This window comes from Solanum stenotomum, chromosome 10, assembly GCF_019186545.1.
Source record: "Solanum stenotomum isolate F172 chromosome 10, ASM1918654v1, whole genome shotgun sequence".
NCBI lineage: Eukaryota > Viridiplantae > Streptophyta > Magnoliopsida > Solanales > Solanaceae > Solanum > Solanum stenotomum.
This window is the reverse complement of record NC_064291.1, coordinates 36,134,141-36,197,040: the sequence shown is the minus strand read 5'-3', so window position 1 is coordinate 36,197,040 and position 62,900 is coordinate 36,134,141. Positions and strand designations below refer to the sequence as shown.

Here is a 62,900-nt window from a genome sequence, read left to right as displayed (position 1 = left end):
TTAATAGACATATCTTTTCATGAAAAATCACAATATTTTAAAGTGAAACTTTTTCATCAAAGAATACAATTCTTTTCAATGAGTAATATAATTTTGTGGTTTCATACTAGTCATATCATATACTAGTAAAGAGAGACTCAACGACCACAATATCAAATATACTCCAAGAATTTTGTGGGTCTAACATAATACAAGATTGTCATTAAATTTCATATCTTGTACTTTCAAATTTAAATTAGATAGTAAGTCTAATTTTGTCTTTATCACAAGTAAAGAACCCCCTACATTTTAAATATGTTCTCAAAAATATTTTTCACATATTTTTTCCCATGCTTACACATTGGCAACACGAAGCCTTCTTTTGGAGATTTAATCCATATAAACACCCATTGCAGGCACAAAAACCACTAACTAGTGTTTTTTTTTCCCTTTTTGTCACAACTAGACAAACCACTTAGTATTTAGAATACTAACAATAAAGATTCAATCTTTATACAACTTGTTTCTAGTTTAACGATGAAGTTTTTATATTCTTCTAATCGTTAATCGAATGAACCTTGAATTCTGATGAAGTTTTAATGTTCTTCGAATCAGTTTCACATTCAGACAGAGTAGTAAACCAAAAAGGTTTTAATCTCCAGAAACCTCAAATACAACACTGTTTTGAGCTAATGATGAAGATTTTTTTTTTCAATCATTTAGCCTTAATATTCCTGACGAAGATTTTGTACTCTTCAAGTCAAAATATTCATTCAAACAGAGTATTTAACAAATTGGTGAAGTTTCTATAGTCTTCAAACCAATGCACAATCTGATTTGTTTGTGAAGTTCTTATATTCTTCAAATCAAAGGAGAAAAAAAAATCTCCAAAAGTCAAACACAATCAAATTTCACATGAAGTAGAAAACTACAAAAGTTTTATTTTTCCTCCTCTAAACAGAATACATATTAATAATAATAAAGATATATTCTGAGATTATCACATAATGATCATCTATCCTAACATTTATGAAATAAATTTCATAACTTATAAAGGATAGAAAAAGAAAATAATAATCAAGGAAAATAAAGATAGAACCTGATTTTTACTCTCATTGAATCATATTCTATCTGTCAGCAATAATTTCATGCAAGTCACTTTTCTTGCTAATTTTTTTTTCCCTTTTCTCAGTTTCCATCATATTCCAATTTTCCTCAGAAGACATTGAATTTCAATGAGAAACTAAACTCATGTTTAAATATTGTTAGGAGACAATATCTGTTCATTTACTTCTTCTCATAGTTATATAAAACCAAGAATATAGGAAAAACAATTAAAGTGCACATCTTAGCCTTTATACACAAAATAACTTTTCTCATTGAAAAGAAAATTGAAGGGGTGCAATGCTTGAATGCACTTGGGAAGAAAATAAAAATAATCTTACCCATCCAAGGAAAACTTACTACAAAAAATATACTCGAATATATTAAAGTAGTACTAATTCATCTCAAATCTCTTTTATCATATGATAAAATAATTCTCTGTTTCTTCTTTTTCTTTCCCCAATAAAAAGAACACAAAAAATAGAAGTAATTTCCATACCACATAAAATACCATCATTAAATTTCTTAAGCTTGTTATCTCCTGTATTCAGATTAGCAAACTAGAAATATTAAAAGATGAAAAGAAAAACACAAAGAACTATCTGAGTCCACAGAACCCACTGTGTGTCCTTAAGAAATTTAATCCCCTCAAGTACCCGAGGTTGCAGATTAATTCCTCCCAAGATAAAACGGATTAACCATTAAAGAAGTAGCGGTACCTCAAACTTTGATAATTTCAACGAACTCAAAATGACAGCAACGAATCACACACACAAAAACGATAGATCGATTTTGTTTTGTAAGAAATGTATGCAAAAGAAGGGAAGAATTTGATACAGAAAAATGAGAGAAAACCTCTCTATTTATAGCCAACAAAGGGTAAAGGTCACAACCCTTTGGAAAGAAGACAACCTTTCAGAAAGAAGACAACCTTTCAGAAAGAAGACAACCTTTCAGAAAGGTCACAACACTTTGGAAAAGGCATAACCTTTCAAACGGTCACAATCATTTAGAAAGGACACAACCTTTCATAAAGTTCACAACCTTTCGGCATAGTCACAACTCTTCAGGAGAGTCACAACCCTTCATTTCCTGTTCACAAACCCAACATATTTTCAGTTGAAAAATCTCCACATCTTTTGTGACTTCCTCCCACAATCTAAGTGGGCTAACAAGGGTGGAATTAGAAAATAATCTACTTGACAAGTAGTTCAAAATGGAAATTCTGTCATTAGTTAATTTAATTTATTGAGATTAATGTATATTATTTATACTTATATCGAAGTTTTTAAGTACGTATATATAAAGTAGAAGTTAAAGCTTATTGAAGGTTTGTGTGCAACACAAAAACATCTTTAACTGTTGTTATATACTCAAAAAGGGTACATGAAGGAGAAAACTAAGAGCAAATATCTTTTGCCATTTAGGGTAATAAAAAGGAACCAAAATTAAACACATATTTATTGGAAGAAAATGGTAATTTAAGTGATAGGGATGTCAATAGGACAAAAAAAATCTTGACCTGCTAAGATTTCAATCCGTTCTCCCCTCTCTTATTAAGCCCCGCCTCATTTATATTAATTTCTCCTTTTCATTTTTCACCTTACAACGTGATATTTAATTTAAAACCTTACCTAGTATATTTCTAGGCTCATTCTTGAATTTTAAAAAAATGAATTTACATGAGTCAAATGATACTTCTAATACAATTATTGATATTCTTATAAAAAAGATTATGTAGTACTCCCTCCGTCCCTTTTTAGTTGTCCACTTTAGAAATGGCACACAGATTAAGGCAACAATGATTAGCACAGTGAAGTTACAATTTTACCCTTATGACAACTTTTCACTTCAAAATTACAACCACTTATTTGAATTAAAGTGAAATAAATTGGAGGGAAACAACATACACTTTTACAAATTTCAAGAAGTGTAAATAAGGGTATAATAGGAAAAAATTTGTTGTCCTTTCTTGATTTGTCAAAATGGACAACTAAATAGGGACAACCAAAAAAGGAAATATGGACAAGTAAATAGGGACGGAGGGAGTAATTCAAATTTTGCCCTGTCTTTGTTCTGTCCTATCCTCATTCACTAAAAACTATAACAATAATATTTTATCATGCTTCACCCTACCTCACCCTAATTAAATCTTCTCGATTAATGTTATTCCAAAATTAAGTGATGAATGACGACAATTGCAAAGTCACAATCAACCACTACCAATTCTTTAAACACTGCTCCCACAACCCATATAACCCATAACCCCACCAAATTTGGTATGTGGAATCCTATGTGGCACTAACTCATTGGTCCATTTTGTAGACCCCCTATTATTGTTGTCATATTTAGGGGTGTGCAAAAACCGAACTGATCAATAAACCGAACTGATAAAAGTGTTATTGGTTAATTGTTATTGGATTATTGAGTTAACGGTTTTTTAATGGTTTTATAAAAAAAATTATTGGGTTATCGGTTCGGTATTGGTTTTTAATATTCGATTATTGAGTAAACCGATAACCCATTAAGACTAGTAATTTACTGCTATTACTTGTACATAAATATTATATATTAATCTTAATACCTTAGTAGTTACTATCTTTGTCCTTTAGCTTTCAATTCACACTTCACAATGACTTTGAGTTCACAATTTCACATTATAAAAAACGTTAAAATCTAAAGTTAGAACCATATTCCTCTTAATTTCTTTTTGTATTACGTTTGTATAGTTCTTTTCATCTTTGTTATTATTGTTTCTATTTTATGAGCATTTGTAAAGTTACATTATTGTGTTTTCGCATCAAATTTATTAGAAAAGTCATATATTTGTTTTATAAATATTTTCTTATTGGTTAAATCGAAAACCGAACCGTTAAGGACCAAAACCGATAAATTGATAAAAAATATCTTATTGATTTGATTATTGATTTAACATATTTAAAAACTGAAAACCAATAAATCAAACCGATAATACATAAAACCGAATCGAACCGATGCACACCCCTAGTCATACTAGAAGAATCTTTAACAACAGCCCAACCTCAAAAGGAATCTACAATTGAATCTAACAAAAAGTGCCACACCTTCCACCACTCAATCATGCAAAGTGATGAATAGTGTAATGCATTATTATTATTTGATCAAATACTTTAATATTTCATCAAGGAAAAAGAAATGGGAAACAGATCGATTGCAACCTAATGTTTTCTTTTGCCCCACTTGCAAAATTTTCTTAACGACAAGGTTTGGTTATCACATTAATTTTAGTCAAAAGTAGTGAAATTGACTAGATTCAAGACTTGAAGTTTACTATATAAATTTATATTATTCCCAAGTCATACGTTTAAGTGTAAAATTGTTAAAATTTTAATGAATTTTGCACACATACATATATGTTTCATGTTATAAATAATGAGTTTGGATATATCTATTGTCGTGGAAGAGCCCCTATCGATACAAGACCATCTTAATAAGGTCGGAGGTCGTAGGTCTAAAATCAAACTTCATAAAGAACTTAATTTTTTTCAAGCTGCCATATAAATTGAATAATAATAATAATAATAGTATATATACTCTATGTAATTCGAAAGTGATTTAATCTCACTGTCAGTGGATATAAGTTAATCTCTTTAAAAAAAATAGGATGTACGCAAACTTTATAAAGTAAGAAGATTAACAATGCAAAATTTCAATGAGAAAATATAATATTATATTAAAACATGACTCAAGAATTGAAAAGGTTGATATAACGATATCGAAATAGTATTGCAATGAATTCGATAAGTTGATATAATGATAGTTAAATAATGTTGACTTGTAACAATGCTTGAAATTTGAAGAAGACACAAAAAGCAAATTGATCTTTTTGTGAACAAACAACAACAGATTTTGCATAATACAAAAGATTTGATTGTTTAGAAGACTTCAGAATATTCAATAACAAGATGACAAAAATAGTGAAAGGGGATAGAAGTTAATATTGCGGGTTCATGTCAATCATGAAGATATAAATGAGAAAGCAACTTAGATAGCCACGTAAGAAAAGATATAAAATTACCTAAAAAATATTTTATTTCTCAATTATTATAATAATCCTCACATTAAATAATACAAAAAAGTTATTATTTTTCTACAGAAGAAATTCTTTTTAAATGGGATTTTATATAGAGAGAGAAAGAGAGAGACCACATCTTTAAAGAAATATTTGCACCACAAGTCATTGCCTTAATGGCCTTATAATCGAGTTGGTCCTGCCTCGATGTACTTCACCCCTTGACACTTTGTAGGATTTAGAAAAGAAAATTCAAAAAATTCTACTTTTTTAAAAGTAATTAATTAAAAATATAATAAATAAATAAAATTTATTCTTTCTTGATTTGTCAAAATAGACCAATAAAAAAAAATTAGACAAGTTGCGCATTCGTCACTTTTCACTTTCAAAAAGGTCTAATAAAGTAATATTGGACTAATAACTTTGATAAGACACTTAGGGGTCGTTTGGTGTGAAGGATAGTACCAAATAGTCCTGGGATTAAATTATAGTACCGCTTATTTTGTTGTTTAGTTGGCAAGTTCGGGATAACTTATTCCGGGATTAATAATTAGTACCGGGATAAGTTATCCCTCTCCTTGGGTGGTATAGTAATCCCGGGATAAAATAGGTAAATGACAAAAATGTCTCTTTCAACCCTTTTGTTCTATCACTTTTTACATTAATGAGGGGCATTTTTGTAAACAAATAAATTATTCTTAAACTTTATTATTTTGAATACAACAAACCAAACACTCAATAAAAAATAATCTCAACACAACTTATCCCATCATAACTAATCCCAACATAACTTATCCCAATATAACTTATCCCATCATAACTCATTTTAAAACCAAACGACCCCTTACGGTTCCCCTTATTCACTTCTTCTTTAAGCAAAAAAAATATTTAAAAAAAATAACGAAAAACCACCCTTTCTCCTTGATAATATTTAAGAAAATAAACTAAAAATTAACTTACTATTTATTCATCTTCTCCAAAACATTACATTTGATCTGAGGGAGTTTTACAAAATTATCAAACCCCTTCTTCATATTTGAAGAATGGAAACCATTCCTTGATATATTATGAATAGAGATGAAGAAAATGAGCAATATGCATGAGGGATAGTAATATAGTATTCCTCCAAAAATAATTAAGCCCCTACACTATACAACAATACAACATGTTTGGTGAGATTGTCCCACCTTTAATTAGAGGTCTCAAGTTTAAGTCCTGAATATGAAGAAAATCTTGTTTGGGAGTGATCCTCAAATGAACCCTGAAGTATGCGATTCAAATTTAATCCAAGCTCCAACACAGATTTCAAACACCAAATGAGAATAAATAAATAAATGTTTGGGTGGGTGGGGGTTGAAATGTGTAGTCAGACTTCTTCCTGTAAGCTATACAAATTAAATATCTGGGAAACCTCATTTGTCAATATAGTCAGCAGCCCTTTAATTAACTTGGCTTGGTAAATCAGCAAGAATTAAAATTCATTGGTCTGGTTGTGTCTCACAGTAGCCAAATCACCTGCCGTCTTATTGCGAGATAATTTTTGTTAAGGTTACTCAATTAATAATTATTATCACAGAAAGATAAATTTTTTTTATTAAAAAGTCATTTTCAAAACTTTAATTTTACGAAGACACAAGTCTTTGAAAAAAAATGGTGGAATATAAAATCTCTTTATGATGTCATCCCAACACGAATATAGCTCAATTGATCAAAGCAATTCAATATATTATGAGTCTTTTTATATTTTTTCTTTGTTACCTTATGTAGATTGCTATGAATTAGATAAAGAAGATGAAGCTAGAAAGTAGATGAGAAGAGAAGAATATAGAGAAGAAGTAGATGAATGTTTGTTATTCAATCTTTTAATGATTTACACTATAGCACCACAACATTTTAGGCCTTCGGTCACACTAAATTAGACAACGCTTGTAAAGTGTTGCCTAAAATATTTTTGGGGATGCTTTTAAAGCGTAACCCATGTTTTTAACTTTTAGCTACGATAATCATAGGCGGATCTAGGATTTGGAGGTCCTGGATGCCACATTGTTCAAGTAAGATAAGTGGGTCGGTTGCTTTAATTTTAGATTACAATCTAGTATTTATGTTTTTTTTATTTTTATAAACAAATGGATTAAACATGCATGTTGGTAATATTTTCTTTTAGATATTATGAGATTAGAGCTAACTAAACAATTCAATATTTATTTCTTTTTAGGAATTAGTGGCCTTATTTGCTGAAACTTTGAGGAAAAAAAGAGATTTTTCACACTAATTTGAATTTGTATAAACTATCTAATAGTGTTAACTTAATATATTCATATTTCATTGACTTTATGTGTTGTTGCAAATATATAGTTATATACTAACAAAGAATATACAAATTTTAGTTTCAATCTAGTCATCCTACTTAGCAAGAACGTTGGTGAAGATCGAAAGAACCTTCAAATTAAAAGAACTCTAATAATAATATTCACCATTTTAAAACTTATATTTTTTTTAAAACTACTATTTAAATATATTTTTAATAATAATGTCACGTTCATAATTCAGTACTCATTAAATGATAAAGAATAAACACGCGATACTCATATCAAGAGATTAATAATTAGTGAAAGAGAAAGTAAAAGAACTTAAGAATTAATTATGGTGAATAGGAGTCAATTTGAATTAATAAAGAATACTAGTAAATAAATAAGAATGAATGGAAGAAAAAGAAAAAAAAACATTCACACATTAATAAAAATGAGAAAAAAGAAAGAAAGAAAGAAAACGCTTTCAAAAATTAATGTTGCAGATGTGGTTCGAACCCCCCTACCCATGTGGCAAATGGCCTGCATTGCCAATTGGGCTGTTCACCATATTGTTTAGTGGGTGGCAAAGAAAATATATATTAACCTTTTTTTTCAGAGATCAGTGGGTGCCATGGCACCCCCACGGATACCCATAGATCCGCCCTTGACAATAATATTGACAACGCTTGTAAAGTGTACTCTTTAATGGTATAAGCAACATTTTATAAGTGTTGTTACAATATGATATAATTGACAACATGTATTTACATATATGGCCACACTTTTAAAGTGCCCTATTTTTATAATTGTAGCTACAACACTTTTACAAATGTGGCCTTAAAAATTTCACTAAAATATATATTCCCTCCAACATTTTTCACTCCTCCCCCCCCCCCCTCCCCCAATTTTTATTGGATAAAAAATAATAATTAATAAAACATTAAAACATTACATCAATTCCAGCTGAAGAAGAACGTAACATACGCTCCAATTTCTAGTTCCAGCTGAAGAACATATGCTCCAGTTGAATCTGAAGAACGTACCTCCAGCTGAAGAACATACGCTCCAAGCTTTGTTAGTGTAAGACGTTCTTTTCCCCAAATAAGAAAAACTTTCTGTCATTTTAAAGAACACGATTTTCTCTCCAAGCTAAGTATGAAGAACACGATTTCTGTCAATAGCTACTCGCTGAAGAACACGATTTCACAATTTCTTGTTGAAAGGATTTTGTTGGAATATGGTTTATTAGGTAAGAAATTCTATCTTTGAAAGTCTAATTTTAGATTTAGGATTTTGATATTCTTGTGTTGCTGATATGATTTTTATTGATTTTAGCTCGTAGTTGTATTACCCTAAACATTAATCACTAAATAAGTATAAATGGGTTGATTAAGGTTGATTAGTGTAAAGAGGTATACTTTATTGAGCAGAACCTTTTACCTCACAACCAAAATCCCCTTTTTCCTGGCTTGTAACTTCTTCTTGCTACTAGCAATGTTGATCAAACTATTAAATAACTCTTTTCTTTTGTAGTTAGGAATGACCCTTTTAATCCCTTAGCTGAAAACCTTAAGAAGTTGCAATCTTGGTTGAGTAAAACTAATGAAGCTCAGAACTTTTACAAATTCAGTGGCAGTTGATGACCAATTAGGCTTCACTTTGGCAAGTATAAATTCCCCCAAATAATTCTTTTATTCAAAAGCAAATAAGTATGTAAAGATATTGATTTGTAAAAATGGAAAGTTTGAAACTTGGGAAATCAATCAAGAGTGAATTTATTTGATAGAAAGGGCTGAAAACAGTGATGGATTAAGGGGAGACAACAAAGGAGGAAGACTCCTACAAGAAGAAAATTCTAACCATGCTGGAAGCATTTTCCATATAAATACCTTTTGAGTACATCTCGAGGGGTAAGTTTGAATTGATGCCTCGAAGGATGTTTTTCTTATTAAATTACGCAAGATGGTGGATCTTTGACTATTAATAAAAATTAAACTTAGATGCTTGAAAATACAGAAAATTAATTACTTCATACTCTCTAAAATATATGGTAGCAGTACTTCATTTGAATTTCATGGTTGAGATCATTTGTACTTCATTCACTTTTTATTTTTTTGCACAACTTTTGAATCTGGCTTGAAGAGTAGCTTTCTCCGAGTTATATTTGGCTTTTGAAATTGATGCTTAAGCAAAATTTAGGATAGTCAATCAATTGAAGGTCATGCGAACACTTGCTTTCGGTTGTTTTAAAATTTAAATTTTGCGTAATCAAAAACAAAAGTTTTATAAATATTGAGGTTTTATTTTCCCTACCATCTTCTTCCATGATAGTGTAGTTTTCATGTTTTTCCATTTTATTTAGATTTTAGGGTGCAGTGATTAAGTTAGCTTTGGATAGAAATGACTGGCTAAGCATTCTTATGGAGATTGATTACCAGTGTTAGAGAATTGTGGACTCGTACGTGCGAATCAACAGTCGTCTTATTAGCTTAGTTTTGACTTGTCAATACAGAAAAGTTCTAAAAGATTTTCACACTATACTGTACGTTTGGTCTTCTAAATAAAGTGTTTGAACTTCTTTAAAATGTTGTTTACAACTTGAACCTGCTTCTCGATAGAATTTCTTAATCTTGATTAGTTCATATAAATTCCTTAGAGTTAGAGAGACGTTGAAAGTCAGCAAAAGCTTAACCATTCGTAGGACCATGTTCTGTTTTTCTTGAATATGTTGAATTTCCTATGATTCATACTGTTCTTAGGATGGTTTGATTGTCAACCTTTTTCTATTTTGTTAAAACTTCTCTTTGACTAAGGTTGTTAATTTTATGTGGTTAGATAACACTTGGAAGTAAATTAAGTAAAGGAAAGTAGCATGAGCTACAAAATTAAGAAGATTGAAACAAGTTTTGAGAATTCATTTCACTAAAGTGTGTAGCTGATGAGTTTCCTATGTAAATCGTGCAAAACGAATTTGGTGATGAGTATTTAAATTCGCTCACAAAACTTTAACTTTTAATCATCTGAATTCCATTTATTTACCGTCTTTATTAATTGTGTCTATCCTATTAATTTTACTTATTTTTCCTTGGAAGTATAATCAACATTCAAAAATATTTGTGGAGGATTCAAGGTTTGATTTGGCATAGCACGAGAGTCATGACTAGGTAAGAAACTTTTATCATCTCATAACACATGATTCTGATAACTTACTTGTGACTTTTAAAACTTGTTTGTGAAGTAGTTAATGATTTAATGATTATTATTGAAAGATTAAATATTAATATCTTGATCTTCTAGGAATTCAAATATCCCATCCAAGGATTGGTTGAATTTAGCAAGGTAAAGCAAAGAGTATATTGATGGTGTTGAATCATTCCTAGATTTTGCTTACTCTTATGGAGATCCAATAGGAGAGGAAATTCAGTGTCCATGTGCAAAATGTCGTAATATTCGTTGGACTCGAAGGAATGTAGTGTGTGATCATCTAATATGCTATGAATTTGTTAAAGGTTATTGTTTACATCCCTACTCTATTCAAACAGGGCGAAACGTCGCGCTGACTCAAAAAATAATCAATTGAATCAATTTTAAAAGAATTTAAAAAATAAACGAATTTTAAAGGAGTCGCCACCTAATTTTAGGAAAAATAGGAAACCAATTAAATGATCTACGAAACCAAGAAATTCTAGGTAAGGGGTTCAAGTTATTCCGAAGGGAAGATGTTAGGCATCTTTCGAAATCCACAACTGTGGGTCCCGACTGAATTCATTTTTTCAAATTGAGGAGGAGGTAAAAATAGTATACAAATATAACAAACATGCAATATACACAAGTAATAAAGTAAACAAGTAATATGAGAAACGACCTAATAGTGTTTATCGTCAATAATATACACAATAAATAATAAAACAATATAATTCAAACTTTGTTCGAATAGCTCTAATGGGAAGCAACTCCGAGTACCTGTAAAGACACTTAGTAAAAGTGGTAGTACTAAATAAATATGAATAAAAATAAATAAATTAATAATAACTTAAAAATAAAAACCCGTCTTATTAACATGGGAGATCTTGAAAATCGACGGTAATTTCTTCATCGGCCATTTTTAACAAACAAAAAATATAAACATAAACTAAATTTTCTTCTTTTAACAATGTGGAGGCCTTCAAAATCGACGGAGAGATTTTCTCATTGGCCAATTACAGTAACATATGAACATGAAACAATAACAATGCCATAAACAAGAGGAAAGACAAATATGTTACTAGACCTAAGCTAAAACACGTTTCATGCAATTAAAGTTGCAACTCCAACATCTATTAATTAATCATATAAACATTATTTATATATAATTTCACAATAAATAAGATAAAAGAGAACTATAAGCTAATCATTTAATTTACTATGATCCACCAAGAAAGCAAAATATCAAAGAGTAAGCCAAACAGTGGCCAGAAACTAGAGAAACATAATGAAAGTGACTATAAACAATACTCTATAAAACAAGCTTCAGGAGAAAATTTCCATGTAAACAACAGTAAAAGCATAAAAAATATCAAAACAATGTCATGTCATCACAAAACTCAATTAAAGTTGCTGAAAAATTTTACTATTAAAAAAGAAGTAACGATAAAACTAATAAATTCCAACATGAGTACATAACAGGAAAATATCTTTAACATCAAATAATTATAATAGCCAGAAAATAATCAAAATTACACACCCCTAAAATAAAACAAACCAAAAAAAAAGCATTCAAATAATAAGCTAATAACAACACCTAAAAAAGAAAATAAAAGCAGAAAAATCCGACACAACTACGAATAGAATAATCTAACACATCTTGCTGAGAAATCTTAAAACAATAGATAAACATCAAATATAAGATCCAAATCAACTAAACAAACTCTAACATATAAAATGGGGCTCAACAATAACATACATATCTGAAAATATACACCTAGATATATAGAAATGCAATACAAAAAAAAAAGAAAATTACCAAAGACTGCTATTTTCCGAGTGGATCTGGAAATGGGTTTTAGCTCGCTGGAGCTTGGAACATGCTCGTGTTGTGGTGTTGTTTGTGTTGCCAGATTCCGGCGACTAGTTCGCTGATAACCTGCAAAAAATAATCAAAAGGGGGAAAAGGGGAAGGGGCCTGGTTCGTTGGTGGCTGTTTGGAGGAGTTGAATCCGGTGGTGTTTCACCGGAAGAAGGAGAAAATGAATGGGGGTTTTGGGTTGGGTTTTGCCGGAGATGGCAGCGAAAAACGGAGAGGTTTAGCCTGTTGTTTGCTGGCTGTTTCAAATGGTAATGGGTCTGGTTTGGTTGCTGTTGTTTTGCTGGTCGGAGAAGAAGATTAATGGGGTTTTGGTGGTGGTGGTTGTTTGTTGGAAGAAGCTCGTGAGTGGAGCTGTCTGGTGCCTGTTTTCGGAGTGGGGTTTTGTGAGGGAATGCGGGTTGAGGGCTGGTGGTTCTCGCTGGAAATAGGGTCATTGGTGGTGGTTATTTGGTCGGAAAAGAAAGAGGGGTTTGTGGTGGCGGAGGCTATGGCTGGCAACGGAACCGGAACCGGTAATTTTGGAAAAAATATGGCATATCCGTCCCGGATCGGACCGGAAATCGGGTCCCAACGGATATAATTTTTTTTAAAAAAGATTATTAAAATTAAAAAATTAGGAACATTACTTAAATAATATTAAAATTTTTATAATTTTAAAGTTAGAAATTTATACTTTTAAAGTTTTAAATACAAACTAAAAAAAATTATTAAAATTAAAAAATTAGAAACATTATTCAAATAATATTAAAATTTTTATAATTTTAAAGTTAAAAATTTATATTTTTAAAGTTTTAAATACAAACTTTCAAACTTTTAAAGTATAAAAATTTAAATTTCACACTTTAAAAGTTTGAAAATTTAAATAATAAAATTCAAACTTTAAAACTATAAAAGTTTAAATTTCATGCTTAAAAGTTTGAAATTTAAATTCAAACTTTAAAACTATAAAAATGTAAATTTCACCCTTTAAAAGTTTGAAAATTTAAATTTAAACTTTAAAACTATAAATTTCACCTTTTAAAAGTTTGAAAATTTAAATTCAAATTTCAAACTTTAAAACTATAAAAATTTAACTAGAATTTTTACGTACTACATTCATTATATTAGAATTATACAAGTAATACAATTTTCTAGCTTCATTTTTTATACTATCTTTAACATCTTGACAACAAGGTGTTTCATCATCTTCACTATCAATACCCAAATTAAAATATATTTTATCAACCATTCGTGATGCACCTTCATCTTTGTAATGTGGGTTTAACAAACAAGCGATTAAATAAATTTGAGAAATATGAATAAAATATTTTTAAAATTTTTCAATCATTTTCTTAACAGATTCTTCAAATCTTGGTTTATTTTTGAATTTATAAAATTTACTAGAAATAACACAAATATTAGGCAAAACAGAGCAAATAGTTGGATAATAAAGTGCAGATATTTTTTTTTGTAGTTGAATAAAAAACTTTTAAGAATTCGTTCTTTTATGTCATTCCAATCATTATCATCTAATCTATATGTCATATTTGAATTATGAGCATTCCAAACCATTTGTAAAGATTTCATATATTCATAAGTGATTTCAAGCATTTCATATAAATAATTTCATTTAGTTCACGTTGATTTTGGAATTTTTCTAGGTGGAAGATTAAATTCACGACAACGATTTTCAAAATCTTTGCGTCTAGACTTAACGTGACATTTAAAAATAAAATGACATGCAGTTTCAACTTTTATGCAACCATCATTATACATTATTATACCATATTTAACAATCAAATTATATATGTGTGCAACACACATAATATGAAAACCATCAACATAAATAGGGCAAAGAGACAGTTTTAGTATTTCAACATCAGTTCTATTATTAGAAGCATTATCTAAGGTGACACTACTTATTTTATCACAAATTACATAATTTTGTAAAACATCTATAATTGTTTGAGCTATATAACTACCGGTTTTATGCATTTCACAACATTTATAACCTAAAATTCTTTTTTGCAAAGTCCAATTTTCATCAATCCAATGTGCAGTAATAGTGAAATAATCATTACCATTTACACTACGGCCCATATCAGAAGTAATAGCTATTTTACAATTATTATAATAAAATAAACAACGAAGATATTGAAAATATTGAGCTTGATAATCAAATATAGCCTTTTTAATTGTATTTCTAGTAAAACCCTTAAAATGTAGATTATACACAATTTGAATATAATGAATAAAATCGAGATTTTCAGCAAAACTAAATGGCAAACTCATAACAACAATCATTTTAGCTAATTCTTCAAGATCTTTTTCTCTACTATATGACCGTTGTATACTAGAGCCAGAAACATTAGAAGGATTTAATTGTGTTTGGACCATATTAGAGCCCTCTACTCCTACATTTTCAGGAAGGGTGGTACTATTCTTTTTAGCTTCGGCTACAACTTTAGCATGCAAAAATTCATTTTTACAACATGACATTAAATTATTACTCAAATGTCCCGTCCCATCCTATTTTCCTACAATTTTATGATTCATTCTATGTTTACATTTATTACAAATAACTTGTGTTTTATCTTCATTTTGAGTCATAAATTGTCATACAACTGATTTTTTAGCACGTTCTACCTTAGTCCTAGGATACACGGGGGGACGGGAGCAGGACAACGAAAGGGAGCGGGAGGAGAAGAAGGATTGCGAGTGGGAGTAGTCGTAGCTGACTGAGTTTCATCATCATCATATTCATCAACATTATGATCAAAACTATCAATATATTCATTAGCATCATCATGTTCATCATCATTTTCATTATCTTCAGGTAATTCCTCATCAAAATTACCAAACATTCTTTGTAAATGTTCATGATAAGGATCTAATCCACTATTACTATCAATATTAAAAACAGTATCATTAACATGTGTATAATTATACGTATTTATTCTTAATTGAGAAGTTTATTTTGTTTTAGATTTAGAAGTACTACCGGTTTTTTTATTTTTCTTGGATTTTGAGGTAGATAAATTAGTGAACGAATTAACTATGGTTGTTTTACCCTTTTCAATAATGTTTTTTCCGAAATCCATATTCAAATATAAAAAGTGAGTAAATTATATATAATACGAAAATGTAATGCAACGTTTTAAACAAATAAATAACTAAATAAGTAGAGACTAGAGACTAATTACTCACAAAATAAATAATTAAATGCAAACAAATAAATAACTAAATGAAAAGTGAGTTGGAACGAATGTACCAAACGTCTACTTAAAAAAGTAGACGTGTATGATCGAAAGCCGAAAATTGAAAGTTGAATTTTGAAGCTCCAATTTTCAAAGACCAAGTTCGTAATTTTAACGAGAATAAGAGGTTAGAGACTAATAGAGAATTAGAGAGTAGAGAGAGTAGAGGATAATAGTTTTGTGAGTGAAAAAAATGAAAGATTGGGGGTATTTATAGCTAAAAAAAAAGGATGAAAATGTAGTTTTTAGAAGGTTGGGGTATTAAAAAAAGTTTAGGGGGGTAGGGAGGTGTAAAAGAGAGTTATGGGGGTGAAAGTGTTGTTGGTGGGGCCCAACAGCTCTCAACGACTATAAATAATTAATTAAGATTTTTTTAAAAAAAAGACGGATCGGGACGGACCGCGACCGGAATGGGACTAACCGAACCGGGACTAACCGGTAAATCATGGTTTCCGTCCCGTTACCCCTCCCGGTCCCGCTACAGTCCGGAGCAAATTGGTACAAGACGAAACCGGTAACGAACCGGAATCAGAACAGGCACCTCCCGATTCCGTTGCCAGACCTAGTGGAGTCTAAGGGAGGAAAAGGAGGAGAGAAAGATTAGGGTTTTTTCTTTAGAAAAAGTTTCTCCTAACTTTAAAGTATTTTTCACCACCCTTGACCTGAGAAATAAGCCATTGTTTATATAGAAAATAAAAAAAATTACCTATAGTACAGTACCATTCTTTTAAAATCGTGCGCCAAAATCACTAGCCTTTAAAAATATCTATGCATGAAATATTATCCATACTCAAATGAATTTCTAGACTGTGCAAGATATCAAAATTAATATTTACAAATGTAACAAATAAAATGATTATTAAAAAGTATAATGAACGTAACTAATGACATGTAAACAATGCAATTTATCAGAACTAATGATTTAATCGAAATGAATAAATATTTGAAGGTAGTCAACTGGTTGTGACAAAAAATAATATAATTAAAATTAACTGATAAAAAAAACCTAAAATTTGACAAATAAGGATAGTTATCGATAAACTTATTCAAAATTATAAAAAATGTATTTTAAACTATTAAATAAATAAAACTTAAAAGTTACGAATTTAAAAAATGTTAGGTCAAAATTGGGTGTCAACAGTTATACTAGATTGATCAATCACGGGGAATGAGATATCAAGTTGAATATTGACAATGATACGGATTACTCGTGCGATGATATTGATGGGTTGTTGAATGATCAATTTAGAGATGTTGCACAGGCTGAAGGAGTTTATGATGGTCCAAATGAAGATGCCAAGAAATTCTATAACTTAGTTGATGAGGCAAGCCAGGAATTATGTCCTGGTTGTATAGGATTCTCTAAATTATCATTCACATTTCGTTTATATTTGTTGAAGTGTCTACATGTATGGAGCAATGAATCATTCACTTCTCTTTTAGAGTTATTAAAAGAGGCAATGCCCGAGTTGAACATTCCTCTGTCTTACAATAAAACCAAGTCAATGGTTAAGAATCTTGGTCTTGATTATGAGAAAATTGATACATGTCCCAATGATTGCATGTTGTTCAGGAATGATCATAAGGACGATGAATTTAGTCATACTTGTGGAGCATCACAGTATATTAAATCTCCTGAAGTTGATAGTGAGCTTGAGCCTTCAAAAAAATAACATCGAGTTTCAGCAAAGTCATTGAGACGCTTTCCATTAATTCCTCAACTCAAAAGGCTATTTATGTACTAAAAAAAGGCAGATTCTTTGAGGTGGCATGACGAGGAGCGTTCTAAAAATGGAAAGTTAAGGCATCATGCTGATGGTCTAGCATGGAAAGATTTTGATAGGTTGCACCAGATTTTGCACTATATTCTCGCAGTGTGAGACTTGGCTTGTCAAGTGATGGGTTCAATCCACTTCGAAATATGAGTATATCACATAGCACATGGCCAGTTATGTTAATGGTGTATACTCTGCCGCCTTGGATGTGTATGAAATCTGAGTATTGTATACTTTCTTTACTTATACCTGGGCCGCGATTACCTGGAAATGACATTGATATTTACTTGCAACCATTGGTAGATGAGTTAAAATTATTATGGGATTCTGGGTTGAAACATATGTTGCTTCAAGAAATCAAACTTTTCAAATGCGGGCAACTCTTATACGGACAATCAATGACTTTTCTGCATATATTATGTTATCTGGATGGAGTACAAAAGGTAAGTTTCCTTGCCCTTGTTGTAACTATGTCACTAATTCTCGCTATCTTAAACATAGTGGAAAAATGTGTTATAAGGATCATCGTATTTTTCTGCCCATGGATCATCCATGGAGATCTAACAAAAGATATTTCAATGGAAAAACTGAATTTAGGCCTCCTCCACCTTTATTAAAGGGTAGTGATGTGTTTAATAGCTTACAAGATTTTGAAAATGTGTTTGGAAAGAAAAGAAAAAGATCAAATGATGGCCCATGGAAAAAAAGGTCAATCTTTTTTGAATTACCTTATTGGAAGCACAACTTGTTACGTCACAACCTTAATGTAATGCACATAGAGAAGAACATAGTTGATAGCATACTTGGAACTCTTTTGGATATTTCTGGCAAAGCAAAAGATCATGCAGAAGCCCGGTATGATTTGAAAGATACGGAAATCAGAAAGAACCTTCATCCAAAAGATACAGAAGATAATAAGAGAACAAAGTTTGCAAAAACGTGCTTCTCAATGACAAATGGAGAGAAATCAATTTTTTGTGGAGTTGTAAAGACAGCCAAGCTACCTGATGGTAGCCTCCAAAATATCCAGGTGTGTGCAATTGGATGAAAGAAAATTGTCTTGTTATAAAACCCATGATGCTCATTTCATGTTACATTACTTGCTTCTAATACCAATTAAAAACATTCTTCCTGATCATGTGGCTATTCCTTTGATTCGTCTTAGTTCCTTTTTCCGTCGGTTGTGTAAAAAAAAAATCACATTGGAGGAATTGAATTGCTTAGAAGTGGAGATCATAGAAACAATAAATCAGTTAGAGTGAATTTTTCCTCCTACATTTTTTGATATAATGAATCATTTGCCTATTCATTAGGCGAATGAAGTGAGATTAGGAGGTCCAGTTCAAAATCGATGGATGTATTCCACAGAAAGAGAAATGGGTACATTCAAATCATACATCCGAAACAGACGTTATCCAGAAGGTTGCATAGCAGAGACACGAATGGAAATAGATTGTAGGTTTACTTACTACAAGAAAATAAATCAATGAGATTAAAACAAAGCGACAAGAATGAATCAATCAGCAATACTAAAGAAAAAGGGTTTGAATCCAAACAAAGCTCAAAGTCCATTGAAATTTGGATGTTGATATGCAATACCGCTCAAGTGCTGAATTGGTCAACACATTTAAGATTAAGAGAGAACATGTTGCAAACGAACGCACTAATAAAGCTAAAAAAGAGCATGCACCAATAGCGGTTAAAAGAAAGAATTCCAAGGATTTCATTCCACAACAAGAAAAAAGTAAATTGGTTGGCCACAAATCAGTGATTCAATCATCTTCTAGGGAAGAACTTAGTACTTCACATATGATTATAGGGAAATGACAGAATAAACCGAGGTTATTTCAATCTGGAGAGTCCATTCAAGAGAAAGGATTTAAACTTCATATGCACAACTTCAGGTTTCAAACATCATCCAAGGAAGGCGTTACTTCTTCTGTACATATGACTGGAACAACACTAGGTAATGGAGAGGAACAACATGATATTCAGGATCTACCAAGCTTCAAACAGGTGAAGAGGAAGTTGGTCCTACCAGCCACTAGTGTTGATCAATTTCTAAAAAAACAAGAGATACACAAAGAACATGATATTGATCTTGATCTACCAAACAAGAAACATGTAAAAAAGAAGTCACTCATACCAGCTACTAGTTTTGATCAGTTTCAAAAATAACAAGGGATAGTCATAGGTGATGAAAGAAAACAGATTAATCACACAGTAGCTAATGTCTAGTATATGCCTACTCCTTCAATTCATGAACATAATAAAGGATTGGATGCTCTTGAGGATCAAGAAGAAATCAGCGAGGATAACTGTGCTATGGACGAGAAAGTTGACATTGATTGTAGTACAAAAGGTGTGTCTTAATCTTGTAAGATTTATTACTCATTATAAAAGAAATTTCTTATTTCCTGGCTGTTACATCAATCTAGGGATATCGAAGCAGAAAAAAGTTCGAGGAAAAATAACATGTAAGAATATTCATGCAAGAAATTTGGACGAAAGGGAGGAGGTGTCATTTTATAAAGGGCAAGCAATGGGACCAATCGATAAGATAGGGTCGAAATTAATTAATTTTATCTGAACAATTGCAAGAAATCCTAGATTAATCAACTTGATGCACTAGTTGGTATTCGGTGTCAAAAGATATTAAAAAGCGCATGTGGAAATATATCAATGTAAGAACAATTAATTTTGAGATTGCGTTTTTTATTATTTTTTTACTAATGAAGATAAATATATTTTATTTTGCATAGTCCAAATTCCTAATTCCAATAGAAGGAAAGAAGTGGGTGATGACTGGTCTTCGTGATGCTTGGAGGCGACACAAACAAAAAATTAAAGAGAGATGTTTTGATAAAAATAGTATTGTTGAGGATATGCTAGCGAAACGTCCTGATGACTTTCCAGAAGCTCAATTCTGCCAATTGATCAAGTATTGGAAACATCCAACTGTTCAAGTAAAGCTAAAATAGCACATTTCTATTCTTTGACATATTTTGCATCATATCTATTCTTTTCTTTTTGATTTATTGATTCAAACATCTCTTTTAATTTAATTACAGGCCATATTTGAGGAAACAAGAAAAGTGAAGGCATCAAATGAGACCAATTAATTTTTCAAGAGTACGCGTGGCATTGGTAATACTTAGCAGACATAGGAATTTAATTTTTTCATACTTTATTAGAAGATGTTGATTTTTTAAAATTTATTTTGATATAATTTATAGCGTGCAACAAAAGAAAAGGAACCATCATAGCCTGAAATATTTATTGCAACTCATACAAAGACGGGAAAGGAAATTTGGGCCGATAACCAAGTTGCAATAGTTAGTTTTTTAAAGAGGATTATTGGTGAATTTAATTCAGACTTAAAATTTTTATAATGTGGAGAGTGTGACTCCATTAAGTTATATTAAGTTTGTCTTCTTCTTCTGCAAGTACGAGGACATATTAAATATATTTTATTTTGAATTCTTTGCCGGAAGGAAGGTAAATTAAAGTTAACAAATGAATCATAAATTGTTTTTAGCCGTAAAGTAAATAGTTCTTACAGTTAACTATGGATGTTAATTTTATTCAACAGACTGAACTTCAGAATCGTCAAAATTTTGGGGAAACATCTGATGATGCCTTTAGGACAATATTGGAAAGGAGCAGCCTGACCGACTTAGGTGCTATGACAGATCAGTGACAACAAGTTCTTTGAAAGAAGATGAAGAAACTAACAAGCTTAAACAATAGCATGCTAATGAAATCATATCTCTGAAGGACGAAATGAATGAAATGAGAGTAGAAATGCGACATTTTTTTAGTCAATTGCTGCAAAACAACCCTGGATTGAATGTTTAAGATATACCAGGGGTTGTTAGATCTAACCTTGTTTCACCTGTTGATGCAAGTAACGCACAAGCTGTAAGAGGCCAAAATATTCCACATTCTTCAGGGTCAACTCATGATTCGGCTCTTCAAATGGTATTTTGTTGGTTCCTTGAGGTTTTTCTCTCTCTTTCTCTCTTTTGAAACCTCTCAACTGTATTTTTCTCAACTTTGTCTAGTTGTTCTTGTTGGTTGTTGGTTTGATCTTGCACAACAAGATTATTAGTTATTATGAGTAGAGATTGTAGAGTTAAGTGTCTTACCTCCTGATTTGGTTGCTGATTTGTATGTGTAGTTGTGGCTCCAGTCGGCATTCCTTGCTTGATAGTGATATCATTGTTAGCTTGATTTTATCTTAGTTGAGCAGCAAACGATTAGATAGTAGTGTAGGGAGCTGGTTCAGGGACTATGTCCCTATTAGCATTTTTCTGGGAATTTGGAGTAGTTTGATATATGTGAGTAGGCACCTTATTCATCATTTTTCTATCTTTTTGTAAATTAGGAACATATTTACCAAAGTTGTTAGAGTGTCTTTGGATTTTTCTCATATTGTCCTTGTTCTTTGTCCTGAAGTAGACTTGGAGTTGGCATTGATCTTGTGTGATTGTGACTCTATTTTTTGAGAATTAGGTGTGTCATCCACCAATTCGAGTTCTGCCTGGTTCCCAAGAGCACTGCTATATGTGTTCAATTTAACCACCTCATTATGAGGTCTTCTCCAAGAAACAACAACTTGTATATCATGGGAACATCATTGTTAGCTTGTGAGCATCATTGTTAGCCTTAGTAGTCCACCATCTCATAATCATATTTCTAAGAGGTTTATAATCACTGTCAATCACTAGAGAATCAACATAAATATTTTAGATATTTTTAGCAAAGTGCCCTGCCACAAAATTGTGATCAATGGTGTCTTTTTATGGTTTATAGCAGCAGAAGCACTTGAAATGTTGTTGACCAAAATTGTGAGCTGGTTTCTTCTCTCTCTAATATGATCCTAGGCAGATGAGCAAGTGAATTCTACATTTGCATTGGATTTTCAGAATGGTTGATTAGAAACCATGGGTTGGCAATGAATTTGAGTCGTAAGAATGGTCGGGACAAGATCCAAAGGTGCAGTTTGATAGGCAGTTTTCTGTTAAAGTTGCACACTTTTCTGTTATATGAGATAAGACATTTCATTATGGATTTAAGTTGATCATTAATTGATTAGTTAATTTTTTGTGCATGCCATGAAGACAGAAGGAAATGAATATATAGTTAGGAGGAAAAAACTTATCATGAGATCTTATATTATTCATCTGAAGGCTTCTTTGTTAAAAGATTTGTGGAAATCGGTTTCCTTTATAAACTACATGGTTTCTGATTTTGTACAATTTGAATGTGTCAGTTGCTTTATTATTGAAAATTAAAAAATTGAATGGTATTGTTGATTTCATGTGAATTACTAACACCTACAAGGCCACAAACTAGCGTTCCACAACTTTAAGTTCTCAATATCTTGTTTAATTACTATTCTTTTCTGGTACCTTTTTGGTTTGAATTTGGCTCAGAATAAAGTAGAAATGATTAATGTTGTAACTCAATAAATCTGCAAACTGGAATTGAAATCTAGAATTGAAATATGGAATCTGGAACCTTTCTGGTACTTCTCTCTGTTTTAATTATGTCAATATGTATTAGTATATCTTAACTGTAATATGCAATTTGGAACTCAATAAATCTGCAAACTGGAATGTAATTTGCAATTTGGAGCTCAATAAATCTGCAAACTGGAATTGAAATCTGCAAACTGGAATGTAATATGCAATTTGGAGCTCAATAAATCTGCAAACTGGAATTGAAATCTGCAATCTAGAATTGAAATCTGCAATTTTGAACTCAAAAGATTTGCAATCTACATTCTGGAACTGCTGTGCAATCTGGAATCTGGAACTTCTTGCCTCTTCTATAACTGTTGCTATTTGATTTGTCGTAAATTATAAATGTGTAGGAAAATGGAGGTGATCAAATTTGAAGGATCGCTACAAGTCAATTTGATCTCATTGAAGTGGATGATGAAGAGTTTTGAACTATTGTAAAAGTTTGAATACATTATGTTTTATTTTGTGAAATATATTCTTTGCTAGAATATATTGAACTATTGTAAGAGTACTTTTTGAACAATTGTGTGCACATATTTAGAATATTACTTTATAAGTATGTGTAAGTACACAAGACGTACTATCTTTTGAAGTTTATTGCAAAATCTATATATTTGAATTACTTATTAGCCAATTTAATGCTTGAGATTATTTATTGCAAAATAATATTGGTGTTTTTTAATTAGAAATTGTGGCATATAAATATTTTATAGCCAAAATAATAGTACCACACTTAAAAGTGTAGCTATAAGACTGTAAATTGTGGTATGCACATGGGCAAGGACTACACTTCAAAGTGTTGTCATACATTAGATAGAAAAGGCAACACATTAAAATCATGGGCAAAAAGGAAACAAAGGCCATGCTTGTAAGTGCAGTTGTATGAGATAGAAATGTTGCTATATGAGGTACTGGAAAGCGTTAGTCTACGCTTTTAAGCGTAGCTGATAAGGCAACTTTCGGGCACCCCTGGAAAAGTGCTGCTTAAAATAAAAAAGTGTGGCCTTTTATCAAAGGCCACACTTTTTCATAGTTTAGGCCACAGTTTTCTAGAGTGGTTGTAGACATAAAATGTTGTAGTGTAGATATCCTATTCATAGTAGTTGTGATAACTAACTTAATGAATTATCCTAATCGACTCACAACATATCCTAACTAATTAACTAAAAACTAGAAAGGTAGTTACAAAATAACAGCAATAGTTAGGAACGGGTTATGTTGAGTTATTTCATGCCTTTGATTCTGCATTGATCTTATCATTCTCAACACTCCCCCGCAAGCTGGGAAGTGAGAAGATTTTAAGAATTCCTAGCTTGGAGTTGAGATGTTGAAGTTGTATTTATGTGAGTCCTTTAGTGAGTAGATCAACTGGTTGATCTTGTGTCGGAATGTACTTGTAGACACTAGGCCTTGTGTGATCTTCTCTCTTATAAAATGACAGTCAATCTCAATGTGTTTGGTTTTCTCATGGTAGATTGGATTAGCTGCGAGTTTAATAGCAACCTTGCTATCAGTATGTATGTTGATAGGTAGAGAGATTTCAATGCTAAGTTCCTCAATTAGACCTTTTAGTCATATGATTTATGTTGCAGTGGTTGCATTGCTCCTATATTTAGTTTCAACTGAGCTTCTAGAAACAATTGTTTGTTTCTTTGACTTCCAAGAAACCAGTGACCCCCCATACTGTAGAAAGTAACCAATTATTGATCTTCTTGTTAGAGGGAAAGAGGCCCAATCTGCATCACAATAAGCAGTGATAGTATTTTTCAAGTAGATGGACAATAGTAGGCCTTGTCCTGATTGATTTTTCACATAACTCACAATTCTTAATGTTGCATTCGTATGAGATTTTTTAAGCTATTGTAAAGATTGACTTACTGTTTGAACCCCATAAGAGATGACGGGTCTTATTATGATTAAATAGAGTAGTTTGCCTACTATTCTTTGATAGGATTCTTGATCAGTTAGTAGATCATCTTCTGTCATTTGTGATCTTGTATGCTTGTAGATCTCCTCATCATATTGCTTGGTAGTCAGTGTTGAGTTAGTGTCAATTGGAGTTTCAGCTGGTTTGGTTGTATGTAGGCCAGTTTCAGAAATTAATTCTAATGCATACTTTCTTTGATGCATTAGAATATCTTTCTTTGATATGGCAAACTCAATTCCTAAGAAGTACCTTAGTTCTCCCAAGTCTTTCATCTTGACAGTTTGCTTCAGCTAATTCTTTGTTTCTTCAATTAATAGTAGGTTGCTTCCATTGATCAGTACATCATCCACACAAATGAGAACAAATATCATGCTAATTGTTATTCTTTTGATGAACAAGAAGTACTAATCACTTTAACTTTGTTTCATGAATTCAAATCTTTAGTATTGCCTGAGACAGTTTTGCATTCCAATGTCTTGGTGCTTATTTTAGCCCATAGAAGGATATAGTGAGTCTACACACTTTATTCTCCCCCTAATCTTAAATCCCTAAGGAATATCCATGTAAATCTCATCAGGTAAATCCCTTTGTAGAAAAGCATTGAACACATCCATCTGATGAATATGCAACTGCCTCTATGCAATAATAGTCAGGACTGTTCTTAGTGTCTTCATCATCACTACTGGATTAAACTTCTTCTAATAATAAATATCTTTTTTTTGTCTATAACCTTTAGCTACTAGCCTTGCTTTATATCTCTTTATTTCTTTTGTGCTCTTATATTTGATCTTATAGATCCATTTGCAACCTATATGTACTTTAACCTTTGGAAAAGTGACCATTTCCCATGTATGATTATTTTGTAGTGCATCAATATCATATAGCAATGCCTCAACCCACATAGGATCAGTAACAACTTCCTTGTAACTTCTAGGTTCTGTATTAACATGTCCCATAGACAGATATACTTGATAAGAATGGTTTACCTTGTCATATAATGAGTATTTATCCAGAGAATATGGTGTCGGTTGATCATCGAGAGATACAAAATCTTTCATACATAAAGGTGGTTTTTTACCTCTTCGGGGTTTTCTATTCTTTTCTTGTAGTACCACTGGAACATGTATAGGAACCTGTTCCACACATTGTACTCTTTCAGACACCACCTTAGATGAATTTGATTTTCAGGGTTGATGTGTAATGGGTACTTGATGTGGTGATTCAGAAGTAGAAGTTGTTTGTCCATCATTTAAGCAGTGAACCAAAATATATGTGTATTTTTTTGGTCTTGTGTTTTGAATGAAAATGTATCTTCCCTGAATATCACATTTATGTGTACAAAGAAAGTAAGAGAAGTTAAATCATATAACAAGTAACCCTTTTGAGTAGTAGCATAGCCTATATGAACAACCGTTTTGGACCTACGTTTTATTTATCAGTTTCTTGTACAACTTTAGCAAAACACAAACAACCTATTACTCTTAGATATGATATGATATGATATTGTAGGGGGATTTCCAACCAACTTTTCAAAAGGAGTCTTGTTATTAATTACAATATTACGAAGTCAATTTATAAAATATACAACAGCTTGAACACACAAGCCCCAAAATTTGATAAGAATGTGACCTTGAAAACTAATAGCTCTTGTAAGCTTAAGAATGTGTCTAAGCTTTCTTTTAGCAATACCATTTTGCTGAGGAGGATAGGCACATGCAGTTTGATGTATAATGCCTAAATAAGTAAACAAGTTTGAGCAAACACTATTCAAAAGTTTTGTACCATTTTCTAACCTTATACATTTAACAGACTTGTCAAATTGAGTTTTAATACGAACTAAAAATTGTTGAATAACAATGCAAATATCAGATTTGAGTTTCAAAAAAAAATATCCAAGTGTATCTAGACATGTCATTTACTACAGTGAGAAAGTATTTATATCCATCATTAATGAGGTTTTTATAAGGTCCCCACAAATCCATGTGAATCAAATCAAAACAATCATAACTATTAGAAATACTATCTGCAAAAGTATCCTAGTTTGTTAGCACAAGGACATATAGTGCATTCATTTACTGTCTTAATTATGCTACTTAAGTCTTAAGACAATATTTTCTTTAATACTGAACTAGATGTATGTCCACATCTCTTATGCCACAAATCTATGTCTAGTTTAGTATGTATACTTAGCAATGGAACAGAACAACTAGATGCAACATTTATATCTCTTGGACTTGCTTTGCTTGATAGTAAGTAGAGACCACCATATTCTTTATCCATCTTCTTCATCCTCCTATGTGAGAGATTCTGAAATATACAAAAATCAAGAAAAATAGTAGCAGCAGATTGTAGCTCTTTAGTAAGTTTTGATACTGACAACAAATTAAGCTTAAACTAAGGTACTTGAAAGACTCCAGTTATGACGTTCTTGTTTGGTAGAACAGTTAAACCAATGAACTCAACTAATGAAATATCTCCATTAGGTAGATATACTTTCTTTGGTTTATCACACTTATGTATAATGGATTTGTCTAAACAATTCAGATCTGCCACCATGTGGTTAGTAGCACATGTGTCAATTATCTATGTAGGAGTAGAATTTGTATTAGTAATAAAGTTGAAACATGTGTTTATACCTTACATATTACCAACTACATTGGCTGAATGAACTGATTCTAGAGCTTTGTTTAGAAACTGCCGTAACTTTGGATATTTATCCTTTGACAGATGACAAGCTTCCAGTTGATTTTGTTGTTCATTCGAAAGCCTCTGTTTTGAAGAATGCCCATAATCACATGCAGTAACTTGAGTCAGATGATCTATAACCAAGGTTTTAAGAGGAACATGTTCATGAGATTGTTATGAAGCAAGGAGTTAGTGTAGTATTAGCTATAGAATCTGTTTGTATATGTCAGTAACAGATACAGTTAGTAAAAGTAGTTACAACTAACTATAGTTAAGTTAAGTCTACCAGTCTAGTTAAATGCTTAAATGTGATGTATTATAAATAGAATAGATACTACCAAAGATGTACATTCATTCATTTTTAGTTCTGTAACTCAATATAGATTTGTTTCTCTCTTCTTTTTCAATTAGTGAATCTCCATTACTGATTCTAACATGGTATCAGAGCTCGAGGTATCACTCTGAGTATCTTTCTGTTTTCAGTGCAGCAGTAGGCTCGTGAAGTAGTAGTGTGCATTATCCCAGAAGCAGTGAAGATTAGAGTTCATTCGAGTTTTTTGCAATGGTGGATGCAACTGCCATTAATTCAGTTACATGATCTCTTTCAGGAACTACAGGAGCTTATACAGGAGTCGATGCTCATCATCCTCTTCATTTGCTGGCATGTGATACTCCAGGTAGTTCCTTGGTCTCAATTCAACTCACTGGATCTGAAAACTATTCTCTATGGAGTAGATCTATGAAGATTAGACTACTAGGAAAAGGAAAGTTAGGTTTCATTACTGGTCAGTTTTCAAAGGATAAGTTTGTTATCTCATTACATCATCTTTGGGAAAAATGTAATACCATAGTCCTGTCATGGATTATGATCTCTGTAAGCTGGGAACTGTTAAGTGGAATAGTCTATGCTAGTAGTGCTCAATAAGTATGGACTAACTTGAAAGAAAGATTTGACAAAGTAGATGGCTCTAGGATCTTCTATTTACACAGGGAGATTGCTATACTTAGTCAAGGAATGTTGTCTGTGTCTAGCTATTTCTCCAAACTCAAGGAATTGTGGATGGAATTTGACTTTCTTATGCCATGTCCTGGTTGCGCATGTGAAGTTTCTAAGACTTATGTGCAACTCATTTTGAGTACCAGAGGTTGATGCAGTTTTTCTTAGGGCTAAATGAGTCTTATAATCAGTGTAGAAGTTAGATTATGATACAGGATCCAGCACCTTGTGTGAACAAGGCTTACTCTCTGGTTATGGCTGAGGAAAGCCAGAGGATACTTGGTAAATCCAATGTTGTAAGTACTGATAATCATGGTTTGGTGAATGATGCCATGGCATTCTTCAGCAATATTAAGAGTCATGTACCTAGATCAGGCTCTAGTTCATACTTAGGACCTAATCCTTGTTCAGGATCTGGTTCTAGATCTCATCAAAGATCTACCAGCAATCTCTATTGTGACTACTGCAATTGGAAAGGTCACATCAGAGCTACTTGTTATAAACTTCATGGTTATCCTCCTGACTGGAAGGGTAAGAAGAGAACACCACATGGATCTATTCCTGCAGCTAATCTTGTGGGTGCTAATGCTGGTACTACTCAACTGAGGAAGAATTCAGCAATACTGGTCAAGGATCAACTCCAAGTGCTTTTGGAATGTCTTACGGTGGTAGTTTCTCTCCTACTACCTCTCATGCTCTTATGTCTAACAGGCAGTCTCCACTACCTCATTTTGACCCACAGGTTCAACAACATCCTCACTTCTCTCCACAACAGTATCAACAACTTCTACACATGTTGGATCAAGAGAATGAGAAGGCAAAAGCCAACACCAACTGTGACAATCTGATGGCATCATGTATGTTGCATTTTGCTAATGATAATAAATGGATTATTGACTCTGGTGCTTCTCAACATATGGTACACAATGACAATTTGATCACACCACAAGTCTCTTTACAACATAATTCATGTAACAAAGTTCATCTACCCACTGGTGCACTTGCTCATGTTACTCATATTGGTTCTTCTCAGGTCCTTGGAGGGACAGAGATTTCCAATGTTTTGCATATTCCTGCCTTCCATTACAATTTGTTGTCAGTATCTAAACTAACAAAGGAGCTCAATTATTGTGTCCTCTTCTATCCTAATTTTTGTGTCTTTCAGGACCTCTCATGAGTGGGACTGTGAGGAGGACTGGCAGACTGGAGAATGATTTGTATGTTGTGCATGCTGATAGTCAGCTGATCTCAGGAGATTCATTGAAGTCTACACAGGATTCAGTTCATGTCGCTAATGCAGTTTCTTCTTCTCAGTCTTGTAGCTTAGATGTGTTTCTTTGGCATCAGAGACTAGGTCATGTGTCTGTTTCTACTATTAGAAAACTTAGTTGTTTCAAACATTTTACATCTAGTTTTTCTACCATTTGTACTGTATGCCCATTGGCTAAGCAAGCTAGACAATTATTTCCTTTGAGCAATATTACTACTACTGCCTATTTTCAACTATTACATGCTGATGTTTGGGGTCCCTATAGAGTTCCTACTTATGATAATAAGAGATATTTTCTTACTTTGGTTGATGATTTCTCAAGATATACATGGCTATTCCTGCTAAATTTTGAGGCTGAAGTCATTGTTGCTTTAACTCAGTTTTTTGCGATGGTGCAAAATGTATTTTCAACTCAGATCAAACTGTTTAGATCTGACAATGGGTGTGAGTTCTTCAACTCATAGGTCACTACTTTACTTCATACTCTAGGTATTATCCATCAGAGTTCATGTATCTATACTCCTCAGCAGAATGGGGTTGTGGAAAGGAAGCACAGACACATCTTAGATATGGCTAGGTCACTGAGATTTCAGGCTAGTCTTCCCCTTCATTTTTACGGTGAATGTGTTCACATTAGTGTTTACCTAATAAACCGATTCCCTCTACTGTGCTGCAAGGACATACTCCTCAAGATTTGTTGTATAAAGGTCCCCCTGTACTTGATCATTTAAGGGTGTTTGGATGTCTTGTTTTTGCCACTGAGGTGAGGAAAGTTGACAAGTTTTCTCCTAGGTCTGTTCATGCTATGTTTGTTGGTTATTCTAGTCTCCAAAAGGGGTACAAACTTTATGCTTTAGCTACCAAAGAGTTCTTTATCAACCGAGATGTGGTGTTTAAAGAGGCAGTATTCCCCTTTAAGCATATGAGCTTTGCTTGTCCCCTTTTATTTCCTGTCCTGCAGTTCCTTGAAGAGATTGCACTGTTGGTTTCTGGTCCCAGTCCTGCTGAGAAAACTGTTGCTTCTAGTTCATCTGTCAGTGGATTTGATCCTCCTACTGACTCTCCTCCTGATGATGGGAATGTATGAGGTGATCCTTGTTCTGCCTCATTGACGCATTCTGAGACAGTTCCATTAAGAAGGTCTACTAGATCCACTAAGCCTCATATATGGATGCAAGATTTCTTGACAGCTTAGCCTAAAGCCTCCTGCAAGTATCCTGTCTCCAATCATGTATATTATGCTCTTCTCATTGCTTCCTATGGTGCATCATTGGCTACTTACTCTAGTATTTCTGAGCCTAATTTTTTTGAAAAAGCTGTAGTCCAACCTAAGTGGGTAGACGCAATGCAAGTTGAAATTTCTGCTTTGGAGGATAATAATACTTGGAGCATCACTGAGCTACCTCCTGGCAAGAAACCTATTGGTTGTAAGTGGGTGTTCAAGGTGAAGTACTTAGCCTCAGGTGTTGTTGAGAGATACAAAGTCAGACTAGTTGCTAAGGGGTTTCATCAGAAGGAGGGCCTGGATTACACTGAGACTTTTTTCCCTGTGCCTAAGATGATTACTGTCTAATCTGTCCTAGTTGTGGCTGCTGCTAAACACTGGTTGGTTTTTCAAATGGATGTGCACAATACTTTCTTGCAAGGTGATCTCCCTGAGGATGTTTATATGGTTGTGCCTCCGGGTTTTTGCAGACTGGAGGGGTCTAACAAAGTCTGCAAACTGCACAAATCTCTCTATGGGCTCAAACAAGCACCTAGGCAATGGAATCTGAAGTTAACTGAAGCATTAGTTCAGATAGGGTTTGTTCAAAGCCATTATGACTACTCATTGTTTACTAGAACAGTGGGAAAAGAATTGGTGGTGGTTCTTGTGTATGTAGATGATCTTCTAGTAACTGGTAGTTGTAGCAGCTTGATTGAACAGACTAGAAATAATCTGAAACTTAAGTTTAAGATGAAAGACTTGGGAGAACTGAAGTTTTTTCTGGGCATTGAGTTTGCTAGAACCAAGGAGGGGTATGTGATGAATCAACTCAAGTATGCTTTGGAGCTAATCTCTGAAATGGGATTGAGTGGTGCAAAACTAGTTCATACACCAATGGATCCTAATGTAAGGCTGACATCTATTGAGTATGATAAACATGTACATGGATCAGAAGTTACTTCAACAGATAAACCTTTGAAAGATATTGGAAGATATCAAAGGTTAGTGGGAAGGCTGTTATATCTAACAATGACCAGAGTAGACATATCCTTTGTAGTACAAGTCTTGAGCCAGTATATGCATTCTCCAAAAGAGTCTCACATGGAAGCAGCTCTTAGAGTAGTTAAATACATTAAAACATCTCCTGGTCTAGATTTTTTTTATGCCTGCTCAAAGCTCAGAATTACTTACTGCTTACTGTGATTTTGATTGGGGTACTTGTCTACAAACAAAGAGGTCTGTAACAGGTTACTTGGTGAAGTTTGGAGATGCACTCATATTATGGAAATCTAAGAAACAAGAGACAGTAGCAAAGAGTTCTGCTGAAGCTGAATTCAGGCGTATGGCATCAACAGTAGCAGAGATCACTTGGCTTATTGGTCTATATAAGGAGCTAGGGGTAAATATCAAGCAGCCAGTCCAACTCTATTGTGATAGTAAGGCTGCAATCCAAATTCCATCCAATCCTATTTTTCATGAGAGGACCAAGCATTTTGACATTGATTGTCACTTTGTCAGAGAAAAACTACAACAAAAAATGATCAAGACTAATCATGTATCAACAAGAGATCAGTTGGCAGACCTACTTACTAATGGCTTATGGAAAGCAACACATCTACACCTAATGTCCAAGCTGGGGGGGTTAAAGATTTGTTTCAGCCACCAGCTTGATGGGGGGTGTTATGAAGCAAGGAGTTAGTGTAGTATTAGCTATAGAATCTGTTAATATGTGTCAGTAACAGATACAATTAGTAAAAGTAATTACAACTAACTATAGTTAAGTCTACCAGTCTAGTTAAATGCTTAAATGTGATGTATTATAAATAGAATAGATACCACCAAAGATGTACATTCATTCATTTTTAGTTTTGTAACTCAATATAGATTTGTTTCTCTCATCTTCTTTAATTAGTGAATCTCCATTACTGATTCTAACAGAGATCTTGTGTTCTTTATCATTTAGTGTTATGACCTTTCTTTTTGAGCCTGAAGTCATGAGGATACCCCACTAAACTTTAACAATTCTCTTTAGTATGATTCTTGAGTTTGCAATAGTCATAATACATATTTTTATTTTTCTTGAACTTCTGACTGCCATCATTTCTTGAGTACATAGCTAACTCATAAAACTGATGGCCAGAGTTGGGATTAGTCCCTAAGATTCCTATTGTAACCACTACAGAATTTTGACTTTCATCAGACATAATCATTGAATATGGTTGATTCATCGATGGAAGTGGACTCATCAACAAGATCTGAATCTTGCTTGTAAGTAAGAGTCATTTAACCCCAAAAGAAACTGAAATAGCGTAAGTTTTTGCAGATGTGCTACATACTCTTTGGACTTGTCACACTCACTAGATGGGGCAGACACCACAACCTCAAATTCCTCCCACATACCTTTCAATCTTGAGAAGTAAATAGACACAAAATGTGTTCCTTGAGTTAATAATAACAATCTCTTTATGTAAATTGAAAGTTCTTGATCCATCTATCTTATTATAACTCTTATAGAGATCCTTCCACACATGTTGTGCACACGATGCATACATAATGCCTCCAAGAAGCCCTTTATCTACAGAATTCATGATCCACGCCAACATAATCACATTCACCATTTCCCGGTTGCCATCTATCCCTGGAAACTTATCCTTGAAACATGTTCCATCAACTAGACCCATCTTATTCCTTCCTAGCTAACAGTTCTATCTTCATCGACCTATACCATAAAGAGTAATTTTTTGTACCAGTTAATTGAAAAGAGATAATTGTACCACTCACATCATAAGAATAAAGAAACAGGGGACAATTGTAGTCGATTGCTGGAAATTGAATTCCAGTTTCTAATCTTCATAGTGGATTTGGGGAAAAAACTGCTAGATCAATTGTATTTTTTGTCATTGATGATTCTCCACAAACTTGCAATCAATTCGATCGAATTACTCAACTAGGAATACTAGTTGCAATAACTCTGATACCATGTAATTTTTTATGAAATAAATGAAGCTGAAAGTAGATAAGAAGAGAAGAATACAGAGAAGAAGTAGTAGATGAATGTTTGTTATTCAATCTCTTAATGATTTACACTGTAAATGTCCTATTTATAGTAGATGTGATAACTAACTTAATGAACTATTCTAACCGACTCACAACTAATCCTAACTAATTAACTGAAAATTGGAAAGGTAGTTACAGAATAACAACAATAGTTAGGAACACGTATGTTGAGTTGTTTCATGCCTTTGATTCTGCATTGCTCTTATCATTCTCAACACCATCGTTTGGGATAAGGGTCTGAAAAATACCTCAACTTTGGTCGGATTTGCTGTTACGATACTAAACTTTCATAAGGACCTATTACCTCCCTAGACTATTTAATACCGTATTTTTTACCCCTTAAACTATTTAATAGTGTATTTTAAAGGTATATATGTGCCCACGTGGACACTTTATTATTTATAATTTTGCATTATTTTTTATAGCCACGTGGGCAAATATATATGTTTAAAATACGGTATTAAATAGTCTAGGGAGGTAATAGGTCCTCATGAAAGTTTAGTATCGCAACAGCAAATCCGACCAAAGTTGGGGTATTTTTCAGACCCTTATCCCTATATCTTTCAAAGTATGTAATCTCATTAATTATTTATTATGAATAGACGTTCCTCTTAGCGTAAGTTGAAACTTCTTACCTCAAAGTGGAACACACGTAAAATCTAAATATGGAGATAGATCCATATCGAGATCTATATCTTTCTATCGATAAATAGATCTATTGAGAAATGGATATTGATCTGGTTATTAAAATTTTTATGTTTTTCTTAAAGTTTTATACTTAATAATATAATGTATCTATAATAAATTATTCTTTTTATATACATTTATTATTTTTTGACTGTATATACATGTGCAAAGTAGATACACTTAATTAGTAGACTTTTCCATTTCTCCAAACACTTAAAAGGAAAAAAAATTAAGTAAAACAAAAAACATCAGTGGACATTTGCAAATTAACTTATAATTAAGTAATCATCCGAGAAATCACCACCATTATTACTTTACTTAAAGCAAAATTCAGCTTAACTTTCCATAAGGTTCTTTTATTATTTTATCTTAATATATGAGAAAAGCTTGAAATTTATTATATTATTTGTATAACTTGTAATATCTAGATTTTATTAGTTTAAAAATCTAGTTCCATAGTTGAGTAAGATGATCCTTGATAAATGGAAGTAACAATGTGAAGCTGAGAATAGTAATGTTGAAAAAGACGTGAAAATTTAGATAGTGAATATTCAAGTTCCAATAATTTAATCATACTTTTTATTTCGCTTTATTTCTTTTATAAAACATTTTGTTCTTAAAGAAAGAAAAAGGGAAGTTGCCTAAAACTAGGAAAGCTACACCAACCTACCTCCTCTTGCACTCTAATGTGTATACATATATTTATTACTCATTATATATATAGGCATGACTTCATGTATAATTTTTTTTTTTTTTTTGTGTGTGTGATTAGTGATGATACATCTATGATTATGAAGGTAAGATTGTTTTCTTTCCTACATAGTTGTAGTGGAGAACGACAAAAATGTCTTTAAACTATGTGAAATTCAATAAAAATATCTTTAGGTAGTAATTTGGTTCAAAGATGCCCTTATTGTCAATAGTTTGGTCCAAAAATGTTTTTAATGTCAATAAGAAAAAATTTAAAATATTTCTTATTTTATTATATTTTTTTAAAATTATTATTTACTATGATCTTTTAAATATATATGATTTTAAGAAGACAATTATTTTTTAATTTATTTATTAGTTATAGTGATTTTGAAAGAAAGAAAACAAGAATAGATTCCTTAAAAGTACTTAATATTTTTATTAGGAATAAGATGTGTTTATAAAAAAAAAAAATCAATATGTTTATTCGAAAAAAGGACATTTTTTTTACATTTAGTAACAATAGAAACATTTCTGGACCAAACTATAAACAAAAGACATTTTTATTTACTTCATAATTTAAGAACTTTTTTTACTATTTTCTATAGTTTTAATTCATACCCTAAAAGAGAATACATAGAAGGCAGCTCCTCCACCCCCACTTCCTTTTTCTCTTTACATTATCTATTATAATAATAATAATTAACTTTTGCTTGATTTGTTCAGGATATGCAGGGGTCATTTGGTTCTCCGCATAAATAAATTTAAAAGAATCTCTTAACATAGAAGTTCGTATGGGTTATAGTGTAAGAACAAGCAATCGTCATGTAAAAAAAATTGCACAATTATTTTATCTAAAATAAAATATTGTATAAGAATATATTTATTAGCAATCAACGAATAAGAGCAGCCAAGAAAAAAAATATCTTAACGTAAGCAACCTCCACCTAATAATTCTTATATTACTACTCCATTATTTATCGCATAAAATATAATCCCTTTATAATTAGTTTGTAAATATAATCTAACATATTATCAGTGCTTTAAAGCTGAAGTCGTCACCAGTACTTAAATCACCTCCCAAAATATATTATGCTTTGCAAAATTGCAACCAATCATTCCTTGATAACTTAATATAAAGTGGATTAAAAATAAATTAATTGTACTTTAATTAATTAAGGACACTACTAAGTGGAACATAATGAGTTAATAAACTATATAACACCAACCGCCGGCTCAATTACAAAGAGAACCAAATACGAGTTAGGTAAAAGAGGTTCAACTAGTGAAATAAATAGTGAAAATAAAATACTAAAGAATATAACGATGTACTGTTCTTGCTTAAAGGAGTAAAAATGAACAACATGCACCCTGCATTCTACCACACCACTTGTTTGTTTTACTTAATCTATTTTCAATTGTAGTTGTCGCAATAACACTCCTACATCGTTCCTTAGATGTAGTCACTTCTACACAAAAACATTCTAGAACAAACCACACCTGCAACTATTGCGCTTTGAAAAACAAACATACAACATACGACATACTCATTAAATTATATATTTATTTCTCATTGAGTTAATAAATACAGAGACTACTATTTGTATGAAATAATTCAGAAAGCGCTCATACATTTTATTCTCACTACTCCTCTTATGTTTTCATGACAATATACGCCGCTCTCAACAAAAGGGAACGAACGATCCTTGTCTTTTGTAAAAAAATTCGTAAATGCCTTAAAAAAATTAAAAAGAGGGAAAGCAACATAATTAATGTTCTTGGAAATTGCTCTAATCTACTTTATATATGTGTGCTTTGAGCCTTTGACCATCCAGATTTAGCACACATGGCTACGAAAAACTAAACTATCAAAACAAAGTTTACTGATTAACAAGATATCAAATCACCCCGTCAATTGGGTGATGACAGTATTAGTTATTCGAAGGGATTTAATAAAAACTTACAAAAATTCAAGGTATAAAGACACTTTTCGAATGGTAATATTAGTTGACAAAGAGGTAATATCATTGACACTTTTTTTACTAACCTAATACTGTCATTCATATTTACGTAACTGATGACATCACCCATTTCTTAAATCAATATTAAGGGATAAAGATTCAAGCAATACTATTTAATTAATAAGCATATCGAAACACGAAAGGACTTTTTGAAGCCAAATAATAGTTGTCACATTGTTTATAGCCGGTTAAATCGGACCAACCCCAACTACTCTAAGAAGTTAAATTGTCCTTCACAGATAATACGATCATAAAGGAGACTGACAATAACTTTTCAACGCACAACTTCTGTAATGACTTTGTATCACTGGAACACACAGAAAAATTGCAAAATGACTCCATATTTGTTCAAACTATTATCCCTTTGAGATACATTCCTCTCATTAAATAATATTAATATATCGTTTGCAATGTATCGGACAATCAAGAAATGTATTCAAGAGCAATAAAAAATTCGAGATTTTTATAATTGAAAAAACTTTCAAAATATGATGTAATTAGCCCCTAAATGTATGTAATTAGGTTTCTTTCGCAATATCTTTAATATTCTCTTCGTGCTAATTGTTTTTTTCTCTTTTAATCCGTATAAAAAAGAGTGATATGTTTTAAAAATTTAATAAAATTAACTTGAGACGATTTAATTATAGCCACAAATTTTTGTGACTAATTTTAACTCATATTTTTTTTAATTCTTAAATTCTACCGTCAATCTGACACTTTCATATAAATTGGTTGGAAGCAGCCACCATTTACTCTGCTAAAGGTCTGTTTGGATTTATCGGTTAGTATATTTGTTTTAGGGGAAAAAAAAAACATTTTACTGTTAATGAAAAGGTTAATTCTCTACCAAAAGCTTTTATAGTTTAACTTCATACGGATAGCAAATTTCATCTCCATGCCTAAAAAGCAATTTACGCTCACTAAAATGCTCAAGTTTTGTGTTAATTCCATCTATTTTATCTCTCTTTACTCTCTATTTTGTGTTTTTTACTATGCTAATGCATGCATTACAACTCATTATATTACTAATGCATAGAAATCCGTGATATTATTAATACAAACATTAGTTATACATAGGTTGAAAAAGTGTATCAAACAAACTACTAGTAATACAAAGCTAATACATGCATTATTTTCTCCAATGCATTCTACCAAACGACCCCTCAATTTTTTATGTTAAGTTTTTGTTAACATGAAGGCACTGGATTTTCTTTAAACGTTTCATCGTTAAGGAATCAATAATATAATCTGTACCTACTCCTTATTTTATTAAATTTTCAACTTATTAATCAAATGTGTAAATGTGTCATCAATGGATCAATCCACATTTGGAAGTGAATCTTCTAACAGTAATCTGTGGGAGGAAAGTGCACTCACATGATACTAACATATAATCATTTTAAATTGTAACAAAAAAAACAAATGATGAATCAACCAAATAATGTAAAAAAATAAAGAAGTCATAACCAATAACGTCAACTTTCTTTTCGTTTGTCTAACACACATAAATATATATATATATACTAGATACGAGACTCGTGTCAGCACGGGACCCAATATATATTACTTTTTCTGTTTTAATTTATGTGATATATATGAAATTTGAAGTCAACCAATTTTTAATATGTTTTTAAATATTTTAAGTTGTTAATTATTACCATTTATAATATGTCTTATGCAATTTTCATATGATATATGTTACTTTTTTTGTCCCAATTTAAGTGAGACAGATGAATTTGAGAGTCAACTAATTTTTAAAATACTTCTGTCCCAATATTGTGATTTATAGTACTTTTTTAATGTAATTTTCATATAATATATATCACTTCATTCGTCTTGATTTATGCGATACAAATAAAATTTCAAAAGTTAGCCAGCTTTTAAATAAGTTCTTTTTGATATATAACTTGTTAATTATTGTGATTTATAGTATATTTTTATGTATTTTACATAATATATATTTTTTCGTTTATCCCAATTTATATGGTATAGATGGAATTTTGAGAGTTAACAATTTTTTATATATATGTTTTCAAATATTTAAATCCATTAATTATTATGACTTATAATACTTTTATCCCAATTTATGTGGTATAGATGGATTTTGAGAGTTAATCTTTTTTTATATATATGTTTTCAAATATTTTAAACTATTTATTATCATGACTTATAATACTTTTATGTGGCATAGATGAAATTTTGAGAGTTAGCAAATATTTTAAACTATTAATTATTATGACTTATATTTTGTATTTATTTATAAAGTAATAAAACATAAAAATTTAAAGAAGAAAATATAATGAAACATGGTAGCATAATCTAGAAGGAGGACACGTGCGTGCAGTTGCACAAAAGCAGAAAGAAGTGAAAGACAAAAATAGTGAATTGACGAAAAGGCCCTTGCTTGGAACCTCTTCTACTAAGTAAAGTAAAGTAATATAATGCTAGAAACTATGGCCTGGCCAGCAGAAACATGCCCATTGTATTTTGATTAGGACGGTTGAAACGTGTTTTGGTGGTATTATATCATTTGACTTAAAAATTATAAATTAACTTTTTTGGTCGATACAGTACGTTTGTTTGGGATATGCAATTAAGTTTTGTTGTGCAATCCAATTATTAATGTGTGAGCGTCAACTTTTAGTTTAGACAAATAAGACTTTATTTATTTTTGATGAATATTCTAAGACGAAATTGGAAAGCAATTTACTTGGCTCACTATATATACTCTAGCTATTAGATAGAATTTTTTGTGCGATTGTCCCGTCTTCATATCTTATAAAGTAAGAGATGCCAACAAGAAAATTGGAATTGGATGATATTTTTAGTGTTACGAACTGCCAATAAAAAATACCTTCTTTGCTATGAACTTTTGTATAATTATTATTCTTAGCATTGGTTTACTGCTTTCATAGAGATTATTGTGATATAAAAAAGATATTCTTACAAGAGTTGTAATAATTCAAGGTTTATTTTCTTCTCTTTTTTTGCATCCGAATGTTCTTTAGTTGTTGTAATTACTTATACAAATTTGAATAGTTTGTCAAACAAGAGTTAGAAAAAAACTTTTCGTTACAACCTAGTTCAATATTTCAGCGGAATCATCATTTTTATTATGTCATGATTTTGACCATTTAGGAAAATACGAATTTGAAATGTCTGAAATATTTTCACTATTTATAAAATATACTTAAAGTCATCCCTTAATTTTTGAAAAGAAATTAAGAAAACCTTAATTAAAAAAAGGCAAAAAAAAAAAATCTTTTTAAATTTTTTCAAAAGTGGAGTAAGAATTCTTATTAATATTTCAAGAAGGTTTTAAACACTTAAAATATCTATTAACACATGATTATACATCGATTTAACTAAGCAAATCATTTGACTAATTTAGAGCAATTAAAAGAAAGATATTTCGAAGTTTCTTTAAAAAAAAGCCAACTTAAGAAAATTACATTGTTGAAGGGATAAACAAGACTAACTTAGTTTCATTTATTTATTTGAAAACTGAAACAAACCAAGTATATGAAGAGAGTTCCAATTTTATTTTTATTTTTTATTAAACTCATGATAGTTTAGTAAGTGCAAATAAATTATATACAAATAAATTGAGAAGCAAGAGGTTCCTTTTCTTAACCCAAATGCATTTTGGGCTTTTCATCTCGAAATCTCAGCAAAATGTCTTCTTCTGAGCATTGGGATTTTAGCGCATTAGAACTGTATACGATCAGTGTATATCAGCCACATATTCCCTGTCTATTTGATTCCCTTTCCTGTATATTAGGTTCTACTTTTGTATACTAGTTTTTGAACTTAGTATATTATTCTTCAACCTGTTTGTTACTCCATTTGTGGACTCAAAATTAGTCCTCTAAGAACTTGGGCTACGACTGACACTTGAAATTTGGGCTCTGCTCAAGAGAAATTTAAGGTAACTAGGTACCCATTTGGACTCATTGAATGGAGTTCTGGCCCAAGAGAAAAGAGGAATTGACACATACATACAAACCTTAGATAAAATTAACACGTTTTAGTCAAATAAGTATTTAGTAAATAAAAGTCTAACCAGAATGGGAAAATTAGCAATCAAGTCATAATACCTAACATAATTAGTCAAAACAACAACACTTTAAAATATTTATTTAAAATGTCAGAATGGTAATATTTTAGAAAATAATTTGTATTCAGATTTTATTATTAAAATTTCCCTTTATTTATCAAAACAGTCCTATATTGGACCAAATTCTAAACTAATAATCGTTTAAAAAGAAAAAAATAATTACACTACTACCCATTACCCTTACTTCCCCACCTTTCACGTTTTCAAGCTTCTCTCCCTTCTAGGTTCTCACAAATTGTTCAACAAAATCTCTATTTTAATTCAAGAAATTTCTCAATTGTTAAACGAAATCTCCGTCTTAATTCAAGAAATTTTTCGATTAGCAAAGGTAATTTCCATTATTTATTGAGATTTATTTTTGATATGCTTTTTAAAATCACCGATTATGGTGTATTCCGGATTGTATATATTACGGATTTTCAGTCAATTTTTTCATTTTTTATGAGATTTTGTTTAGATATTCATCAAATATTTATGTATTTCAAATTTTTAGTCTTTTAAACAATTTTTTTCAATTTATTTTGTGATTTTGTTTTAATTTTTCAGATTTAGTAGAATCTAAAAATTCATTTATATGTTTATTTTGTTTGATTTTTAATACATTTATATTTGATAATATCGAAATTTGCTTTTAGGGTTTTAGATTTTGAGGAAAGCATCTGATTGTCTACAGTTACTGAATCAATCAGAATTACTTAAGGTATACCAAATAATATTTAAAATTTTGGGGAATTTCCTTCATTTGATTTGTGTGTTACCCAAATTTTGGGGAATTTCCCTCATGATTGTATTAGTAAGACATTTTTTGTATTTTAATCATAACTGTATTAGTAAGACATTTTTTGTATTTTATTTTTTGTATTCATGTGTATACCCTATGCAGTTTTAATCATAACTGTATTAGGAAGACATAGTTTTGTATTTTATTTTGTTAAAGCAATATAAGTTTGATGAAAACATAATATATAATATTGTGATGAATACATTATAAGAAGGGAAATATAAACTTATTTGGTATTCATTTGGCATTTGGAATACAAAATGATATTGAAATACATCCTGATTTTTGGAATACAAACTGATATTGAAATACATATTGATTTTTGGAATATAAACTGATCCAGAGAAATAGTAACTACAATTTTAAAGTGAAATAATAATAATATAACAAGACTGGATATTGAAATATAAATACAATTTAGCTTGAATACAACTTATTTTATGTTTTATGTTTTCACCAAAAATGTATTTTCAATATCATTTTATTTTACTACTAATTTGTATTTTTTTTTTTTCTTAAACTAGAATGCCAAAAGAGTTGTATTCATTATAATTCTATACCAACAATTTTTTTGTATTTTAAGTTATACATATTTTTAGGTATATCGATTGTATTCCATTTTTTATATAATTTAAATTTGTGACTCATATAATTTTTCAATTACACTTTAAAGTATTCACATGTTAAATATACAAAAATAAAATAACTTCATAACATGAATATGAATACATTTCGGTTGAACACATATTCAAAGAATTCCAAACAAGTAAATATATAAAACAGAGGGCATTAGAAATTGGGAAACAATTCCACTCTAATAAGATATAAAATTCAAGCATCATGAACTAAACAATACGCGGTTCATTCCTACACGAACGCCCATTGTGTCCCTTAAACCCACAAGTACTGCAAGAATTCTTGCTCTTCTTCCCATATAGCTCGTTGTGCGCCTTGTCACGATACTTCTTGGATGGCCGTCCAGGTAGCTAGCTTCAAAAAGAAAAAATATAGAACACACACTCAATACATACTGATCTGTATTTACATACAAAGATTTCACCTTTGAGCTCAACTACAACAAATTGAATCCAATATTTAATTGTATCCAGAACTTACTACAAGGCAACAAATATTGGTATACAATTCTTAATTACTTTATGATTTTTAATCCCTAGTTGTACTCTGTTCAGTATATCACATAATTTTTATGACTCTATCCCTATATTGTTACTATTTACATTAACTTAATGGGATACAAAATACTGTATGCATTAAAAAAAAAACAGCTTTCAAACTAAAAAAACAAACAATTTCATTTGTTCTACATCATAATTTGGATACAAAACATCCAAAAAAAATGGGATACAAAAATCTCATATTGTTAGTGTTTACATTAACATAATGGGATACAAAAATATTGTATGCATTCAAATAAAAAGAAAACAACTACAAAACTAAAAAAAAAAATCAAGCACTTTCAATAGTTCTACATCATAGTTTGGATACAAAACATCCAAAAAAAGCTAAAATATCAAACCATACAAAAATTTCACCAATTTCATCAGAAAAAAATCAACCCACTATTATAGTTGAGATATACGAATATATCATCCAAACAAATAAAATAATCGACAAAAATAAAAATACATGATGTCAAAATTTCTTGAATTCAATGGAATTGACGAAATTATAGTCGTGAATTTTGAAAACCTCCGTTTCAAGAATATGCCGAATTCAACTCGAAGAAGCTTTGAAAATTATCATTTGAATGATTCGGAAGACAAACTATTTTTTGCAATTTTTTTTTTTTGAAATTCTTAAGAACAATGCAAAAAAACGCTCGAAAGAAAAAAAAGCAACTTTCACATATAGCAAACACAAAATTCATATTTGTATGATATAGCAAAGTTTGCATAATTGAGCTCCATAGCAAACATAAATATGTATATTTCGCTATACATATACAAAAGAAAGCAGTTGTATAATCTGCTTTGGTATACATATACAAAAAGATCAATTGTATAAAGTGAGAGAGGCGAGTGAGCAAGCAAGATCAGGGAGAGTGGCGAGCGAGATCTGGGAGAGGGGAGAGAGGGGAACAAAAATATATGTATATATACAATTTTCACGCATTTTATACATTTGCATTTTTGTATAAAGTGAGAGAGCGAGATCTGGGAGAGTGGCGAGTGAGATCTGGGAGAGGGGAATGAAAATATATGTATATATACAATTTTCTCTCGCTTTATACAAACACAAACACATTTTATACAATTTGCGTTTTTTGTATAAAGTGAGAGAGGCGAGTGAGAGAGCGAGATCTGGGAGAGTGGCGAGCAAGATCTGGGAGAGGGGAGAGAGGGAACGAAAATATATGTATATATACAATTTTCTCTCGTTTTATACAAACACAAACGCACTTTATACACTTGCGTTTGTATAAAAAAGGAGAGAGGCGAGGGAGAGAACGAGAGTGGTGAGCGAGATTCACCAGGAGAGAGGTGAAATAACAACAGTTTGATATGGGGTACAATTAAATCAATCTATATTTATAGCATTTAATTTGAATTAATAGTTTGCTATTATATACAATTTCCCAAGAAAAAATGGCAACATATGCTCTTTCAAAACGTTGCTGATTTATATTTAAAATCATTTTTTCCTTTTTGAAATTTTCTGTTCCATGATTTTCTCTATTTTGTTATTAATTATTTGTATTCTTTCAAATTAATCAAAATAAAATAAACACATAACTCATCCCTTAACAAACTAAAATATTGTCATTTTAAATAAATAGTGAAACTATTGCTAAGTAGTCCCATTAAAAGCTAAAATATTGTTGTTTTGAAAATTTTCCCAGAAAAAGAATTGACATCTAATAGCCATACGTGTATTCTGCACAAAAATAAGTATGAAAATTCTTATTCATATTCATCTCTCTCTTCAAAGTATCTTTTTTAAAATATAAAAGATATTTAGTACCATCTCTCTTCTAACTTTCACAACTTTTCTTTACAACTAGTAAAAGATTTATTTAAAATTATATTGATCCTTAAAATGAGCAAAAGTATTTAATTATGCATATTCTTCTCTTAAAGGATATTTCTACGAGTCTACCATCTATAAATTATTCCTACGAGATCATCTATAAATTATTCCTACGAGATCATCTATAAATTATTCATACAAGTATTCCTACCATCTACTAGCAAAGAATTTATTTGAAAGGATTGATCGTTAGGGTCTTGTTTTTGGTTCGGATGTCGGGGTTGTGGTCGGATTTCTGTTCGAATGTCAGGTATCGAGTCAAGAGTCCAGGTGAAATCCCAGATCGAATGTCAGGGTCGGGATCGGTTCCCAGTTTGAATGTCGGGTCGCGGATCGAGAGTCAGGTTCAACTCCAGGTCAAGGATTGAGGTCATATCCCGAATCGATCATCAGGGTCGGACCTTTCAGTCATCGGGGTTGGATGTCGGGATCGAATTCTGAATCGGTTATTGCGGTTGATTTTCATGTCAAAAACTATTTTCCTAAAAAATATTTTCTACTCTCTAGCCAAAAATAAAAGATATTTTGTGGAAAATATTTTTCATTCACTAACCCTACAAATAGAGAATATTTTTCACTCACCAACCAAACATGGAAAATGAGTTAGAAACTAGTTAGTTTTCAAAAAAGTATTTTCCTTCGTACCAAACACACACACACGGTTAGAACTTTTGATAAGTTCCTACACGATTTTTAATTACACGTTATCTCTAGACGGAAACATTTGTCTGTCGTCTTTTAACTTTTGGGGTTTGTCTGATTTCCTGATTCAGCAAACACACATGGTTAGAATTTTCGAGAAGTTCCTAGACGATTTTTAATTACACGTTATCTCTAGATAGAAACATTTATCTGCCATTTTTTAACTTCTGGGGTTTGTCTGATTTCCTGGTTAAGATTATAAGTATAAAATTATAATTTTACAATTATTTTTTAAATTGAAAAGTGAAATCAAGTAGGGTGGAAAAAGGCAGAATATTGATAATTAAGATTAGATTAGAGATAAAATTTACATTATGTTTAATTGAGAATATAAATTTAATTTATTAGGTTAAATTTATATTTTCAAACAAAGAGTATCATTTCAAACTCCTAGCTTAATCTTGAAATACTTTATCATATCTAGTGTATCAACTGGCCCTTAGATTATTTGATGGGGTGAACAATAAGATTTATTTTTAATGTTGGAATTAGTCATACGATATAACTTTTTATGGATTTAGTTTGTTATATTAAATGGAATAGCGTGTATTAAAATATAATTCCTGAAACACTATTGAATATGATGTTCTAGAATAGAAATAATATCACACATTGTAAATAACATGATTTATCATATGTAAAAAATAGTATTGAATGAGATGTATAATTGAGAGAATTGATGGCAACTTATTAAAAGATTTAGTTTTATGAGAAATTTTCATTTTTACACTTTAAAGATCTGAAAAACTTATTTTCTTTTTATTATTTTTGTAACTTGAAAGTCATTGCAAAATCTTAATTCCTCTATATTATATAATATATAAAATATAACTAATATATTGACAAGTCAAACTTAAATCTGCAATCAAATATTATAATATATCACTATTTCAATTTGTTTATTTTACTTTGACTTAGCATGAAGAATAAGAAAATAAAATAAATAAATAAATTTTATGATTTAAATTAAAGATATGTTAAATATTCCAACATATTTTCTATTTTTGTGGTCTTAAACCTATATTTCCTTTAAAATGAACTTAAAAAAAAAAAAAAAAAAAATTAGTAAAATATAATTCTTTCAAACTTCCAAAATGGTGTACAAATGTTGGAAAGTTCCAAAATCTAACTATTCCTTCCAAATATCTTAAGATAAGAAGATATTTTCTAGACTTCTCCTCTTTCTTCCATCTGTTTTTCTCTAGAACTTTCTAGTCCACATACCCATTCTTATATTACTCACAAACTCACTCCTTAATACCCCTCAAAACTCTTTTGCTAATCCATCTTAATTAATTGTAATAATTAGCAAACTGAACAAGCAATGGAGGAAGTAGTGAAAGTGAAGGTCGAAGAAGATGGCATTCCGACGGCCGTGCTGCCTATGGAAGGGTTGCACGACGTTGGTCCGCCACCATTTCTGAGCAAAACTTATGAAATGGTGGAAGATTCTTCAACTGATGAAGTCATATCGTGGAGCACAACAAGGAATAGCTTTATTGTTTGGGATTCTCACAAGTTTTCCACCACATTGTTGCCTAGATTTTTCAAGCACAGCAATTTTTCCAGTTTCATTCGCCAGCTTAACACATATGTAAGTATCTTTTTGCTTCTAATTTTGGTATTCCTTATCTAGATTTTGTATGTGTTAGGTTTCGATTTTCGATTAGTTAGGGTTTCTAAATAGCCATCTGTTGGACTTGGTGGTGATCGATTTTGATTTTATCAATTGAAATGGGTGAATTTGATTTAAGGACTGATATAAATTTTTATTGAATGTGGTTGTGCTGAGTGCACGGTATTATCCTGCTTTGAATGACTTCAATATGTATTTGCTCCATTAGCTTAGGCAAAAGTTGAGCTAGTGTATGTGCAGATGGTTGGTGATTCTGATGAGTTCTACTGATTGTACGATGAAGAAAGAAGAAAGCTAGGTTGTGTTTCTTCTGTTGGATTAGCTTCTTGTATTTTTTGTAATGGAATATGAGTTTTATTGACTCTTAACTTGATGGAAATGCAGGGATTTAGAAAGGTGGATCCTGACAGATGGGAATTTGCGAATGAAGGTTTCCTGGGAGGGCAGAAGCATCTTTTGAAGACGATAAAGAGGAGGAGGAATGTTGGTCAAAGTATGAATCAACAAGGATCCGGAGCTTGCATTGAAATTGGTTATTATGGGATGGAGGAGGAGCTAGAAAGATTACAGAGGGATAAAAACGTGTTGATGACTGAAATAGTTAAACTTAGGCAGCAACAGCAGAGTACGAGGAATCAGATCATTGCCATGGGAGAAAAAATCGAAAGCCAGGAGAGGAAACAAGAGCAGATGATGAGTTTCTTAGCAAAGATCTTCAGCAATCCAACTTTTCTCCAGCAGTACTTGGACAAACATGTGCAGAGAAAAGATAAACAACGTATCGAAGTTGGACAAAAGAGGAGACTAACGATGACCCCCAGTGCTGAGAACATTCAAAATGTAGCCACAGGAAGTGATCATCAGCCAATGAATTACTCCTCACACCAAGAGCGTGAAGCTGAGCTTGCAAGTATTGAAATGTTACTCTCTGCTGCAATGGACAATGAATCAAGCAGCAATGTCAGGTCGGCTTCTGTTGTGACAGCAAATGGCACAGATATGGAACCAGGGCCTGAAGATATTTGGGAAGAGTTGCTCAGTGAAGATCTTATATCCGGGGATCAAGCAGAGGAAGTAGTGGTTGTTGAACAACCTGAATTCGACGTGGAAGTTGAAGATCTTGTTGCAAAAACAACTGAATGGGGTGAGGAATTACAAGACCTTGTAGATGAACTTGGTTTCCTTTAGGTCCAATCCGTAAAAGCTTCACTTTGAGGGAAACTCTAATTGACCTTGACACAATTCCAGTATCCTATATTGAGTTACTGCTTTCAAATATGTTTTAGTTAATATTTGTACTTGTTATTTCTCTTATATAGCAGGGATGGGACAACGCCTAAAGCAAAAACAAGATTTTATATTACATTCCTTGTTGATATTTAGATTGTATTAATATTTTTTGGGAAGTGAAGTGCAGAATTGATATTTTTCTTTTCACTTGGTTTAATTTTTCAGGTTAAGATGCATATATACTACTACTTTCGGGAAGCAAGGTTTGAGGCAGTCTCTAGTAGCGCATGTTTACAAGTAATGCCAGTTAACAGCTTTTTATTTCTTAGTTAAGTCTGGAGGAATGACTACTGTCTATTCATGTTCATGTATATAATAATGTCTTTTAAATGATGTGATGCATCTAGGCTGTCATGTTGTAGCCTATCTTTTGATTTTTCTTGTAATTTTGTATAGAACTGACCATTCTCAACGGAGCTAATAATAAGTTTCTGTATTGCAGAATCATACAATTGACAATGGTATAGCTTAATTATGGCTTCTGCATTATCTAGTGCTCATAAACTTTTTAGGGATTGTTTAAATATGCAGAGGTTAGGGGTTGGCTTGTAACTTGGATGTTTGGAGAATGAGGGGATAGAGTATACGGAGATCTTATATTTGTATGAGATGTTTGGTTGCGTTGCGAGTGAGCTGCATCAACATGGACTCGGCTTTCCTCCACCGCATCAACCAACCAGTTCCTTTTTAAAACATTGTCATGCATGTGTCCACTTAACAAATCAATATATTTTACCAATTAGTATTATATTTGAAAGGATAGTTTTTACCTCTTTACTGGTGTTCTGCCTAACAGTTCAAGCTGGTTTACCAATTTGGATCTTGAAGATCCAGAACAATCGATGAAACTATCAATAGCAGTCATAGAGCATCCATCAGTGTAATTGCTTTCAATTCAATAGACTAATAAACAGCTGTTGAGAATTTGTCATTGAGTATCCATCAGTTTCAATTCAGTAGAATAACAAACTGTTGAGAATAATATAATTAAGTAACCAAAGTTCAAGTTTTAGATCAAAGAATATGCCAAATATAGGGGACAAATACAAGTTTAATATATTAAGCATGAGGTCTGACTTTAGGGTGGTGACAAAAGTTGAAAAATGGGAATCCTAATCAGAGTCATGTCCGAATATTATTTATCTTTTCTGCAAAGCATCAAACGTGTAACAGAACAAATTGAACCGACATAAAATATTAACAAAGTGTAAATAAATAAATAGTATTGAATGAACATTTCCTGTGACAAGTAGACATTTTTTAAAGTATATTAGTATTGCTTTGCACTTGCCTAATCACTATAACAGTAATTCCATGGTTTCTTTACTTCTTCAATCTTCCCTTTTAAGGATTCAGTTTAATTTTTTGGAGTTGATATGTAAAATTTAAAGGTTCAGTAGAATGCATTAGAAAATTATTATATGTATTAATTTTGTATATTATTAATGTCTAATTATTTGGTACATTTTTTTAATTTATATATAATTAATGCAAGTATTAGTTATATACTTTATTTACGAGGCTCATCTCTAGTACTAATCCCTCTACTTGGTCCAATAATACTCTATTTTGTATTATGTATTATGATATTAGTAATATAAGGGTTTTTAATGTGTGCACTGGTATGACTATTCCGTTTTATGTATTATGATATTAGTAATATAAGGGTTTTTAATGTATGCACTGGTATGACTATAAACAAATAGTATTTTTTTTTTCCGGCATAAATAATGTGAGCATAACTATTCCGTTTATCATTTGTCTAATAGCACCTTCGTCATTAGGAGACAATCTCATGTTTGCCCTTGATGTCTGATAGAGCTCAACGCAAAGTTAATTTTAAATTGAATTATAAATATGATCTTTTTCAAAGTCTTATACCATGGAGTTTACTCATTCCACTCTAGTTTCGTTAATGGCTTAACGAGAAAAAGTCAATCCAAACAAGCTTTAAGTGCCAAAATTAGTGCTCAAGTGATCAAAAGGGGCACACCAAACCTAGTGGTGGTGCAGCTGATATGAGGACCGTTATATATATATGAGATAAATATTAAATTTCCTTAGTTTCTTCTTGATTACCTCTTTAATTCCTTTAGTAAAAATCCTGACTCTGGCATTGAATTTTATGTGCAAGGAGTAAGGCCAAATTGACTATATCACTTCACTCAAAAAAGGAGAAGGAGAATATAAAAAGCATCACTCCAAACATTGTATTTGGAGAATCTCTACCTATGTTCGTCTAGACAAGAATAGATTTATTCTATATCTGTATCAATCCAAATAAAAGTTTGGCATTTTGTACTATCTTCATTAGACACTGTCTCTATATTTTACCTGTCTTTCCAAATGCAATCTGCAACATCAAAATATCAGTGGAAAACAGAAAAAAAGTAAGCAAAAATATAGAAGAGGACCCTACCATTTAAATATAACCATCATTAACAACAAATACCAACAACTCATGAAATGATTTGATCATAGATCAAAAAATTACTAGGCCGGCTATACCCCATTAATTTCAAGATTCTCCTAAATACATATATATAGTCAAACGTCGATTAGATCTCCTCCTTCACCAAGAAAACAAAAATGATGTTTCTTAGCTCAGCAATTCAAGAATCACCCATAGTCTCAACTATATTCACTATACTAGCTGGTGTTTTGGTCTACTTGTATCGACCTTATTGGCGTGTGAGAAAAGTACCTGGTCCTCCGGCTTTTCCCCTTGTAGGACATCTCCCTTTGATGGCTAAATATGGCCCTGATGTCTTCTCTGTCTTGGCCAAACAATATGGTCCTATCTACAGGTGATCGATTGATCTTCTTTCATTTCAGAAACAGTTTTTGATCGGAGTATTCATTCAAGTTTTTACCTTTCTTAAGCAGATTTCACATGGGAAGGCAGCCACTAGTTATTGTTGCTGATGCAGAGTTATGCAGAGAAGTTGGAATAAAGAAATTCAAGGACATACCAAATAGAAGCATTCCATCTCCTATTGCAGCATCACCTCTTCATCAGAAAGGCTTATTTTTTACTAGGTAAAACAAAAGAAGCTAAAGTTGATTCCTTTAACTAGAAGAAGGCTAATGTTGTTAATAATACAGGGACTCAAGATGGTCAACAATGAGAAATACTATTCTATCAGTCTACCAGCCATCTTATCTAGCTAAGTTAGTGCCAATCATGCAATCGTATATCGAGTCTGCAACTAAAAATCTGGAGTCTGAGGGAGATATCACATTCTCTGATCTCTCTCTTAAGTTAGCAACAGATGTAATTGGACAAGCTTCTTTTGGTGTGGATTTTGGACTTTCTAAACCAATATCAGACAAGATGAGTCATCATCAAGATGATAGTGAAGTACAGGAATTCATCAAGCAGCATATTTACTCCACAACACAACTCAAAATGGACTTATCAGGTTCTGTTTCAATCATACTGGGGTTACTTGTTCCGATTCTTCAAGAGCCATTTCGCCAAGTTCTCAAAAGAATCCCGGGTACTATGGACTGGAAGGTGGAAAGAACAAACAAGAATTTAAGCAGTAGGCTGGATGAGATAGTGGCAAAGAGGATGGAGGAAAAAGATCATAGCTCGAAAGACTTCTTGTCGCTTATAATGCAGGCAAGGGAGTCAGAGAAGTTAGCTAAGAATGTTTTCACCTCAGATTATATCAGTGCTGTAACTTATGAGCACTTGCTGGCGGGTTCTGCAACGACATCCTTTACTTTGTCTTCTATCATCTATCTGGTTGCTTGCCATCCAGAAGTTGAGCAGAAGTTGCTTGCTGAGATAGATGCTTTTGGCCCTGATGATCACATACCCACTGCCAATGATCTTCAGCAGAAATTCCCGTACCTCGATCAGGTAAATCCCATTATTTTATATCTACAAGAAGTTCTTATACATTACAAGTAGAAAAAAAAGAAGAGAAGAGAACTAGTTTATTAAACCATTCTCATTCTTCTTGTAACTGCTTATAAACTCTAGGTAATCAAAGAAGCAATGAGGTGTTACGTTGTCTCGCCCTTAGTTGCCAGAGAAACATCAGCTGAAGTGGAGATTGGAGGCTATAAACTTCCTAAGGTTAATATCTGTTTTTCCTATAATGCTGATCATTTTACTCTTCCATGGATAGGGCCCCCACCTCGGAAACCACGGGGGAGGGAATAGGTTCTAATCAAATCCAGCCCCTGTTTAGTATTTTTAACATATTTGTTACAATTAAGCAGGGAACATGGGTTTGGTTGGCTCTTGGAGTTCTTGCTAAGGACCCAAAGAACTTCCCAGAACCAGAGAAATTTAAACCAGAGAGGTTCGATCCTAACTGTGCAGAGGAAAAACAAAGGCATCCTTATGCAAATATTCCATTTGGAATAGGTCCACGAGCATGCATAGGACAGAAGTTCTCCATACAGGAAATCAAACTGTCGCTGATTCATTTGTATCGCAAGTACATTTTTCAACACTCTCCCCTCATGGAAAGCCCATTGGAACTTGAGTATGGCATAGTGCTAAACTATAAGCATGGTGTCAAGGTTCAAGCCATCAAGCGCAAATGAAACTTTCCAACATATCTAATGATGCTATGTGATACAAGAAACGAGAAATGGTGAGAGAGCTCAACCTGATGCAAGCCTGAATCCAGTCCCATCTGTGTAACAGAACTAGTATGCATACTTGTAACTTCTACTACTTCACATGAAACTCAATTTTATGACAAAAAAAGATGAAGTTTACACAGTCACACAATCAGGATGTGATCAACTTATCTCAGTAAATTTATGATAATAAAGCAAATGATCTACTTAGTAACATACTTGCTACAAATGACAACTGCAAACCAAGTCCAGAACAAATTAAACATACCTACCAGCTTTTAGAATATTTTTTTTTACAACAACAAGCTGTTGTATTGGTTGTCATTACCCCAGTCATTCTATTATTACTCAAAGACACAATTCTGCTTGTCCCCTAATCTAGAGAATTTATCCATTCTAGTAGGAAGACAGAGAGGCCTTGAGAAATTGACTGAAGGATCATAACCAGCACAACTCTTTGAGTCACCATTGTTGAGCTTAAGAAATTGGAACTCATCCATAGACTGTCTAAGCATTCTCTGATTTCTCTGCTTGGCCTTGGTTGACTCAGTTAGGCTCATGTAATTTGGTCGACTACTATTGCTGTCGTCAGTTCTATCAGATGTCAACATCGTGTTTCCAGATATTGGTGTTGTTGATGTGCAGAATGAAGAGGATGCTGCTGAACTCTCATCATATCTAAATTCAGAACTTGGGCTTGACGAAGAACGAGTAGTATGCCCGACCAGTGGAGGTTTAGCTGATATCCTTTTGGTGACATTGTTCTTTTTCACTTTGACGGAGCATGGTTCAATTGTCGTCTTGTCCTTATCCTTGAGACTCTCTAAGCAAGACTTGGACTTTGGTGTAGTCTCCAAAGAATCAGTATATGCTTGTTCCATCAATCTGTTTTCCCACGGCCTTGCTGCCATCCAACGTTCTAACCAACTCCATCCACAGTTGCTCTTATCATAATCAAGACTTTTGAGGGATGGAACCGAGATAGTGGTTCTAGAATCAAAATTCTGGCTTGATTTCGACTGCTGCAATAGTTCACAAAGCATCTAATCAATCAATTTTGTTTGTTCCTAAATAGTCACTCAACTATTTACCTTTTGAGCTTGAGAGTATGCAAGTGCTCTTTCTCTCTTTAAGACTCCCTCTTGCCTCATGTGTATCTTTGTTTTGACCTCTTCAAGAGTCCGTTTACTGTCACACCATCCTTCCTAGTAAAGTTCAGAAAAGAAGAAATGTGTTAAAGGAAATTTAACCACTACTAAAAAAAATCTTTAACCAAAATAAGTAAGATTTCTACCTCGGCTTCTTTCATGGGGTCAAGTTTGCCACGGTGTTCCTCTATTATCTTCTGCACAGCCTGCCCCTCAATGGACATACGTACACGACGAGCTCTAACCCGGGCTTGTACCCGAACCAGAGCTTGCATACACCTAAGAGTCACTGCAGCTTGCTTTCTTACTTGTCTGCCCCTAACAAGAGCTTGAAGCCTTACCAATCCTTTCAAGGCCCTAAATGCTCTTCTTGCCTAAAATGTCAATTAGACACATCAATATCAATATGGAGGAATATAGAATATTAAAACAGATCAATCTTATCAGCAGAGAGGATCAGATGCTGTCGAAACAGATATTTCTGTAAACATTCCGAGTTGAAACATGTATTCTAGGCTAGAAAACTAATATGTCATTCATAGCTCATTATGCAGAAAAGACAGTAGACAAAATTTCTGGGTAGTTTAACTTAATAAGTCTGTGAATCATAAACACATATGTTGTTCAAATGAAAAGACTATTATTGTGTTACAAAGATCTCCCCACTGATCCCTCTCACCCATTTTCTAGTTAACTCGAACCTCAGGACACTAAAAGTGAATTAGGAGATACACAATCATGTTGGGAAAAAGCCATCATGATTCTAAGCTGGCGTTCGACCATAGATTTAGTTGAAACTTGGAAAAAAATGGGTTTTTGAAGTGCATTTTACTTTGAAAATATTTGATGTTTTGTGAGTGCAAGTGAACCAAACTAAAACGTTGTTAGGCTAGCGCGGTTCAACCTCAACATCTATAAAAAAGCCCTTTCTCCGTTTAGTTCATAAACAAACAATTTCTGCAACCCAAAATCTACAGTCAAACGGGAGCAAAATATTTTGATAAAACTACATGACCAGCAGGTTTGAAGAACAAGCAAATGTGAAGTGCAGAGAGCAATAAAAGGAATACCAAGAATCCACGAAAGGTAGTTTGAATCCTAATTGCAGCCCATTCTTCCCTAACAGCCTTAAAATCTTTAGGAGGAGCTCTAACCACAGTAGCTACAGCAGCTGTATAAGCATCATTGTTCACTGATGAACAATCAGACCCTTCTGACCCAACACCATTTCTCTGCTTCAAACCCTTAACATCACTCCTCCATATCTTCCATCTCTTAACCTTCTTCTCCTAAACAACAACAAACACAAATTCAACAAAAAAAAAAATGGTAATCAAGAAGCATAAAGATTCAATTTTTATCACTTACATGATCCTCTTTTTCAGACTTCTTGAATCCTATCAATGCTTTCACCCATTTTCCAGAAGCACCCATTTTGTTTTAGACAAGAAAGGTTTCACCTTTGGAGAAGTCAAAGCAGAAAGAGAAAGTTCTTGTTAACTAAATGCTTCACTTTGAAGGGAAAAAATGAAGTTAACAGAGAGTATTAATGAGGGAAAAATGATTTAATTATTTTTTTCCTTTGAAAACATAAAAAGATTGCAACTTTTAATGGGAAGTTTTTGAGATATGGGATACGTGGGTGTAGTGGGGGTGGGCTGACTGCATTGTACAAAGAGCCGTTGGGTTTTGAAATTCAAAAAAAAAACAACAACAGGTCGGTCTTGTTTGTGTGTTTCCAGTTTTCCCGCTTTGGGGGGAATGGAATGGGAACAAAAAAGGACACTGGTTTTGTTTGAAATTACAAGAATGGGAGCTTTTGTATTTGACCCTAAAAAGGAACAACCCGTTTTATGAAAAGGTGAACATAACATCAAAAAGAAGCAGACAAACAATCTACAAATTTACTGTTCTTAAGATCTCTTTTTCTCTCACTTACCTAATTTATTGTAATGCTTCCATTTCATATTGTTTCAAATATATTCTTGAACAAATTATGTGAAAATTAAAATTAAATAATTATTTCTTGAAAAAAACTAAAAAGAAAGTAGGTCAAACAAAGGAAATACTCCCTCCGTCCCATTTTATGTGGCAACATTTGACCGGGCACGGAGTTTAAGAAATAAATGAAGACTTTGAAATGTTTACCAAATTGCCCTTTAAAAAGTACACTCACTTTTCTCTCTCCTCATAAATGTATTGGAGTATTATTTTAAGATTAAGTGGGACCAACAAGGGTAAAAGAGGAATTGCACCTTTAAATACTTACCATATAAGGAAAGTGACATTCTTTTTGGGACTGACCAAAAAGGAAATGTTGTCACATAAAATGGGACGGAGGGAGTAGTATTTTGTTGTATTCACTCCAATTTATACTCCCTATGTCCCTAATTATTTGTCCACTTTTGAATTGACATATCTATTAAGAAAACAATTATTAACATAGTGAGTTTATCATTTTACCCCTATTAATTATAAAGTGGATGAATTAAAAACTTAAGAGTTTCAAGAAGTTATACATTTTTCAAAGTAATTAGTTAAGGGTATAATAGGTAAAAAAAAATTGTCCTTTCTTGATTTGTCAAAATGGACAAGTAATTACGGACAACTAAAAAATGAAAAGTGGACAAGTAATTAGGGACAGAGAGAGTATTACTTAAGTTAATTTTGAGATAATTTTTTTATTAAGAATTTATTTTGCTAAACTAACTTTATTAATGATATTTTAAAATTTTAGATTTGACTACTACTTTTATGTACTGTAAAATTTCATTAAATTAATACTCTGTAAATTAATAATTTCTCTAAGATAATATTTTCTCTGATTCCGACTTGGGCCAATGGAAAAAATCACATATTCGATAAGATAATAAGATAATAAGATAATAAGATAATAAGATAATAAGATAATATATTTTTAGAAAATTCATATATAAATATATGGTTCTGTTAATATTATAAATTAATAATGCTTTAAAAGTACAAATATATCTAAGACAATCTAGTGAAATATGATTTTGTAGTGATTTGTCTTTTTTAAAAAAATAAATCTAGTTGAAGTTCATATCTAACTTTTCTTATTGCATCCAAAAGTTTCGGTGTTGTCTTTTCGAACTGCACCATAAAATTATGAAGAGGTTTAAATGCGATAAGTGTTTCCTTACGCACAACTGGTTCCAAAGGTATTGTAGTATTTTCAACTTCATCATTAACATTGTTTATTTTAATGGTATCCATAAGTTCTTCTAAGTTTTGGACCTCTAAACATGTATTATTTTCATCTAGGTAATCCAACATGTTATTGACATTCATTTTATTATGGTAACTAAGATCATTAATCATGACCTCAAGTTCATGAATGACGTTTTCACAAGTGGGTTCATTCAAATTCTCTGTAATTTTATCTCCCTAATGAATTTTGCAATGGCGAAAATAATTTGCTATTGTCTCTTGCTAAACATTTGTCATCCAAACTGGAATCGCAAAATTGATAGCATCCAAAATATTAATCTTTCATGGATCATGTTTATCCTACTTCTTAGCCTTCTAATATCCTATGATAAAATTTGTTGTTAGATAATACATCTTGAAAACTCTTATTATCCCAACATCACAATGTTGAAGTTTTGATGTCATGTTGGGTGGCAAGAAAAACAATTCAACATTCTTTTCCGTGAATTCAATAAATATGATACATAAATTAGTAAGATACAGTAATTTTGATGTAATCAAAATAAACCCTCATTAATTCTCAAAACACTCTTCAAATTAATAAATATTAAATTATCGATTAATAATTTCTCTACAAAATAAATAGTATTTGATAATCATACCTATATTAAATTAGTAAGATTTTACTAGTCATTTTTAATAAAGTTTGTACGGGGGAAAGGTAATAAAGCACTTTTGATATGTTAATATGAACAAATAAAAAATTAGTAAATGTAAATGGGAAAAAGGTTCGATATACCCATTAACTTTGTCATTTAGAGTTAACTTATATATATATCTTTAATTTTATACAAATGGCTCACATATATCCTTTTCCTCTAAAGGAAGTGAATTTTTTTTTTAAAAATTTAATTTGTTAATTATTTTTTAAAAAACAAATATAATCCATATGTGGTATATTTGTTCCTCCTCACACGTATTTTCTTTTTTACTTTTTTTTTTGTTTCAACAACTAATTTAAATTTATTATTTTGATGGTCAAATTTATTTATGTTTCATTAATTTTCTTGTATTATAGATGCCCCAATTTGTTTTTACAAATACAAAAACTAAATTACAATATAGCCGAAAAAATAGTTTTAAATTTTAATATGGCCACAAAAAAGTTAGTTTTAATTTTTATCTTTACACTAAAGAATGAAAGAAAAAAAATAAGAATAAGAAACTCAAATAATAATAACCAAAGAAGTCAAAAATTATTTTATGTATGAAAAATATTAAAATATACCTTGAACTTTTCTAGAAGAATCATATATACCCCTACATGATTTTAAAAAAAATTAAAAGTCAAAAAATATATATTTGAAACTAATTTTTTCACTTTTGTAGATGAAGGGTATATACGAGCTTCATTTGTAACGGTAGGGATATATGTGAGCAATTTGTATAACGGTAAGCACATATATAAACTAATTTCATAATGATGAGTATATCAACTCTAAAGACAACGTTAAATGTATATTAGCTCTAAATGACAATGTTAGAGATATATCAGGCCATTTTCCCAATGTAAATTTGGTACTAAACAAACAATAAATATTTTACGAACGAACAAAAAAAATAGAAAAATAAAAGTATAGTAAATGTAAATATGTAAAGACAGAATGGTATTTCATTGGATCCCATCTAGGGACTGTCCTCTGCTCTGTTATTTTTGAATTTTGGAGCAACAGTCATACAATTTAAATTCAAGTGCTCAATTATTGGCTTATATTTCAAATTCAAGTGCCCACTCATAAGATTTCTCTTTTTTTTTTACAACTATGTTGTGGACGGATGCAAAAAAAAATAAAAAAAATTCAAAAATGGAAGTAAAAGAATACAAATTTTTATCACAAGGGAAGGTTATTTTTAAAATGAATATTGAGCATGGATTTCAGAAAATGTGTATTTATGGAATGAAATAATTTGATTAGAATGTTAATAATAAACTTGTGAAGTTCCTTGAAGAATCTTTTAGAAATGATATAGACCAAGCCGTTTATTTACTTCATAAAGAATTTGAATAATTCATAAATCAAAGTGTATAAAAATATTTTTCGCTTTTTATATAGTGATAAAAAGTTGAGATCAATAAATTCAAAAAAAGGACCTTGAACGTTCCTTAAAACATAATACATAATTACTCTAATATTGATGATTACTAATCTAGAAAATCAAACAGTAAAAAAAACTTGATTATTTTTCAAATATATATAATATATATATATATATATATATATATATTGCTTATAGAATAATATTAATAATTGTCTCAATAAAAAAATATTTTCAAAATTCAAATTGATAAAATCTTACTCAAGATCAATAATGGTTTGAGAGACTAAATGAATTGACTATCTTATTAATTGAAAAGGAATTTCAGAAAATATTGATTATACAAAAAGTGTATCACTAACTTTGCATCTCAAAAAATAAAAATAAAAAAAAATACAAAGATAGACTTCAAATAAAAATAGAAAAGAAATAAAATAATTATTAAAAATATATTGAGTCGTCTGTGTTATATTTCTATAAAAAGACCCCTAAATATAATATTTCTTCACATATATTGACTTTATTAAAATTTCCAATTCACCTTTTACACTTGCCCATTGTGTCTACAATAACTAATCCTAGCTAGTTTTTTTTAATAATATATAGGTCATGCTCATGATGCACTCATGCTAATGCCACTTTCATAATGGGCTACTATAATTCTTTTCTTGTTAGTACTACATGAGTCACGTACAAGCAGACCTAAGTAAATGAGTGATCCAAAAAAAAAGTAGTTAAATGTGTTATTTTTAGGTTGATAGTTACTTGACAACCCTTCTTTGAAATTTGAGAATAATTGGTGAACTTTTTAAATAAACTCATGTAACCATCACTCTGTTGCTGGCCAATTTCAATGTCTTCTTCTGCGTGTGGAGAAACGTTCAATATGTAAATAAATTTATTGGAGTAATTTCTCAAGTACTTTGTAAAAATTTAAGTCGATGAACGATAAGATACAAATTGTATCCTAAAGCAAAAAAGTAAACTATGATAACACATTTTTTAAAAGATGAATAATTAAGGTCTAATACGGCCACACGAAAAAATGAACCTGAGATTAATTGTTGGATTAATAGTTATTATCAATGTTTTAAAATGTGTTTTTTTGAGCTAGTCTCACTCCTGGATGCGGCGTACCAAAAATGCATGCTAGGCATAGCTATAAAGTGTACACTTGAGGCGTAAGTCATGTGTAAAAGCGTAAGTTTCGGACATAAAAGCGTAGAAATTTGATTTTTATTATTTTTAAATATTTTTGTTATAGATCATATTTTGTATTGTTGGTGTAAGAAAAATTAAAGAAAATAGTTGTGTATTACCGGGCAAGGATCAATTTGAGTAGCTTGACTAGGGAAGAGCGACAAGGTTAGGCGAGATTGTGGTGGGATTTCGGAAGAGTATAGGCAAGATAGGTTTGGAGTGGTTGATTGAGCTGTTTAATTTCATTTTTAAGATGGTCAAAATGCCTGAAGAATGTATATGGATTACAATTTCTATTGTACAAATATAGGGATATTAAGGTGCTAAGCAACAAGAAAGTTTGAGAGAGAGTATAGGCAGGGGAAGAGAGACTTACACATGAGATTCATCGAGGCATACGACAAATTAGTTTCGATTGAGGTTCTATGGATGAGATACCTGGAGGCTAGAGGTGTACATATAATGTACATTAGGGCAATTAATGACATGTATGATGGACTCAAGACCTGAGTAAAGGATAGTGAAAGGAGACTCAAAGCACTTCTCAGCTATGATGAGATTGAACCAAGAATCAACTCTTGGTCCATTTTTTTTTCTTGGTCATGGATGAATTAATATGACAAATTCGAGGTGAGGTATAATAGTATATGTTGTAAGAATTATTATTTATTTACTATTAATTATTTCTTACTTATGGCCCAAGTTTACTTGGAATCAAAGTAATACCATAAATAATATTTAATAAGGAATAGATCTCGTCCGTACATTGGTTACTTGATGGACGTACCAGATTAAGTCATAACCTCTATAAATTGGTCCTCCCTCCACCCATTAGGGTTACCACATATTCTCTACATTAATTTCATCGCTGACGGTTGTGGTAACATAAAGTTAGGGCAAGGAGGTAGAAACCAATTTACGACTAACGCTTCCGCTTCATTCTGTGATGATGTCTTCCTCATCAGGTATGTTCCCTAACATTCTCTATGTAAGATTATCATGTTCAAGATCCTGAAAGTATTTAATCTTACATGTGGCATCAGAGCCTGGATTGTTTGAACGGATAATCTTATATATATATATATATGAAAACAATTATCATGTAAAGCAATGAAAATTTTGACACGAGAATGTCAACATTACGGCCCCTTAGCTTTTGCACGTAGAAAATTTTGGTTTAAGCCATAAAAGTCTATGATCTTAGCCTTAAGTAAATAAATAAATATTTAGTACTACTAGTTTATAATTGAGATTGGAATTGCAACTACTAAAAGTTGTTACTCATAATATAGACGTCTATAGCTTTGGAATTATTCTACTTCAGCTATTAACTAGGAAGAATATGGGCACTCTAAATATAAAGGATCATGATTATATAATGTATTGTCATGCAGACTCATGTTTTACGGTTGAAATTAATGAATTAATGGTCCAATCAAATTATATTGAATCTTTTGTAGTACCTAATTTTGTACGGTGTTTGAACTCTTATGTTAATAAAGTCTTGTTAGCAAAGTTTAATTTGCACAAATTCTGAA

The 62,900-nt window shown here is 31.7% G+C and overlaps 3 protein-coding genes across 7 annotated transcripts; 2 read left to right on the top strand and 1 right to left on the bottom strand.

Annotated features, from left to right (window-relative positions):
- The first annotated feature begins 47,498 nt into the window (after positions 1 to 47,498).
- Positions 47,499 to 49,821, top strand: LOC125841123 (heat shock factor protein HSF30). Of its 4 annotated transcripts, none has more exons than XR_007443777.1 (4): positions 47,500 to 47,812; positions 48,239 to 48,998; positions 49,310 to 49,381; positions 49,676 to 49,821. XR_007443777.1 is itself a non-coding variant. In XM_049520140.1 (3 exons), exons 1-3 carry the CDS (start codon positions 47,543 to 47,545, stop codon positions 49,312 to 49,314), a joined length of 1,035 nt encoding a protein of 344 aa, XP_049376097.1. In that variant the 5' UTR covers positions 47,500 to 47,542; the 3' UTR covers positions 49,315 to 49,556. The 4 variants fall into 4 exon arrangements, 2 of the variants coding, with proteins under 2 accessions (XP_049376096.1, XP_049376097.1); XR_007443776.1 differs by having other exon boundaries at positions 49,587 to 49,728; XM_049520140.1 differs by lacking the exon at positions 49,676 to 49,821 and having other exon boundaries at positions 49,310 to 49,556.
- Positions 49,822 to 51,543: 1,722 nt separating this feature from the next.
- Positions 51,544 to 53,888, top strand: LOC125878533 (cytochrome P450 711A1). Its single transcript, XM_049559810.1, has 5 exons — positions 51,544 to 51,951; positions 52,031 to 52,183; positions 52,250 to 53,012; positions 53,136 to 53,231; positions 53,378 to 53,888. Exons 1-5 carry the CDS (start codon positions 51,734 to 51,736, stop codon positions 53,705 to 53,707), a joined length of 1,560 nt encoding a protein of 519 aa, XP_049415767.1. The 5' UTR covers positions 51,544 to 51,733; the 3' UTR covers positions 53,708 to 53,888.
- Positions 53,889 to 53,905: 17 nt separating this feature from the next.
- LOC125841120 (protein IQ-DOMAIN 6) lies at positions 53,906 to 56,474 on the bottom strand. Of its 2 annotated transcripts, none has more exons than XM_049520135.1 (5): positions 56,263 to 56,474; positions 55,965 to 56,183; positions 55,041 to 55,268; positions 54,838 to 54,951; positions 53,906 to 54,765 (listed from the first exon to the last, which is right to left on the bottom strand). In XM_049520135.1, exons 1-5 carry the CDS (start codon positions 56,326 to 56,328, stop codon positions 54,091 to 54,093), a joined length of 1,302 nt encoding a protein of 433 aa, XP_049376092.1. In that variant the 5' UTR covers positions 56,329 to 56,474; the 3' UTR covers positions 53,906 to 54,090. The 2 variants fall into 2 exon arrangements, with proteins under 2 accessions (XP_049376092.1, XP_049376091.1); XM_049520134.1 differs by having other exon boundaries at positions 53,906 to 54,768; positions 56,263 to 56,471.
- Between the last annotated feature and the right edge of the window lie 6,426 nt (positions 56,475 to 62,900).

Coding starts and splice junctions, on each gene's coding strand:
- LOC125878533 (XM_049559810.1), top strand. CDS start 51,734: ATGATGTTTCTTAGCTCAGCAATTCAAGAATCACCCATAGTCTCAACT. Junction 52,184..52,249: donor AAAGGCTTATTTTTTACTAG/GTAAAACAAAAG, acceptor TTAATAATACAG/GGACTCAAGATGGTCAACAA. Junction 53,013..53,135: donor AATTCCCGTACCTCGATCAG/GTAAATCCCATT, acceptor TATAAACTCTAG/GTAATCAAAGAAGCAATGAG.
- LOC125841123 (XM_049520139.1), top strand. CDS start 47,543: ATGGAGGAAGTAGTGAAAGTGAAGGTCGAAGAAGATGGCATTCCGACG. Junction 47,813..48,238: donor TTCGCCAGCTTAACACATAT/GTAAGTATCTTT, acceptor ATGGAAATGCAG/GGATTTAGAAAGGTGGATCC.
- LOC125841120 (XM_049520134.1), bottom strand. CDS start 56,328: ATGGGTGCTTCTGGAAAATGGGTGAAAGCATTGATAGGATTCAAGAAG. Junction 55,269..55,964: donor CTACCTTTCGTGGATTCTTG/GTATTCCTTTTA, acceptor TTGACATTTTAG/GCAAGAAGAGCATTTAGGGC. Junction 54,952..55,040: donor ACCCCATGAAAGAAGCCGAG/GTAGAAATCTTA, acceptor GAACTTTACTAG/GAAGGATGGTGTGACAGTAA.